Source organism: Balaenoptera musculus, chromosome 13 (assembly GCF_009873245.2).
Source record: "Balaenoptera musculus isolate JJ_BM4_2016_0621 chromosome 13, mBalMus1.pri.v3, whole genome shotgun sequence".
Taxonomy (NCBI): Eukaryota; Metazoa; Chordata; class Mammalia; order Artiodactyla; family Balaenopteridae; genus Balaenoptera; species Balaenoptera musculus.
In genome coordinates, this window is record NC_045797.1 from 49364043 (window position 1) to 49436131 (window position 72089).

A 72089-nucleotide genomic window follows, 5' to 3' on the forward strand; every position below is an offset into this window, starting at 1 on the left:
CAGTTCTCCCTGTTTCTTTTTTTCTTCTTCTTTTCTCTCTTTGGTAGCCCTTGAATTTGGTATCTGCCATGATTCCCTCCATATTTCGGCCCCTCATAGAAACACAAAAGTGTACTCTGTACCACACTTGCCCCCACACACACACCTCTCCCCTAAGGAGAAGGCACTGAATACTACCATGGCTGTCCTTGATAATGAGGACTCAGGAGGTCTCAGTGGCCTCCTGGAGCGGTGGCTTATTGTGATGTAGTGGTTTGCAAATTGTGATCTTAGACCTTTCGTTCTATAGCACTACCCCTTAAAAGGGGGGGATCTCTAGCAGAAAGGACTCACTTTCTCAATTAGCCCCACTTCAAAGGAGAGTTTTTTTTTTTTAAACATCTTTATTGAAGTATAATTGCCTTACAATGGTGTGTTAGCTTCTGCTTTATAACAAAGTGAATCAGTTATACATATACAATATGTTCCCATTTCTCTTCCCTCATGCATCTCCCTCCCTCCCACCCTCCCCATCCCACCCCTCTAGGTGGTCACAAAGCACCGAGCTGATCTCCCTGTGCTATGCGGCTGCTTCCCACTAGCTATCTATTTTACATTTGGTAGTGTATATATGTCCATGACACTCTCTTACCCTGTCACATCTCACCCCACCCCCTCCCCATATCCTCAAGTCCATTCTCTAGTAGGTCTGTGTCTTTATTCCCGTCTTGCCACTAGGTTCTTCATGGCCTTTTTTTTTTTTTCCCTTAGATTCCGTATATATGTGTTAGCATACTGTATTTGTTTTTCTCTTTCTGACTTACTTCACTCTGTATGACAGACTCTAACTCCATCCACCTCATTACAAATACCTCCATTTCATTTCTTTTTATGGCTGAGTAATATTCCATTTTATATATGTGCCACATCTTCTTTATCCATTCATCTGTCGATGGACATTTAGGTTGCTTCCATGTCCTGGCTATTGTAAATAGAGCTGCAATGAACATTTTGGTACATGACTCTTTTTGAACTATGGTTTTCTCAGGGTATATGCCCAGTATTGGGATTGCTGGGTCGTATGGTAGTTCTATTTGTAGTTTTTTAAGGAACCTCCATACTGTTCTCCATAGTGGCTGTATCAATTTACATTCCCACCAACAGTGCAAGAGTGTTCCCTTTCCTCCACACCCTCTCCAGCATTTATTGTTTCTAGATTTTTTGATGATGGCCATTCTGACCGGTGTGAGATGATATCTCATTGTAGTTTTGATTTGCATTTCTCTAATGATTAATGATGTTGAGCATTCTTTCATGTGTCTGTAGGCCATCTGTATATCTTCTTTGGAGAAATGTCTATTTAGGTCTTCTGCCCATTTTTGGATTGGGTTGTTCGTTTTTTTGTTATTGAGCTGCATGAGCTGCTTGTAAATCTTGGAGATTAATGCTTTGTCAGTTGCTTCATTTGCAAATATTTTCTCCCATTCTGATGGTTGTCTTTTGGTCTTGTTTATGGTTTCCTTTGCTGTGCAAAAGCTTTTAAGTTTCATTAAGTCCCATTTGTTTATTTGTGTTCTTATTTCCATTTCTCTGGGAGCTGGGTCAAAAAGAATCTTGCTGTGATGTATGTCATAGAGTGTTCTGCCTATGTTTTCTTGTAAGAGTTTGATAGTGTCTGCCCTTACACTTAGGTCTTTAATCCATTTTGAGTTTATTTTTGTTCATGGTGTCAGGGAGTGTTCTAATTTCATACTTTTAAATGTACCTGTCCAATTTTCCCAGCACCACTTATTGAAGAGGCTGTCTTTTCTCCACTGTATATGCTTGCCTCCTTTATCAAAGATAAGGTGACCATATGTGTGTGGGTTTATCTCTGGGCTTTCTATCCTGTTCCATTGATCTATATTTCTGTTTTTGTGCCAGTACCAAACTGTCTTGATTACTGAAGCTTTGTAATATAGTCTGAAGTCAGGGAGCCTGATTCCCCCAGCTCCATTTTTCGTTCTCAAGATTGCTTTGGCTATTCGGGGTCTTTTGTGTTTCCATACAAATTGTGAAATTTTTTGTTCTAGTTCTGTGAAAAATGCCAGTGGTAGTTTGATAGGGATTGCATTGAATCTGTAGATTGCTTTGGGTAGTAGAGTCATTTTCACAATGTTGATTCTTCCAATCCAGGAACATGGTATATCTCTCCATCTATTTGTATCATCTTTAATTTCTTTCATCAGTGTCTTATAATTTTCTGCATACAGGTCTTTTGTCTCCTTAGGTAGGTTTATTCCTAGATATTTTATTCTTTTTGTTGCAATGGTAAATGGGAGTGTTTTCTTAATTTCACTTTCAGATTTTTCGTCATTAGTGTATAGAAATGCAAGAGATTTCTGTGCATTAATTTTGTATCCTGCTACTTTACCAAATTCATTGATTAGCTCTAGGAGTTTTCTGGTAGCATCTTTAGGATTCTCTATGTATAGTATCATGTCATCTGCAAATAGTGACAGCTTTACTTCTTCTTTTCCGATTTGGATTCCTTTTATTTCTTTGTCTCCTCTGATTGCTGTGGCTAACACTTCCAAAACTATGTTGAATAATAGTGGTGAGAGTGGGCAACCTTGTCTTGTTCCCGATCTTAGTGGAAATGGTTTCAGTTTTTCACCATTGAGGACCATGTTGGCTGTGGGTTTGTCATATATGGCCTTTATTATGTTGAGGAAAGTTCCCTCTATGCCTACTTTCTGCAGGGCTTTTATCATAAATGGGTGTTGAATTTTGTCGAAAGCTTTCTCTGCATCTATTGAGATGATCATATGGTTTTTCTCCTTCAATTTGTTAATATGGTGTATCACATTGATTTGCGTATACTGAAGAATCCTTGCAATCCTGGGATAAACCCCACTTGATCATGGTGTATGATCCTTTTAATGTGCTGTTGGATTCTGTTTGCTAGTATTTTGTTGAGGATTTTTGCATCTATGTTCATCAGTGATATTGCCCTGTAGTTTTCTTTCTTTGTGACATCTTTGTCTGGTTTTGGTATCAGGGTGATGGTGGCCTTGTAGAATGAGTTTGGGAGTGTTCCTCCCTCTGCAATATTTTGGAAGAGTTTGAGAAGGATAGGTGTTAGCTCTTCTCTAAATGTTTGATAGAATTCACCTGTGAAGCCATCTGGTCCTGGGCTTTTGTTTGTTGGAAGGTTTTTAATCACAGTTTCAATTTCAGTGCTTGTGATTGGTCTGTTCATATTTTCTATTTCTTCCTGGTTCAGTCTCGGAAGGTTGTGCATTTCTAAGAATCTGTCCATTTCTTCCAGGTTGTCCATTTTATTGGCATAGAGTTGCTTGTAGTAATCTCTCATGATCTTTTGTATTTCTGCAGTGTCAGTGGTTACTTCTCCTTTTTCATTTCTAATTCTATTGATCTGAGCCTTCTCCCTTTTTCTCTTGATGAGTCTGGCTAATGGTTTATCAATTTTGTTTATCTTCTCAAAGAACCAGCTTTTAGTTTCATTGATTTTTGCTATTGTTTCCTTCATTTCTTTTTCATTTATTTCTGACCTGATCTTTATAATTTCTTTCCTTCTGCTGGCTTTGGGGTTTTTTTGTTCTTCTTTCTCTAATTGCTTTAGGTGCAAGGTTAGGTTGTTTATTCGAGATGTTTCCTGTTTCTTGAGGTAGGCTTGTATTGCTATAAACTTCCCTCTTAGCACTGCTTTTGCTGCGTCCCATAGGTTTTGGGTCGTCGTATCTCCATTGTCATTTGTTTCTAGGTATCTTTTGATTTCCCCTTTGATTTCTTCAGTGATCACTTCGTTATTAAGTAGTGTATTGTGTAGCCTCCATGTGTTTGTATTTTTTACAGATCTTTTCCTGTAATTGATATCTAGTCTCATAGCGTTGTGGTTGGAAAAGATACTTGATACGATTTCAATTTTCTTAAATTTACCAAGGCTTGATTTGTGACCCAAGATATGATCTATCCTGGAGAATGTTCCATGAGCACTTGAGAAAAATGTGTATTCTGTTGTTTTTGGGTGGAATGTCCTATAAATATCAATTAAGTCCATGTTGTTTAATGTATCAGTTAAAGCTTGTGTTTCCTTATTTATTTTCATTTTGGATGATCTGTCCATTGGTGAAAGTGGGGTGTTAAAGTCCCCTACTATGATTGTGTTGCTGTCGATTTCCCCTTTTATGGCTGTTAGTATTTGCCTTATGTATTGAGGTGCTCCTATGTTGGGTGCATAAATATTTACAATTGTTATACCTTCCTCTTGGATCGATCCCTTGATCATTATATAGTGTCCTTCTTTGTCTCTTGTAATAGTCTTTATTTTAAAGTCTATTTTGTCTGATATGAGAATTGCTACTCCAGCTTTCTTTTGATTTCCATTTGCATGGAATATCTTTTTCCATCCCCTGACTTTCAGTCTGTATGTGTCTCTAGGTCTGAAGTGGGTCTCTTGTAGACAGCATATATATGGGTCTTGTTTTTGTATCCATTCAGCCAGCCTGTGTCTTTTGGTGGGAGCATTTAATCCATTTACATTCAAGGTAATTATCGATATGTATGTTCCTATTCCCATTTTCTTAAATGTTTTGGGTTGTTATTGTAGGTGTTTTCCTTCTCTTGTGTTTCTTGCCTAGAGAAGTTCCTTTAGCATTTGTTGTAAAGCTGGTTTGGTGGTGCTGAACTCTCTCAGCTTTTGCTTGTCTGTAAAGGTTTTAATTTCTCCATCGAATCTGAATGAGATCCTTGCTGGGTAGAGTAATCTTGGTTGTAGGTTTTTCTCCTTCATCACTTTAAGTATATCCTGCCACTCCCTTCTGGCTTGCAGAGTTTCTGCTGAAAGATCAGATGTTAACCTTATGGGGATTCCCTTGTGTGTTATTTGTTGTTTTTCCCTTGCTGCCTTTAATATGTTTTCCTTATATTTAATTTTTGACAGTTTGATTAATATGTGTCTTGGCGTGTTTCTCCTTGGGTTTATCCTGTATGGGACTCTCTGTGCTTCCAGGACTTGATTAACTATTTCCTTTCCCATATTAGGGAAGTTTTCAACTATAATCTCTTCAAATATTTTCTCAGTCCCTTTCTTTTTCTCTTCTTCTTCTGGGACCCCTATAATTCGAATGTTGGTGCGTTTAATGTTGTCCCAGAGGTCTCTGAGACTGTCCTCAGTTCTTTTCATTCTTTTTTCTTTATCCTGCTCTGTAGTAGTTATTTCCACCATTTTATCTTCCAGGTCACTTATCCTTTCTTCTGCCTCAGTTATTCTGCTATTGATCCCATCTAGAGTATTTTTAATTTCATTTATTGTGTTTTTCATCATTGCTTGGTTCCTCTTTAGTTCTTCTACGTCCTTGTTAAATGTTTCTTGCATTTTGTCTATTCTATTTCCAAGATTTTGGATCATCCTTACTATCATTATTCTGAATTCTTTTTCAGGTAGACTACCTATTTTCTCTTCATTTGTTAAATCTGGTGTGTTTTGACCCTGCTCCTTCATCTGCTGTGTGTTTTTCTGTCGTCTCATTTTGCTTATCTTACTGTGTTTGGGGTCTCCTTTTCACAGGCTGCAGGTTTGTAGTTCCCGTTGTTTTTGGTATCTGTCCCCAGCGGCTAAGGTTGGTTCAGTGGGTTGTGTAGGCTTCCTGGTGGAGGGAACTAGTGCCTGAGCTCTGGTGGATGAGGCTGGATCTTGTCTTTCTGGTGGGCACGTCCACGTCTGGTGGTGAATTTTGGGGTGTCTGTGGCCTTATTATGATTTTAGGCAGCCTCTCTGCTAATGGATGGGGCTGTGTTCCTGTCTTGCTAGTTGTTTGGCATAGGGTGTCCAGCACTGTAGCTTGCTGGTCATTGAGTGAAGCTGGGTCTTGATGTTGAGATGGAGATCTCTGAGAGATTTTTGCCGTTTGGTATTACGTGGAGCTGGGAGGTCTCTTGTGGACCAGTGTCCTGAAGTTGGCTCTCCCACCTCAGAGGCATGGCCCTGATGCCTGGCTGGAGCACCAAGAGCCTTTCATCCACACGGCTCAGAGTAAAAGGGAGAAAAAATAGAAAGAAAGAAAGAGGCTATAATATAGTGAAGTAAAATAAAGCTATTGTAAAGCAAAGCTATACAGACAAAATCTCACCTAGAAGTATATACATATACACTCACAAAAAAAAGGAAAAGGGGAAAAATTAATATATCCTGCTCCCAAAGTCCACCTCCTGAATTTGGGATGATTCGTTGTCTATTCAGGTATTCAACAGATGCAGGCACATCAAGTTGTTTGTGGAGTTTTAATCCGCTGCTTCTGAGGCTGCTGGGAGAGATTTCCCCTTCTCTTCCCTGTTCGCACAGCTCCTGGGGTTCAGCTTTGGATTTGGCCCCGCCTCTGCGTGTAGGTCGCCTGAGGGCGTCTGTTCTTCGCTCAGACAGGACGGGGTTAAAGGAGCAGCTGCTTCGGGGACTCTGGCTCACCCAGGCCGCGGGGAGGGAGGGGTACGGAGGAGGCGGGGCGAGCCTGCGGCGGCCGAGGCTGGCGTGACGTTGCACCAGCCTGAGGCGCGCAGTGCGTTCTCCCGGGGAAGTTGTCCCTGGATCACGGGACGCTGGCAGTGGCGGGCTGCACAGGCTCCCGGGAGGGGCGGTGTGGAGAGTGACCTGTGCTCGCACACAGGCTTCTTCGTGGCGGCAGCAGCAGCCCCAGCGTCTCACGCCCGTCTCTGGGGTCCGCGCTGATCGCCGTGGCTCGCGCCCTTCTCTGGAGTTCTTTTAGGCGGCGCTCTGAATCCCCTCTCCTTGCGCGCCGCGAAACAAAGAGGCAAGAAAAAGTCTCTTGCCTCTTCGGCAGCTGCAGACTTTTTCCCGGTCTCCCTCCCAGCCAGCTGTGGTGCGCCAACCCCTTCAGGCTGTGTTCACGCCGCCAGCCCCAGTCCTCTCCCTGCGATCCAACCGAAGCCCGAGCCTCCGCTCCCAGCCCCGCCCGCCCCGGCGGGGGAGCAGACAAGCCTCTCGGGTTGGTGAGCGCTGCTCGGCGCCGAGCCTCTGTGCGGGAATCTCTCCGTTTTTCCCTCTGCGCCCCTGTTGCTGTGGGATCCGCGCTGATAGCTGCGGCTCGCGCCCGTCTCTGAAGTTCGTTTAGGCGGTGCTCTGAATCCCCTCTCCTCGCGCACCAGGAAACAAAGAGGGAAGAAAAAGTCTCTTGCCTCTTCGGCAGCTGCAGACTTTTTCCCCGGACTCCCTCCCGGCTCGCTGTGGTGCACTAACCCCTTCAGGCTGTGTTCACTCTGCCAACCCCAGTCCTCTCCCTGCGATCCGACCGAAGCCTGAGCCTCAGCTCCCAGCCCCGCGGGGGAGCAGACAAGCCTCTCGGGCTGGTGAGTGCTGGTCGGCGCCGCTCCTCCATGCGGGAATCTCTCCGCTTTGCCCTCCGCACCCCTGTGGCTGCGCTCTCCTCCGTGGCTCCGAAGCTTCCCCCCTCTGCCACCCGCAGTCTCTGCCCGCGAAGGGGCTTCCTAGTGCGTGGAAACCTTTCCTCCTTCACAGCTCCCTCCCACTGGTGCAGGTGCCGTCCCTGTTCTTTTGTCTCTGTTATTTCTTTTTTCTTTTGCCCTACCCAAGTACGGGGGGAGTTTCTTGCCTTTTTGGAGGTTGGACGTTTTCTGCCAGCCTTCAGTGGGTGTTCTGTAGGAGCAGTTCCACGGGTAGATGTATTTCTACTGTATCTGTGGGAAGGAAGGTGATCTCCGCGTCTTACTCTTCCGCCATCTTCTCTCCTCCAAATGAGAGTTTTTTTAAAAAACTTTTTAAAATAGGCATTTATCTTTGGATGGTTTCCCAGAACCAGACTCTGAAATGGTGATTTCATATAAAGTAAGAAAGTGGCAACCTAAATGTCCATCGACAGAGGCATGGGTAAAGACGATGTGGTACATATATACAATGGAATATTACTCAGCCATAAAAAAGAATGAAATAATGCCATTTGCAGCAACATGGATGGACCTAGAGATTAGAGGTAAGTCAGACAGAGAAAGACAAATATCATATGATATCACTTATATGTGGAATCTAATGAAAAAATGATACAAATGAACTTATTTACAAAACAGAAAGAAACTCACAGATCTCAAAATCAAACTTATGGTTACCAAAGGGGAAACGTTCAGGGAAGTGATAAATTAGAAGTTTGCGATTAACATATACATACTACTATACCTAAAATAGATAACTAACAAGGATCTACTGTATAGCACAGGGGACTCTACTTAATGTTCTGTAATAACCTATATGGGAAAAAAATCTGAAAAAGAATATATATATATATATATTTTTTTTCTTATATGACTGATTCACTTTGCTGTACATCTGAAACTAACATTTGTTAGTTTCACATTTTAACATTGTTAAATCAACAATACAGCAATAAAAATTTTTATAAAGTGGTCTGCAAGTGCAGGCAAAGTGGCTCCCGCCTGATACAAGTCCTTCAAAGACAGCCATAGGTGTGAGTTGTTAGAATAAGAGCCCTCTAGCAAGGAAGAGTGCACGGATGACAAAAGGGACCCAAAGGGTCTGGGCACAGCAGCAGTGGATCCATCACAGCTTCCTCCTGCTAAATCCCCAGGTATGTCCAGTCTTCATTTCACTTTTTTCTCAGAGATGTTCCCACTGACAACTCCCTTCTTGAAACAGTCTTTTCCTTTGGCTTCTGTGACATTGTTGTTTCTTGATCTTTTTACTGCTCTTGCCCATCCGTTTTGCAAGCTCACCTAACTCTACTCTGACGATTCATTTTAGAGTTCTTCAAGGCTTTGTTCTAGGCTCTCTTCCTTCTCTACACTTGTTCTCTCTTTGATCTCATCCTGTGGATTTAATTCTCCCTCATAGGCAGATGTGTTAAATGATGATATCTCCAAACTAGATCTTTACCATGATTTTGAGATATGCAGTGAATAAAATCGTCTTCTTTTATTCTGATGCCACAAACCAAATATGCCCCCAAACCATGGTCATCCCTTGACAATCATATATCTTTCCTATCTTCTCAGTGCCACCACCATTCATCAGTCTGTGCAAGTCTGAACCAATGCTATGTCTAAACATTCTCCTATTCTGCTCACTTACCTCCTAAAGAAATCTAAAACCTGTCCTCTTCAACATCTATAATACTGCCACCATAGTCTAAACTTCCGTAATCTCCTGTAGTATTATTTAATAGCCTATTAACTGGTTGAACCACTTCTACTCCCTCTAACCAATCCAGTATACCTTCCCCAGTAGACTACAATCACTGTGAGGCCAGGCACCCATGCTTACACTGTTTCATTAGATAAACTTTATATTTTAAAACACTTGAAATTGACAGAAAAAGTTGCAAAGATAAGACAGAGAGATTTCCCATAAACTCTCACCCAATTTCCACTATTATTAACAACTTATATTAGAATGGTATATCTGTTACAACTAATGAACCAATATTGATACATTATCATTAACTAAAGCCCATAGTTTTTTCATAGTTCTTGTTTTTACTAACATCGTTTTCCCATTCCAGTATGCCTTCCAGGATATCACATTACATTTAGTCATCATGTTCCCTTAAACTGTGATAACTTTTTTTTTTTGGCTGTGGCTATTTTTCAGACTTCCCTTATTCTAGTGACTTTAACAGTTTTGAGGATTACTTGTCAGATATTTTGTAAAATATCCTTCTACTGAGATTTGTTTAATGTTTCTAACATGATTACACTGGAGTTACAGGTTTTTGGGGAGGTGGGGAGGAAAACCACAATGGTAGAGTCATTTGCATCCCATCAAATCAAGGGTATATACTATCCGTATGATTTACTACAGTTGATGTTGACCTTGATCACCTTGACTGAAGCACTTGTATCACTTTTCTGAAATGTACAGTGATTCTTGTTTGCCCTTTTCCATGCTATACTCTTTGCAAGGAAGTCACAATGTATAGTCCACACCTAAGGAGTGGAGAGTTATGTTCTATCTCTGAGGGTGGGGTAACTACATAACTATTTGGAATTCTGTTCAGGAGATGTCTCTCTTCTCAATTTATTTATTTATTCATTTATTTATATTAGTACAGACTCATGGACACTTATTTTACACTTTAGGCTTTAATCCAATACTACCTTATTGTTGTTCAGTGTTTCCATCTTTGGCCATTGGGAGGTCTTTCAAGTTGGCTTCTGTGTCCCTTTGATATATTCCCACCACTATATTTTGTTTCTTTTCTCTTTAAGCACTTTTCTACTTCTTGACACTCTAAGACCTAGCTTATCTTGCATATTTTCTGCCACAGTCCTAGAATCAGCTGTTTTTCCAAGAAGCCCTGCTTTCTTGAATCGTAGAATGGTATTAGAAACAAAGATCTGATGGGGCTTCCCTGGTGGCACAGTGGTTAAGAATCTGCCTGCCAATGCAGGAGACATGGGTTCGAGCCCTGGTCCAGGAAGATCCCACATGCCATGGAGCAACTAAGCCCATAAGCCACAACTGCTGAGCCTGCATGCCACAACTACTGGAGCCCACGTGCCTAGAGCCCGTGCTCCACAACAAGAGAAGCCACTGCAATGAGAAGCTCGTGCACCTCAACAAAGAGTAGCCCCTGCACGCCACAACTAGAGAAAACCTGCGTGCAGCAATGAAGACCCAACACAACCAAAAATAAATAAAATAAAATAAATAAATTAAAAAAAAAAAGAAACAAAGATCTGAGAGCTAGATGTGCTCATTGTGACTGAATTGTCATTAATTGTGGATCTTTTCCTCTGACAGAGCAAGGGCAGGTATGTGTGTATCCTAACTACTGCATATGCACATATCTGTAAATGTTTATGTATGTAACCATCTATCTTGATAGTAAGTTATAAACATGAGTTCATACGGATGTCTCCAACTCTCATCCATGATCACATGGATCATTATTATGGTATTCCCCTCATGCTTACCTGTAAAATCTCACTGCAACAGTAAAAACCCTGGCTCCCACCAGCTATCATCCATTTAGTGCTCAATTGTTCAATTCCAGTATACACGTATAGAATGATCAGACTTTTTAACCCATACTGGAGTACAGTGCTTACGTACACTTCCTTTTGCCTTTAGTTTTACAGACTCCATTTTTTCCCCAAGTTACTTAGGTCAGTACCTTTATCTCTCACTCTTCATGATTAAACTTTTATCATCATTCTCACTATAGATTAACACCATCCTACCACAGAGTAAGTGACTAACAAGTAATTGTTGCCTGGTTGAAAGAATGAAAGAATTTAATTTGAAAACTTTCAACTGCTTAATAAAGAAGAAGAAAAAGAGGAAGAAGGAGCTTCAAGATGGCTGAAGAGTAAGACGCAGAGATCACCTTCCTCCCCACAAATACGTCAGAAATACATCTACATGTGCAACAACCCTGACAGAACACCTACTGAACGCTGGCAGAAGACCTCAGACCTCCCAAAAGGCAAGAAACTCCCCACGTACCTGGGTAGGGCAAAAGAAAAGAGAAAAAAAAGAGACAAAACAATAGGGACAGGACCTGCACCTCTGGGAGGGAGCTGTGAAGAAGGAAAACTTACCACACACTAGGAAGCCCTTTCACTGAAGGAGATGTGGAGTGGGTGAGGGGGAAGCTTCGGAGCCACAGAGGAGAGCGCAGCCACAGGGGTGCGGAGGGCAAAGCGGAGAGATTCCCGCACAGAGGAGCGGTGCCGACCAGCACTCACCAGCCCGAGAGGCTTGTCTGCTCAGCCGCCGGGGTGGGCGGGGGCTGGGAGCTGAGGCTCGGGCTTCGGTCGGATCGCAGGGACAGGACTGGGGTTGGCCGCGTGAACACAGCCTGAAGGGGGCTAGCGCACCACAGCTAGCCGGGAGGGAGTCCGGGAAAAAGTGTGGAGCTGCCGAAGAGGCAAGAGACTTTTTCTTGCCTCTTTGTTTCGCGGTGCGCAAGGAGAGGGGATTCAGAGCGCTGCCTAAACGAGCTCCAGAGACGGGCGCGAGCGCGGTTATCAGCGCGGACCCTAGAGACAGGCGTGAGCCGGGGTTATCAGCGCGGACCCCAGAGACGGGCAGGAGACGCTAAGGCTGCTGCTGCCACCACCAAGAAGCCTGTGTGCGAGCACAGGTCACTCTCCACACCGCCCCTCCCGGGAGCCTGTGCAGCCCGCCACTGCCAGGGTCCCGTGATCCGGGGACAACTTCCCCAGGAGAACGCATGGCGCGCCTCAGGCTGCTGCAACGTCACGACGCCTCTGCCGCCGCAGGCTCGCCCTGCCTCCGTAACCCTCCCTCCCCCCGCCTGAGTGAGCCAGAGCCCCCGAAGCAGCTGCTCCTTTAACCCCGTCCTGTCTGAGCGAAGAACAGACGCCCTCAGGCGACCTACATGCAGAGGCGGGGCCAAATCCAAAGCTGAACCCCGGGAGCTGTGCGAACAAAGAAGAGAAAGGGAAATTTCTCCCAGCAGCCTCAGAAGCAGCGGATTAAACCTCCACAATCAACTTGATGCACCCTGCATCTGTGGAATACCTGAAGAGACAACGAATCATCCCAAATTGAGGAGGTGGACTTTGAGAGCAATGATATATATATATTTTTTCCCCTTTTTCTCTTTTTGTGAGTGTGTATGTGTATGCTTCTGGTGTGATTTTGTCTGTATAGCTTTGCTTTTACCATTTGTCCTAGGGTTCTGTCTGTCCGGTTTTTTTTTTCTTTTTTTTACTTAAATTATTTTTAGTGTAATAATTATTTTTTATTTTTTATTTTAATAACTTTATATTATTTTACTTTTATTTTATTTTATGTTCTTTCTTTCTTTCTTTTTATTCTCCCTTTTATTCTGAGCCATGTGGAGGACAGGCTGTTAGTGCTCCAACCAGGCGTCACGGCTGTGCCACTGAGGTGGGAGAGCCAAGTTCAGGACACTGGTCCACAAGAGACCTCCCAGCTCCATGTAATATCAAACGGCGAAAATCTCTCAGAGATCTCCATCTCAACACCAAGACCCAGCTTCACTCAACGACCAGCAAGCTACAGTGATGGACACCCTAGGCCAAACAACTAGCAAGACAGGAACACAACCCCATCCACTAGCACAGAGTCTGCCTAAAATCATAATAAGGCCAAAGACACCCCAAAACACACCACCAGATGTGGACCTGCCCACGAGAAAGACAAGATCCAGCCTCATCCACCAGAACACAGGCACTAGTCCCCTCCACCAGGAAGCCTACACAACCCACTGAAACAACCTTAGTCACTGGGGACAGACACCAAAAACAATGGAAAATACGAACCTGCAGCCTGCAAAAAGGAGACCCCAAACACAGAATGTTAAGCAAAATGAGAAGACAGAGAAACACACAGCAGATGAAGGAGCAAGGCAAAAACCCACCAGACCTAACAAATGCAGAGGAAATAGGCAGTCTACCTGAAAAAGAATTCAGAATAATGATAGTAAAGATGATCCAAAATCTTGGAAATGGAATGGAGAAAATACAAGAAATGTTTAATAAGGACCTAGAAGAACCAAAGAGCAAACAAACAGTGATGAACAACACAATAAATGAAATTAAAAATTCTCTAGAAGGGATCAATAGGAGAATAACTGAGGCAGAAGAACGGATAAGTGATCTGGAAGATAAAAGAGTGGAAATAACTACTGCAGAGCAGAATAAAGAAAAAAGAATGAAAAGAATTGAGGACAATCTCAGAGACCTCTGGGACAACATTAAACACACCAACATTCGAATTATAGGGGTCCCAGAAGAAGAAGAGAAAAAGAAAGGGACTGAGAAAATATTTGAAGAGATTATAGTTGAAAACTTCCCTAATATGGGAAAGGAGATAGTTAATCAAGTCCAGGAAGTACAGAGAGTCCCATACAGGATAAATCCAAGGAGAAACATGCCAAGACACATATTAATCAAACTATCAAAAATTAAATACAAAGAAAAAATATTAAAAGCAGCAAGGGAAAAACAACAAATAACACACAAGGGAATCCCCATAAGGTTAACAGCTGATCTTTCAGCAGAAACTCTGCAAGTCAGAAGGGAGTGGCAGGACATATTTAAAGTGATGAAGGAAAAAAACCTACAACCAAGATTACTATACCCAGCAAGGATCTCATTCAGATTTGACAGAGAAATTAAAAGATTTACAGACAAGCAAAAGCTAAGAGAATTCAGCACCACCAAACCGGCTTTAAAACAAATTCTAAAGGAACTTCTCTAGGCAGGAAACACAAGAGAAGGAAAAGACCTACAATAATAAACCCAAAACAATTAAGAAAATGGTAATAGGAACATACATATCGATAATTACCTTAAATGTAAATGGATTCAATGCTCCAACCAAAAGACATAGACTGGCTGAATGGATACAAAAACAAGACCCATATATATGCTGTCTACAAGAGACCCACTTCAGAACTAGGGACACATACAGACTGAAAGTCAGGGGATGGAAAAATATAGTCCATGCAAATGGAAATCAAAAGAAAGCTGGAGTAGCAATTCTCATATCAGACAAAATAGACTTTAAAACAAAGACTATCACAAGAGATAAAGAAGGACACTACATAATGATCAAGGGATCAATCCAAGAAGAAGGTATAACAATTGTAAATATTTATGCATCGAACATAGGAGCACCTCAATACATAAGGCAAATACTAACAGCCATAAAAGGGGAAATCAACAGTAACAGAATCATAGTAGGGGACTTTAACACCCCACTTTCACCAATGGACAGATCATCCTAAACGAAAATAAATAAGGAAACACAAGCCTTAAATGATACATAAACAAGATGGACTTAATTGATGTTTATAGGACATTCCATCCAAAAACAACAGAATACACTTTCTTCGCAAGTGCACATGGAACATTCTCCAGGATAGATCATATCTTGGGTCACAAATCAAGCCTTGGTAAATTTAAGAAAATTGAAATCATAATAAGTATCTTTTCCAACCACAACGCTATGAGACTAGGTATCAGTTATAGGAAAAAATCTGTAAGAAATGCAAATACATCGAGGCTAAACAACACACTACTTAATAACCAAGAGATAACTGAAGAAATCAAAGAGGAAATCAAAAAATACCTAGAAACAAATGACAATGAAAACACAACGACCCAAAACCTATGGGATGCAGCAAAAGCAGTTCTAAGAGGGAAGTTTATAGCTATACAAGCCTACCATAAGAAACAAGAAACATCTCAAATAAACAACCTAACCTTACACCTAAAGCAATTAGAGAAAGAACAAAAAACCCCCAAAGTTAGCAGAAGGAAAGAAATTATAAAGATCAGATCAGAAATAAAGAAAAGGAAGTGAAGGAAACGATAGCAAAGATCAATAAAACTAAAAGGTGGTTCTTTGAGAAGATAAACAAAATTGATAAACCATTAGCCAGACTTATCAAGAAAAAAAGAGAGAAGACTCAAATCAATAGAATTAGAAATGAAAAAGGAGAAGTAACAACTGACACTGCAGAAATACAAAGGATCATGTGAGATTCCTACAAGCAACTATATGCCAATAAAATGGACAACCTGGAAGAAATGGACAGATTCTTAGAAATGCACAACCTGCCGAGACTGAACCAGGAAGAAAAAGAAAATATGAACAGACCAATCACAAATAATGAAATAGAAACTGTGATTAAAAATCTTCCAACAAACAAAAGCCCAGGACCAGATGGTTTCACAGGTGAATTCTATCAAACAATGAGAGAAGAGCTAACACCCATCCTTCTCAAACTCTTCCAAAATATTGCAGAGGGAGGAACACTCCCAAACTCATTCTATGAGGCCACCATCACTCTGATACCAAAACCAGACAAAGATGCCACAAAGAAAGAAAACTACAGGCCAATATCACTAATGAATATAGATGCAAAAATCCTCAACAAAATACTAGCAAACAGAATCCAACAGCACATTAAAAGGATCATACACTATGATCAAGTGGGGTTTATCCCAGGAATGCAAGGATTCTTCTGTATATGCAAATCAATCAACGTGATACAGCATATTAACAAATTGAAGGAGAAAAACCATATGATCATCTCAATAGATGCAGAGAAAGCTTTCGACAAAATTCAACACCCATTTATGATAAAAGCCCTGCAGAAAGTAGGCATAGAGGGAACTTTCCTCAGCATAATAAAGGCCATATATGACAAACCCACACCCAACATCGTCCTCAAGGTGAAAAACTGAAACCATTTCCACTAAGGTCAGGAACAAGACAAGGTTGCCCACTCTCACCACTATTATTCGACATAGTTTTGGAAGTTTTAGCCACAGTAATCAAAGAAGAAAAAGAAATAAAAGGAATCCAAATTGGAAAAGAAGACGTAAAGCTGTCACTGTTTCCAGATGACATGATACTATACATAGAGAATCCTAAAGATGATACCAGAAAACTACTAGAGCTAATCAGTGAATTTGGTAAAGAAGCAGGATACAAAATTAATGCACAGAAATCTCTTGCATTCCTATACACTAATGATGAAAAACCTGAAAGAGAAATTAAGAAAACACTCCCATTTACCATTGCAACAAAAAGAATAAAATATCTAGGAATAAAATCTCTGGAATATTTCTCCTACCTAAGGAGAGAAAAGACCTGTATGCAGAAAATTATAAGACTCTGATGAGAGAAATTAAAGATGATACAAATAGATGGAGAGATATACCATGTTCTTGGATTGGAAGAATCAACATTGTGAAAATGACTCTACTACCCAAAGCAATCTACAGATTCAATGTAATCCCTATCAAACTACCACTGGCATTTTTACAGAACTAGGACAAAAAATTTCACAATTTGTATGGAAACACAAAAGACCCCGAATAGCCAAAGCAATCTTGAGAAAGAAAAACGGAGCTGGAGGAATCAGACTTCCTGACTTCAGACTATACTACAAAGCTACAGTAATCAAGACAGTATGGTACTGGCACAGAAACAGAAATATAGGTCAATGGAACAGGACAGACAACCCAGAGATAAACCCATGCACATAGGTTCACCTTATTTTTGATAAAGGAGGCAAGAGTATACAATGGAGAAAGACAGCCTCTTCAATAAGTGGTGCTGGGAAAACTGGACAGCTACATATAAAAGAATGAAATTAGTACACACCCTAACACCATACACAAAAATAAACTCAAAATGGATTAAAGACCTAAATGTAAGGCCAGCCACTATCAAACTCTTAGAGGAAAACATAGACAGAACACTCTACGACATAAATCACAACAAGATCCTTTTTGATTCACCTCCTAGAGAAATGGAAGTAAAAACAAAAATGAACAAATGGGACCTTAATGAAACTTAAAAGCTTTTGCACAGCAAAGGAAACCATAAACAAGACGAAAAGACAACCCTCAGAATGGGAGAAAATATTTGCAAATGAGGCAACTGACAAAGGATTACTCTCCAAAATTTACAAGCAGCTCATGCAGCTCAATATCAAAAAAACAAACAATCAAAAAACGCCCAATCCAAAAATGGGCAGAAGACCTAAATAGTCTTTTCTCCAAAGAAGGTATACAGATTGCCAACAGACACATGAAAGAATGCTCAACATCATTAATCATTAGAGAAATACAAATCAAAACTACAATGAGATATCATCTCACACTGGTCAGAATGGCCATCATCAAAAAATCTACAAACAGTAAATGCTGGAGTGGGTGTGGAGAAAAGGGAACCCTCTTGCACTGTTGGTGGGAATGTAAATTGATACAGCCACTATGGAGAACAGTATGGAGGTTCCTATAAAACTAAAAATAGAACTACCATACGACCCAGCAATCCCACTACTGGGCATATACCCTGAGAAAACCATAATTCAAAAAGAGTCATGTACCACAATGTTCATTGCAGCTCTATTTACAATAGCCAGGACATGGAAGCCACCTAAGTGTCCATCAATAGATGAATGGATAAAGAAGATGTGGCACATATATACAATGGAATATTACTCTGCCATAAAGAGAAACGAAACTGAGTTATTTGTAGTGAGGTGGATGGACCTAGAGACTGTCATACAGAGTGAAGTAAGTCAGAAAGAGAAAACAAATACCGTATGCTAACACATATATATGAAATCTAAAAAAAAAGAAAAAGAAATGGTCAGAAGAACCTAGGGGAAGATGGTAATAAAGATGCAGAACTACTAGAGAATGGACTTGAGGATACGGGGAGGGGAAGGGTAAGCTGGGACAAAGTGAGAGAGTGGCATGGACATATATACACTTTTACCAAACATAAAATAGATAGCTAGTGGGAGGCAGCCGCATAGCACAGGGAGATCAGCTCGGTGCTTTGTGACCACCTAGAGGGGTGGGTTAGGGAGGGTGCGAGGGAGGGAGATGCAAGAGGGAAGAGATATGGGGACATATGTATATGTATAACTGATTCACTTTGTTATAAAGCAGAAACTAACAGACCATTGTAAAGCAATTTTACTCTAATAAAGATGTTAAGTAAAAAAAGAAAGAGGAAGAAGAAGGGGGAGGAGGAGGAGAGGGAGAGGAGGAGAAGAAGAAGCCAAAGCAGAGTTTGAATTCATGGTGTACCACTAATTATGATTTGTCCTAAGTTATTTAATGTCTCAGAAACTCAGTTTCTTCATCTGTATCATTATTGATTACCTAAAGGGAGTGTTGTAAGGGAAATATGAGAAAATGTGCATAAATTGCCTGGAAGAACATCAGGAACATAGTAAGCATATTCTCAACATCAGTTCCTTTCCATTCTTGGGGATTTCTAGAATCATCAAAGTCTATATCAGGGGTTCCAAGAAGTACCTGATCACCCAAATTACTTCCGTGTCCAGCTGATCCCTGAAATTCCTTCTAGAGTGTCTAAGCTTTGTATTAATGGTGATGATTTCAGCCTAAATGCACACATTTGGAAGAGGAAAACATTGATACACTTCCTAAGGAAGCAACTAACAGCAATAATATTACCAGTTACCAAATTTTAACAATTGCTGTGCTTTGGGAACCATGCTGAGTCCTTTGAATGTAAACCTCACAGTGATCTTCCTTGGAAGATACCATTTTTAACCCTCATTCACAAATGAAGAAACTCACCCATATTTCAATCACTGCACTAATACTATAAAACAAACAGAGGCTAGGTTGCTACATGGTGGTAAGGTCATCAGGCTTAAAAATTGGGACTATGGAACATAAATGTGGATATTTTCAGTAACTACTTTTGCTATAGCTATTTTTCACTCATTAGGACTATATTAAACATCTGTACAACGTACTAGAATTCAGCTCGTCTTAAGTCTGCCATTCTGTGATCTCAGGCAAGTTATTTAACCATGCTTGGCCTTGGTTTTTGGGTTTCCTTAAGGTTTAAAATTCTGATGTTCTGAGCAGCCTTTGAGAATGTCTTCTCTAGATGGACTTGACTGTATGCTACTTATTTCCAAATGCATAGCCAAAGTCCCTCTTCCCTGCTTCCACCCCTCAATTATTTGCAGAAACTTAGTTTGGTATCCCTACCCTTAAAATGGTCTTAAATCATACCGTCCCTACTGATGCCTCTCATTGCATGTTCCTTTCACAATTAAAACAGAATTTCATTTCACACAGTGAACTCTGGTTTGGAATGCAATGCAATTAACCTGAAAGCAATGTTTGAGCTCTCACTCTGCCAGGCAGGATGCTGAGTGCTTTAAAGGCATCATACGATCTTTGTCCTTCTACCATCCCTGTGATATATTATGGATATTATCTTCCTTTTTCAGATGAAAAGAAACCACAAACACACATACACACACGTGCAAACTAGCTTCAGAGATCTTTTGCAAATTGCCCAGCAAGTAGGTGGCAGTGCAGAATTCTGAATAACTGACTCTAAAACGCAAGTTTTTGACTTCTAAATCTTGTCCCTTGAGATAAGGGGATGATTTACATAAAAAGTGTTAATAACTAAGAAGAGCATGGAACCAAGGTTACATAGCTGGTGTACGATAAGGCAAAACTGTACATTAACTGTACAATGTGTATTGGATATTGTAATGTTACATGCAATAAGGGAAGTTACTATTAGTACTTCCATTTTTCAAAGGAGGAAGATGAAATTGATAAGTCTAAGAGACTTGTCAAAGGTGGCTCTGACCCCTACCCAGGTAGCTTCCTATTCCCAAGATCCCAACTTGGAAAAATTTATTTGAAACAAAAAACCAAAAAGAACAAGTTGTAATTCAGTAGACCTGAATCACTGTGGGCCTAGAGACCTACATTTTTAAAAGGTTCCCCATGCGATTCTGATATATTCCCAAGTATACAACATCAGACAAATTCAGATTTGCCTGATAGAGAAGCCAGCCTCCCCTATAATGGTACAATTCCAGGCCAGTGTTGTTTCCTCAACTTACTAGCCTATTTTAAAATACTGGAAGGAATTCCCCGGCGGTCCAGTGGTTAGAAATTGGCGCTTTCATTGCCGGGGCCGGGGTTTGATGCCTTGTTGGGGAACTAAGATCCCACAAGCAGCATTGTGTGGCCCAAAAATAAAATAAAAAGAAATAAAATACTGGAAATCTCTCTCTCTCTCTCGCTCTCTCTCTCTCTCTCTCTCACTCTCTCACTCTCACTCTCTCTCTCTCTCCCTCCAAACATGAACAACTTCCAAAACACATCTGTACCTTGGGTGACAAGAACACTCTCTCTTCAAATGAGATCCGGGCCCCTTACTTGCTCTGAGGCAATGGAGATGCAGAGGATGGCCTGGCCCTCAGGCTTTTGGTATCAGCGCCATGTCTGTAGGGTACTTGTAGACCAACTGTTTTTTGTTTGTTTGTTTGCTTTTGTTTTGTTTTATTTTAAATCTGAGACAGATTATAAAGGTGACAAGGCTTGCTTGGTAGTGACCTCTTTACCCCACTCCTTACACTGTCCCCTCCCTACCACCCACCATGCATTTTTCCTTTCACTATGTCAGCCCTGCCCTCAGAAAAGTCACTTCAAGCAGCCGTTTTTCTCCTTAGTCAAAAATACTCCCTCCCTGAGAGGTATTTATAACGTAGCTTTTCCTTACTCTCATCTTTTCACCATCCATTTACTCAGTAAATAAAAAAATATATTTTGAGTTCCTATTATGTTCCAGGTACTATTTTAGGAGTTGGGGAGATAAACCACACCCTACAGTGTTATGGTAGTTACACACACACACACAGAGACAGACACACACACACAAGCTTCAGCCATGGCTTCTCAGTAAGAAGTCCCACATAGATAGAGTTCCATTTTCTGGATCTTTCCTGAATTCTCCCCTTTCTTCTATATCTGAACTAATACATGGTGGCTCTTATCTCCAGCTGGAAAATAAGCCAATCAAATGGATTAATCCCAGCTATGGCATCAATTACTGATTATTAAGTATTAAGTCACTACTCCCAGATAACCTACAATCAATAATCAATTCCTTTTATCTGCATTCCTTGCACTATGATAAAATATGGGAAGCATTTGGCACCTGGGAGACTTTCAGCTCTCCTCAAGCCACCATGACATGCAGGCAGCTCCTTCATTGCACAAATCCATGGAAAATTAGTATTTGCAAGAATCTTATTCCTCCCAACCCAGAAATCACAAAGTTGATGGCTGTATTCTGACTCATCATACATAGTTTCACTTAGTTAATATTTCTGCATAAATTTTGACCTACTTTAATGTGCCCTTTCTGCAGTTTTTCCGTACAGTTTTTCCCTTGTCCTTCTGGTTAGATAACTAATCCACGCACCCAAGTGTGAATATGGAAAATAGAAATTGCAAAAGGGTTTGGTTCTCCCTGACTGCAACAGGATACAAAAGCAGGGCACTGACCTAATGAATTCTGACATAAACCCAATTGGCAGAGAAATTTTATTAAAGGAATGTCCCCCACCAACTTTCCAGAGATAGCAGTCCCCTAACTCATTGTGAGTATGTTTTTCAGATCTATTCCTAAGAACAGGACCCCACAGGAAATCAAGAGTAAAAACTGCAGGCCATCTGAGAGGGAAAGGGACTAGGAATGCCACCAATGAGGGGAGAAGATTGCTACAAGGAGGTAGTGTGCAATCGAGGCAAACTTAACCCGCTTGTTATTACACTCAGCCGAGTAAAAGCCAAAGTGGCCCGCAAGGCCAAATGGGAGCCGCCCACCCCTGCAGTTACGTCTCCGTCCCCACCTGTCCTACGCTCCTTCTCACCCGCTCTGCTTCTGCCAGTGTCCACTCCTCAGTCCTCCAGCGGAGCGGACACGCGCTTTGTCTGCTCTGTTCCTGCTGCCTGAGGCTCTCTTTGCCAACTGCAACCAGATCTTACCCCGGCACTACCTATCCTACAGCCTCGCTTTAGTACTTTCTATGACAGGGATCTCCCTCTAACTTACTAGGTATTTTACTTATAGCTTACTTGTGTATTTTCAATCTTAACTCATAGAATGTTGGGAGGGGTTTTGCCTGGTTTTTTTTTTTTTTAATTTCTTAATTTTATTTATTTATTTATTTATTTATTTTTGGCTGTGTTGGGTCTTCGTTTCTGTGCGAGGGCTTTCTCTAGTTGCGGCAAGTGGGGGCCACTCTTCATCGCGGTGCGCGGGCCTCTCACTATCACGGCCTCTCTTGCTGTGGAGCACAGGCTCCAGACGCGCAGGCTCAGTAATTGTGGCTCACGGGCCTAGCTGCTCCGCGGCATGTGGGATCTTCCCAGACCAGGGCTCGAACCCGTGTCCCCTGCATTGGCAGGCAGACTCTCAACCACTGCGCCACCAGGGAAGCCCCTTGCCTGTTTTGTTTACCGCTTTTTCACCAACTAGAACAGTGCTCAGCACAGAGCACACGCTCAATAAGAATTTAGGGAATAAATTCTTATTTATTCCAAAGGAGAAGGAAAGAAAGAAGGAGGGGGAGGGGGAGAGAAGGAGAATAAAAGAAAAAGAAAAAAGGAAAGAGAAAGATTGATTGATTTACGGAAACAGTTTGGGTGGCGCATAGATTTTGCAAAATAATGATAAAGATGGTATAGCCATTCTTGGCACTTTGGAGGCATGTTTCCCTGTGGATACACACATTCTATCCCTGGGAGAACACAGGAGGCATGTCCTTCGGGTACTAATCTCTGCTAGCAGTAGCAGCCCTGGATCCCGGGTGAACACACAATGTGTGTGCACTTCCTCCAAATGGAAGCTCTGGGATATCCCCTGAGTGCCAGCTGGGTGCTGGGAAGGTTACATGGAAAGAGAAGAAATTATTAAAAGGAGACAAAATTTTCAACTCTTCTCAGTCTCCTCTGTTAGGTGGCAATGTATGTTTTTAGAAAATGGTGAGAATAGAGTAGAACCATGCAAATCCTGGGGGCTACTTCTAGGAGAGCCCCAGAGGATGACATTTCATTTCACCATGTCAGTTAGTGACAGCGTAGAGCGTAATGCCAATCAATTTGTGTGTTTCATACCCTCCGTAGTTTGTACAAGAACACTGACAGGCCCCTGGCCCCCTGCCTGATCTCATCTTGCCCTCAGAATACAGCATAGCAACTTGCTGATTGCTGAGCACCCCCCGCCCCAGGGAACACAGACTGACTGCATCTTAGAACAGGAGCACTTGTCATTCTGAAAAAAAAAAAAAAGCCACAGACGTATTTGAACTATAAAGAAATAACAACAAAAACAAATCACATCCTTCTTATCTCTCCTTGTGCATTTGAATGCAATTTATTTTCATTTTTATATTTTAAGGGGAAATTGTTGGAGATTTGATGGTTAGAATAGAAATGAAGTATAGAGCATATTGCTTTTTTCTTTGTCCTTCCCCACAGAGTTGGTGGGGTGAATGTCTTCAGCTTAAGCTCTGAAATTTGTATTCTCTACCATCTGAGAAGAAAATACAGACTAATGTCCATTCTGCTGTCTTTTTCTTCATTTTGTTTATCCTTGCAAGGTAGAATTTTGAAGAAAAATGAAACGCATTAATCTTTATCTAGTAATTTGTTTCTCCCCTCTTTAAATCCTTTAAAAGGCATATTATTATAAGTGACCTTGTATTTCTTTCAAAAATCTGCATCCTTCTCAGGCCTTTTAAAGCTGAACAGGTCACTGAGCTTAATTCAGTCTCATAGGATTATTTCTCATCCTTCTTTCCAGCTGTGCTCCAGACAGCACCTCTGCATGCCTTGGAGAATCTCCATGTGGGAAAGAGGCAGTGGGTTTGGAAGCCATAGATCATCCCAAGATCTGACTTCCCTGTGGGGTCTCTTGATAAAGACTTCTGATACAACAAGGAACATCTTTTTCCATCACTGAATTTGCAGGATGAGGCATGATTTTTTAAGGAAATCTGTGGTTCTCCTTACAACCACTATGTCAGCCTCAAGTTAAACCAGATGTATCTTCTCTCAGTTTTAAAAATCCAAGGATACTGGTGATGACTTAGAATTAAGTTTTGAAAGGAAAAGAAGGCCATTGATTTACAACTAGAATAAAGCAAATAGGAATCTATGGTAAGAGTGTGAAAAGACGGCCAATCTGGCTTCTGACAACCCCTTCAGTCCCTTCTGACACCTTTACCCTGTGTGTAACCTTGGTCCCAACCCAACAAAATACTAAGAGTTCCCTTAATGAGTACTGCTTCATGGCTTAAGCTTTTGCCCAGGATTGCCTACAATCTGGAATGCTCTTATGCTGCCTAACTCTGCATTTTATTCTTGGAAAATTTCTCCCGCCTTCAAGAATCATTTTAAGCACCAGTGTCTCATGGAGCTGGTAATGATAATGTCTAGCATGTGTTGAATATTAATCTATTTACATGATTATCTCATTTAAACTTAACATCACCACCATGAGATAGATATTGTTATTCCCACTTTCAGATGACAGATCCCAAAGGAAATCAAGAATTAAAACTGTAGACCTAAGAGGGGATGGGGTGGTATTTTGATTGGTATTCCATTTGGCCTGTTCACTATTGAATCTTCCAAACCATGAAATTAGTATATTCTTCAACTATGTATGTTTTCTAAATTTACTCTCAATATTTTTATTTCCTTTCTAGATAGAAATCTTAAAATACTTTTCTAGTTTTGATTACATGTATTTTATGGATGCTATTATAAATTATATTTTTATTAAATTTAATACTTGAGATATTTGTTGTTATAGAGAGAAATGCAATTAATTTCTATACATTGACACTGTATTTAGCAAATTTACAGACGGATTAAATAATTCACCAAGTTTACATAGGTAGTAAATTACAAGGTTAGGATACAAACCCACAAACCCATGTCTATTCCCCCAAATAGCCTTCCCAAGGTATTCTTGAAAATATTCATCTATTCAAATCTGCCACCAGATAGAGTAATACCTTATTGTCCCACAAATTCTTTCCCTTTCTATTTGGCATTCCATAACATTCTATCTGGAAACAATTATTGATGTGTTTTCCTCTTTCTTCTTACTATCTAGAGGTCCTATCTATATTCTTCAGCAATTCATCCCTTCCACAGAGAACCCATATGCCATAGAGCAAGAATATTGACATTTTGAACTGGGAAACTTATTGTGGGGGTCTGTCCTGAGCACTGTAACATGTTTTACAGCATCTCTGGTCTCTACTCAATAGATGTAGCAACTGACCTCTTGTTGTGAGAATTAAAAAAAAAAAAAAAGTCTCCAGAACTTGGCAATGTTTCCCCAGGGGACAAAACTGCCCCAGTTGAGAACCACTGCCTTAGGGGAAGCAATCCTCCTTCTAGCTCCATAATTTTCTAAGAATAATCCCATTACCTTGCCAGTAATTTTTTTCAGGAAAGAACATATGCCCAAATTTGGGCCAATGAAACTGGAGTTGGGGTCTACTCTGGTTTTTCTGAGAAAGTTTTTGTTTAAAAAAAAAAAGGCTTTGAAGGCTATCATAACTCTCTCCTTCTGAGCTTATTAGGTACAGGTGGCTCTGGAGCTGCTGCAGCCATCTTGCCACTAGCCTGAGGATGAACATAATACATAGGGTATTTTATTCTTTTTGATGCGATGGTAAAGGGGATTGTTTCCTTAATTTCTCTTTCATTGTTAGTGTATAGGAATGCAAGAGATTTCTGTGTATTAATTTTGTATCCTGCAACTTTACTGAATTCACTGATGCACTCTAGTAGTTTTCTGGTAGCATCTTTAGAATTTTCTAGGTATAGTATCATGTCATCTGCAAACAGTGACAGTTTTACTTCTTCTTTTCTAATTTGAATTCCTTTCACTTCTTTTTCTTCTCTGATTGCAATGGCTAGGACTTCAGAACTGTGTTGAATAAAAGTGGCAACAATGGACATCCTTGTCTTGTTCCTGATCTTAGAAGGAATGTTTTCAGCTTCTCACCATTGAGAATAATGTTAGCTGTGGGTTTGTCATATATGGTCTCTATTATGTTGAGGTAAGCTCCCACTATTCCCAGTTTATGGAGAGTTTTTATCATAAAAGGGTATTGAATTTTGTCAAAAGCTTTTTTCTGCATCTATTGAGATGATCATATGGTTTCTATTCTTCAATTTGTTAATATGGTGTATCACATTTATTGATTTGCATATATTGAAGAATCCTTGCATCTGTGGGATAAATTCCACTTGATCATGGTGTATGATCCTTTTAACGTATTGGATTTGGTTTGCCAGTATTCTATTGCATATTTTTGCATCTATGTTCATCAGTGATATTGGCCTGTAATTTTCTTTGTTGTGGTATCTTTGTCTGGCTTTGGTATCAGGGTGATGGTGGTCTCACAGAATGAACTTGGGAGTGTTGCTTGCTATCACATCAAAAAGGATAAAATACTTAAGAATAAGCCTACCTAAGGAGACAAAAGACCTGTACTCTGAAAACTATAAGATGCTGATGAAAGAAACAAAAGATGACACAAACAGATGGAGAGATATACTATATTCTTGGATTGGAAGAATCAATATTGTCAAAATGACTGTAATACCCAAGGCAATCTACAGATTCAATGCAATCCCTATCAAATTACCAATGGCAGTTTTCACAGAACTAGACCAAAAAAATTTTTAATTTTTATGGGAACACAAAAGACCCCAAATAGCCAGAGCAATCCTGAGAAAGAAAAATGGAGCTGGAGGAATCAGACTCCCTGACTTCAGACTATACTACAAAGCTACAGTAATCAAGACAGTATGGTACTAGCACAAACACAGAAATAGATCAATGGAACAAGATAGAAAGCCCAGAAGTAAACCATGCACCTATGGTCAATTAATCTACGACAAAGGAGGCAAGAATACAAAATGGAGAAAAGACCATCTCTTCAATAAGTGGTGCTGGGAAAATTGGACAGCCACATGTTAAAGAATGAAATTAGAACCCTCCCTAACACCATACACAAAAATAAACTCAAAATGGATTAGAGACCTTAATGTAAGACCGGACACTATAAAACTCTTAGAGGAAAACATTGGAAGAACACGCTTTGACATAAAACACAGCAATATCTTTTTTGATCCACCTCCTAGAGTAATGGAAATAAAAACAAAAATAAACAAATGGGGCCTAATGAAATGTCAAAGCTTTTGCACAGCAAAGGAAACCATAAACAAGATGAAAAGACAACCCTCAGAATGGGAGAAAATATTTGCGAATGAATCAATGGACAAAGGATTAATCTCCAAATATATAAACAGCTCATGCAGTTCAATATTAAAGAAACCAACAACCCAATCCAAAAATGGGCAGAAGACCTAAATAGACATTTCTCCAAAGAAGACATACAGATGGTCAAGAAGCACATGAAAAGCTGCTCAACATCAGTAATTATTAGAGAAATGCAAGTCAAAACAACAATGAGGTATCACCTCACACCACTTAGAATAGGCATCATCAGAAAATCTACAAACAACAAATGCTGGAGAGAGTATGGAGAAAAGGGAACCCTCTTGCACTGTTGGTGGGAATGTAAATTGATACAGCCACTATGGAGAACAGTATGGAGGTTCCTTAAAAAGCTAAAAATAGAATTACCATATGATCCAACAATCCCACTACTGGGCATATACCCAGAGAAAACCATAATTCAAAAAGACACATGCACCCCAATGTTCATTGCAGCACTATTTACAATAGCCAGGTCATGGAAGCAACCTAAATGCCCATCGACAGACGAATGGATAAAGAAGAAGTGGTACATATATACAATGGAATATTACTCAGCCATAAAAAGGAATGAAATTGGGTCATTTGTAGAGATGTGGATGGATCTAGGGACTGTCATACAGAGTGATGTAAGTCAGAAAGAGATAAACAAATATCGTATATTAACGGACGTATATGGAACCTGGAAAAATGGTACAGATGAACCAGTTTGCAGGGCAGAAGTTGAGATACAGATGTAGAGAACAAATGTATGGACACCAAGGGGGGAAAGCCACGGGGGAGTGGGGTTGGTGGTGTGCTGAATTGGGCAATTGGGATTGACGTGTATACACTGATGTGTATAAAATTGATGCCTAATAAGAACCTGCTGTATAAAAAAATAAATAAAATTCAAATATTAAAAGAAAAAACAAAACTAATACTAAACTTTCTTTGGGTTATTTGTATGGAAATATGTTAATATAAATGTTTCAGACATTACATGAAATTCCTAAAAATCTTATATGTTCTGGTATAATGTTATAAGTCATAATTCTAATTATTACCTTAAAATGTATATCTCAGAAATAACTAAATTTCCTTGTCAATTGCATTATTATGAACTTTCATCAAATCTTTAACCATGGTCATTTTTAAGTCTTTTGTCATTTACAGACAGTTCTGGGTGTACTCTGATGCTTTTGCAAAAATGTTCCTATAAAAGGGTTTCATCTTCAAGGAATTCATGGAAAAGACTCTGACAAGTACAGGTTTCTGGTAACTGACTATACTGCTGAACTGAATGAATAAGCATTTTCAGAACTCTAATGGAAAACTGATGAATTCATAAAAATTCTAACAAAAGATCAAGGTGAAAAAAAATTAATTACCTGGGACTGAGTGAACTGATGATGATGATTATAATTTTTGTGACTTTCTGTTTGAATTTTTTTAAAAAATTATGTAAAAATAAATAAATAAATAAATAAAAATAGAACTACCATGTGATCTAGCAATCCCAATCCTGGGCATATATCTGGAGAAAACCACAATCTGAAAAAATACATGCACTCCAATGTTCACTGTAGCACTATTTACAATAGCCAAGACATGGAAGCAACCTAAACGTCTATCAACAGAGGAATGAATGAAGAAGATGTGGTACATATATACAACGGAATATTACTCAGCCATATAGAAGAACGAAATAATGCCATTTGCAGCAACATGGATGGACCTAGAGATTATCATACAAAGCGAAGTGAATCAGATAAAGACAAATATCATATGATATCACTCATATGTGGAATCTAATTTTAAAAATGATACAAATGAACTTATTTACAAAATAGAAACAGACTTACAGATACCGAAAATAAACTTATGGTTACCGAAGGGGAAACATGGGGGGAGGGATAAATCAGGAGCTTGGGATTAACATACACACATTACTATATATAAGATAGATAACCAACAAGGACCTACTGTATAGCACAGGGAACTCTACTCAATATTCTGTGATAACCTATATGAGAAAAGAATCTGAAAAAGAATGAATTTATATATATGTATAACTGAATCACTTTGCTGTACACTTGAAACTAACACAACATTGTAAATCAACTATAACCCAATTAAATAAAATAAGATAATACGTAGGGTAGAACAGCAGAGTTTCCCAAGAGATGCCTGGAGAAAAGCAGACAGTCACTAGATTAAGTCTTCACGGTATGTGAGAGAATAAATTTCCTAACTGCTTAAGTTAGTTCATGATGGGATTTCTCCCCTTCCTTTCCTCCCTCCATTCCTTCCTTTTTTCCTCCCTCTCTCCCTCCTTCCACTTAGGACCTTAAGTCTATAAAACTGAACTGATTACACTCTCCAAATAATGGCAATGTTCTCTCTCTCAATCTCTCCTTTAAATGGAGCACCCCTTCATTTCCTATCACTTTTCTCATTCTCCTCCTACTTAGGCACTCACTCCAATGTTTTGAATATATAATCACAAAATTCATCTTTACAGATTTACTTAGATATACATGTGAACTTAAAATTGGTGTGTTGTGTGTGCTGATTTTATTCCGTTTCAACTTCCTTCCATAATGGTATATGTATGTATGTATATATATACATATACATGCATGTATGTATATAAGTATGTATGTGTGTACATGTATATATACATATGTATGCATGTATGTATGTGTGTATATAAATGCATGTATATATGTATGTGCATGTATATATTATATTCTATCACATGAGCATATTATATTTTCTTATCCCATTTTATAGTGAAGACCACCTACTTTCTCCTTACCCTAATTTTCACCTTAACTCTGAAATGGGCATTATTTTTTATGTCTCACCGTGGACCTGTGATATAAATAGAAGGGTTGAGACACTAGCTCATAGGGTATTCACATCCCTACCTTTACTGAGTACTGACCCATTTTTTTTCTTCAGATTAGATCCCTCCATCAAAACTTCCACAGCAGTTCATAAACATTTCTATTTACTTATATCCTCAATAACACTTGCCGTTTTTCACCTTTCTTATTTTTTTCTAACATGATACTTGTAACATGGTATCTAATTGGTTTAATTTGTATTTCTGGGGACATTAATGAAGGTGAATACTCGTTTACATGTTTAACATAATATCTACTTCAGGGAATTGTCATTAATGCTTTAAAAAGTAATATATATAAAACATAAATCTTGGGAATATAGTATCAGCTATTACTAATATAATAAATATTTTCATCATTATTACATATTAGCCATTTAATCTCTTTCTGTGAACTATTTGTACATTTTCCCAAAAATTTTATTAGGTTTCCTGTTGTTTACTTATTCCAAGTGTTCTTTTATATTATAGATATCAATCCTTTGTTTAAATGGTGCAAATATCACCTTCAAATCTTGTCACAAAGCTGGTAACTTTGTCTATGGAGTAGCTCAGTGACAAAAATTGTGTAATTTGAATGCAGGCAAATTCATTAATTTTTCTCCTTGCAAGTATTTTTCATTTTGTATTGCTTAGGAATTCCTTCATCATCCCAAGATGACAAATGTTTTCTATGTTTTTCTTATTGGCTTTATAATTAATCATTTGGGCCTCTAATTCATTTGGAGTTTAGGAGTGAGATGGAGGTAAAATTTTGTTTTTATGGTTTTCAATACAGTGAACCTGTTTTTCCAATACCATTTCTTCAAAAATCCATTCTTTGCCCGCTAATGTGTGATGCCTCCTATTCATATATGGGTCTGATCCTAGGTTTTCTATTTTATTCCATTGCCTATTGATTGATTCTAGGGTTAGCAACACACAGTTTCTTTAACTATGACTTTGTAACAGATTTTTATATCTGCTTTCTTTAAAGCTGCTCTTTTTTTCCTTCCAAACAGTGGGAAAGCTAGCATTTCTGTTGAGATTTTCTAACTCTTAATGGCTAACTTATGCTTTGCTTCTTAGCCTCATTGCTGTGCTAATAAAAATTAGCAAACATATCAAAGGGAAAGTTGGCTTTTCTGGTCCCTCAAGTCCTGACTGTCTTTTTAGCTCTCTAATTCTTTCAAGCAATGTTTCCCATTGTTTGAAGAACTAGAAGAAGAGCTAGTCTAGAAGAACTAGACTTCTTAGTTGTTATTGGTGAGACATTTGACCTGTAGTTTGCTAGCCCAGCTTACCCAAAAAATTGACTTAAAAAAAATACAGATCCTTTAATCAGCAACTTTTCTGAACTCTCTTATTCATTCCATTATGTTTTTGCATCAATGGTCATATTTGTTCCCTTCTGTCCCTGATTGGGTTCTCTTGCAAGAGAAAGGGGTAAGTGTTCAAGATGTTTACTGGAGAATCAATACCTATGAAAGGAAAGGAGAGGAATCAGCAGAGAGAAGAGGGAGACGTTGAACTGCTATGCAGACTAGATAGAGCCTTAGCCATCTCAGCAGGAGTTCTGGAATGAGTATCAATCAGACTTCTCCCCATGTTGGGTCATGTTGGGTCAAAACAGGCCTTTATACACTGCTTTGTTCAATCACCAGATAACAGGTGCTCTTGGAAGGATATGACCTCAGGGGAGAAAGTTCTCTGCCAACGAGTGGCACACTGAAGGAGCAGAGTGCTGAGGGCCATCAGTCAACTGCATTCCATACAGCTGGGTGCAAGTCCTTTTATAAAAGGGAATCTGACCAGCCCATCTCTACATTTACCACACCTTTTAAGTCATATACATATATCATATATACATATAGAGAGATTGCGAGAGAGAGAAGGAGCTTATTAACCAACACTGCAGTGCTCTGTTTATCAGTAAAAATGGTAGCATGCATCCTTGTCATATTCTTGACCTTAAAGGGAATATGTCCAAAGTTTCTTCATTAAGTATGATATTTGCTGTAGGCCTTTGTTGGATAACCTTTATCAAGATTAAAAAAATTTTACCTTTTATTTCTAGTTTTCTAAGGTTTTCTATTTTATTTTTTAATAATAATAGGTGTTGAACTTTCAGCTGCTTTATTTGCACCTATTAATAGAATCATGTGTTTTTCTCTTTTATCTTGTAACAAGGAAAATAGTATCAATACATTTTCTGACTTGAACTGTTATTGCATTCTTGGGATAAATCCTTCCTGATCATGATATATATGTGAACATTTATCCTCAGGTACTTACTATTTCATTAAGGATTTTTTTCATTTATATACACATATAAAATTGGCTTTACCTTTCTTTTTTTGGACTTTGTTCACTTGGTCAGATTGCCCTCTCTTTGTTTATTCTGATAAAACCTTCATTTAAAAAAAGATGATCTGTTCCTTGAAAATTTTATAGAACTCAACTATGAAGTTATCTGGGTTTAGATTTACAATTTTACTTTTTCTGTTCCAATTTGGATGCCTTTTATTTCTTTTTCTTGCATAATTGCTCTGGTAAGAACTTTTAATACTATGTTGAGTAGAAGTGGTAAAAGAGGGCATCCTTGAATTGCTCTTATCTTAAAGGAAAAGTTTTCTTTCTTTCCCAGCATTTGCTTTTTGTTTGTTCTGTTTGTTCAGTTGCTGTGGGATGGTTCTGTGCCAAGAGTCAGACTGAGGTGTAAACTAACAGGCTTTTCAGGTCTTTTCTGAGCCTCTGTCTTTCCCTGGGATAAGTGGAGTCCTAACTTCCCCTACGCATGCAGTTGGCTTTGAATGTCCTGACCTTTATATGTCTGGCTCCCAAAAGAAGGAAAAGGGGGAAATGAAGGCCGAGAAAAACACAGTGCTGGCCCTTTAAATTCTCTGGAAGCCGCTTCAGTCAGCATTTCAAAATAATTACATCAGACACATTCTGCGAGTATGGTTAGGTAGGGGAGTATGATTAGGAAGGGGAGACAGATTCCCACCACTTCTTATTCCACCATCTTCCCTGATGTGTAAGACTTACAGTTAAAAAATACAATTAATTTTTCTACTTTTTTTGTTCCTCAGGTGCAAAGAATTTGATTAATTACAATTCTTGGTTCATAACACATTATAACTTTTTCTATGCAGGACACTCTTTTATTTGCTGGTTTACCTTTTTTTGATCTATCTATACATTCTCTTATTTATATACAATATAGTGGACACTTTGGAGGCTTCCATCCAGTGCAAGAACTAGAAAATTATCAATAACTTGCATCTCCTGATATTTTATTTTTCTACTCCTTACTATGTGGTCTAATATGTCATCAATTACTGTGACTATTATAATTTCAAAGGATGAAGTTTCTGTGTTTACTGATTTAAAATTTTATATTTAGCTTTTAAATTGAATTTATTAATTGTGTTATTCCAGTGTTACTTATCCTACCTTACTATTTTTTTTGCTTGATCTAACAGTTACCAAGAAGGCCATATTAAAATCTGTAATTGCAATTACTAGTTCATCTATCTCCCCATAATTTTGTCAATTATCACTTTATATTTGAGTCTGTGGGGGAGCTTACATATGTTTTATTTTGATTTATTATTCCAGTTTTCCATTTCTGAGTATATAACAGTAGATATATGCCTTTCTCTATCTATATAACAGATAATCTTCCTTCATCTAATTTTGTCAGAATTATTTCATTTCTGATATGCCTGGTATATCTTTTCCATTCTTATACTTTCCCACTTTCTAAGTATATTTCTTATGTTCAGCATGTTGCAGTATCTTCTACATTTATTAAAATCATACAGTCTGTAGTTCCTTATTCATGATTCAAAAATTCAAAAACCTCTGAAAACTGAGAGCTTTCAGTGGCAGCACTGAATGACCCTACCTCTCATGATGGCAAAACTAGACTTCAACTGACAAGAGGATCTTTATTTCCAGTAAGATACAGAAACATTGCTCCATACACCTCTGTTCTGCTTCCTCTTTCTCCTTCTCTTCGTGCTATTATTGTTAAATGCAATGCATCTATAGAGATAAGAAACCTAAAAATACATTGTCATAATTACTTTATAGATTTTCATGTCTATTGTAGCGCCTGAGAAAAGAAAGGAGAGCAAGGATGTATTTACGGAGTTTGTTATATTAACCTTATGCACCATGTCTGGCTCACCTCGTTTGTCCCTGCGTCATTTTCTTCCTCCAGTAGAACTTCCACCACCCTCTTTGTGCTACTCTTGCCAACTGTATTACATGTTACATGTTACAGACCAGACATATTACATGTTATAGACCAGAGAAGCTAGCAATATATATATATATATATATATATATATATATATATATATATATATTTATTTATTTATTTATTTATATTGCTTTACAAAGATTCTTTTTAAATCACTTAAGAGAACAAAAAATAAATATGTATATATACTGTTTGGTTTTTTAAAAAATAATTATGTAACTACCTTTACTGGTGCTCCTTGTTTTCCTCTGGATTTGAATTTCCACCTGGATTTGTTTTCAGCCTGAATCACTTCCTTTTAGTATTGCTTCTAAATGGCTCTGCTAGTAATAAATTATTTTAGTTGTGCATCTGAGAATACCTTTATTCCTTTTCACTTTTTTAAAAAATAAATTTATTTACTTTTATTTATTTATTTTCGGCTGCATTGGGTCTTCGTTGCTGCGCACGGGCTTTCTCTAGTTGCGGTGAGCGGGGGCTACTCTTTGTTGTGGTGCGTGGGCTTCTCATTGCTGTGGCTTCTCTTGTTGTGGAGCACGGGCCCTAGGCGTGTGGGCTTCGGTAGTTGCGGCTCGTGGGCTCTAGAGTGCGGGCTCAGTAGTTGCGGCACACGGGCTTAGTTGCTCCATGGCATGTGGGATCTTCTTGGACCAGGGCTTGAACCCCTGTCCCCTGCATTGGCAGGCAGATTCGTAACCACTGTGCCACCAGGAAAGCCCTCCCTTTCACTTTTAAAAGATTTTTTTTGCTGGATAGGAGATCCTTGATTGACAGTTCTTTTCTTTAAACACTTGAATATGTCACCCACTGCATTCTGGCCTCTATTATTTCTGATGAGAAGTCAGTTGTTAAACTTATTGGGGTTTCCTTGTTTGTAAGGAGCCCTTTTCCTCTCACTGCTTTCAAATTTTTCTTTTTGTCTTTGACTTTTAGCATTTTTACTATCCTATGTCTAGGTATGGATCTCTTTTTTTTTTTCTTACATGGAGTTCATTTTATGTCATCTTGCTTGGGAAAAAATCTCTGAGCCACAGCTCTGCAGCTGAGTGGGGGGACGGTGGCTTGCTTCTCTTGAGTGGCACCCTGCTTTGCTAGCAGGGATCTGGGTGTGGGTACTAGCCTCTGATCTCTTCAGCTTCCCTCTCCCAATGTGGGAACCGCTGCCCTACAAGCAAGTGGGGGTAAGGGCAAGTGGGGCCTGGTATTCTTGGCCTGCCACCCCAGGCATATAGCCTCCACCTTACACGTAGAAGCTGGATGGGGAAAGCAACGCTTGCCAGGAATTTAGCTTCTGCAACTTGGAGGGAGGGGTGATGAGACATACTCAGGGCCTTCCCCTCTCAGTGAGATACCTTGACTATGAGCTGAGAGGATAAGGAACCCTGTCTTCCTGGCCACATCTGGCCAGAATAGAGGTTCCATCATTCTGAGCTGAGGAGGCTGGGGTGCAGTTAGAAAAGGAGTGGGTTGTGACTCAAGCGCCACACTCTGGCTGTTCTTACTGAGATTTAGTAGATTTTCTTGAATGAATGCTTCCTCATTTGCTGTATGCAGTTAGAACAATTTCTAGAGATCTTAAGTGGCTTCTCGTATATATTATATTTCTTATACTTCACATATATCTTTCAGATATATATGAAATACTCGCCAGTTATGCCTATTTCTCTGGGGAACATGTTCTCAGAGATCCTAGAGCCCCCATTCTAGTAGTGGAATTCCTGATCTATCTTGTCTTGATGTCTTCTGAAATAGTTTCTCAATCGAATCTTCCGGTACATTAGCTCAGATTATAGCTTAGCTTTTCCTTTTTACATCTCCCTCACCTTGTATCTCTTGACTCCAGGAGTCTCCTAATACCTCAGTCTCAGGTAGTACTCTTTTCTGGGGCCTTCCACTCTCTTTTATATTAAATTGGTCCACTGATAGTAGACGGAAGGACTAGGAAGCAGGGAGAAGAATGCTCTGGGACAGATCAGTGTGTCTGCGGTTATTGATGGGAGCATCTATCCATTCCCATTCAATTTCCATGCTGATATGAGCTTATTGTCTATGGCTGGTATTGGACTGGATTTGCTACTTCTCTCTCCCATGATAGCTATTGTGCAGTTGATCTATTAGAGAGAAAAGGGAATGACTAGAAAACTATTTCTAGCAACCCCCCAATGTCCCCTTAGTCCTCTCGTGTTGTAGTCTACTCTTTATTCCCTAATCCTTCTCTTGGTCTTCAGCAGCCCTCCTTCCACAAACACATGTCCAGAGGCCAGATCATCTTATTCTGAAAGCGTTTCACAATGTTTTTATCTTATTTGGTAAACTTGTTTTGAAGCACATTAACCTTTGTTTCCCTTTTATGGAAATTCTAAGATTCTAGGGAAGGAAGGAAGTCTCTACTTGTTCTCCAACTGGTCTAAAACTAGATGTCAACTTTCTATTACTTGTACTATAAGACACCTTTACTTGCAATTAATTGATTACATCTCCCTTTCCTTCTAGTATTTGAGGGCAAGAGTCATTTCTTCTTTTTTGTGTCCCCAGTGCCTGGACAGTATTCGACAGACCTACTGATGACCTGATATGGGTTGAATATTATGGCTTTTATGAAGGCTAATAACCTGGAATCCCAGCCATCAGGAAGCTTAGTGTTTAGCAGAGATGAAGAAGGGGAGACACCTGGATTGGTCTTTTTTATTGATTCTCAATGGTGCAGTAAGTGAACCCAATTTATCAAGGGTTAAACACATGAATTACATCCATAGTTTCAGAATGCCAGTAAATGGAAGAATGATCTACTACCTTCCAACATTATTGCACTGATAATTAATGCAAAGCTAGCTTTTCAGCTGTGTATTAAGTCCTTTTCTTCAGCCAGGTACTTAAGCGCTTCCCAAAGCAATTGCATTTTTGTTTCTGCTTTTAATACCAGACCGTTAATCCCAAAGTTCTGTTTGGAATAAGGTGATATGTGTGAACCTTGGCTTAGGAATTACGATAGTTAAAAGCTGACACTTAAAAAGGCAGATGCAAAATGGAATTTCATTTCTCTGTGGTATTAGGCTTTTAAGTGCCAAAAAAATAACAATCTACAGAGAGGAATTTTTCAATAAGAGCTGCAGCTCTGATATTTTAGTCACAATTCTCTCCAAATCAGCTGCAGATATGAATCTTGTTGGAGTAATGGTAGTTCAAGAAAGATATTGTATAAAATTGATTTAAAAGCCTTTGGCAGTATGTCTATATTCTGTAGTCAATAAAAAAAGTGTTTCATGGGCCAAGGAAATGATTGCTACAAAGCACTTGTGCCTCATCCTTGAAAATCATCATGCAGGACCTTGTTCTGTAATGTTTTGGCTGCTCCTTCCCCAGCTAGCTTGGCAGCCCACTTTAATCAAGCCCATTTACTTGATGTACATGATGGGAAAAGTAAAGGTGACTGAGAGACATGCATTTGAGACTGACTGTAATTGATATGGAAATATTTTTGCATTTATATGGAGAATGAAAACTTTTCTATCAGAAGTTCGCAGATTTTTGATATTTTCTAGGATGAGGGAGGACCCCACATAGTAACACAGACCAAAGTCTCTTTTCTTGAGACAGGTAAATGGGACATTAAACTTCTTTGTGGCCCAGACCCTGCAGTAGAGGACAAACATGTTAATTTTCTTAACAAGGGAGGTAGACATCATCTCTTTGTTATAGACAAGGGCATGAGGCTCAGGGAAGCAAGATCATAGACAGAATCAGTGTCACAGGTGAGATCTGATCCCAGACTGTGCTTTTCCTTCCCATTGCTGATTCCTAAGTGATCCATGATTGAGGGAAAGTTCCTGCTTTCAGTAAATCAATATATTAAAATCCCTGGCCACTAAACAAATTAGAAGGTACCTTCATAGTGCCAAAGGATTTCCTAGGAGGTCCCTTTAAATAGTCAGCACATAGAAAATTCTAATATTTAAAAAATTAGTACTAAAAATACTAAGTGATTTACTTTAATTTGCATTCACCATTCCAATAATATTTCTTTATTTATCAAGTATATGTATATGAAGTATTTATATATATTTATATATGATGCATTAATTCTGCACAATTCCCCTGTAAGATGGGTTCTATTTTAGCCCCATTTTATAATCGAGGGAACTGGAGCACAGAAAATAAATGAATCTCCTAAGGTCATATACCTAGAAGATGTGAAGGCAGGATTTGAACCCCAGTTGTCTGAGTCCTGAGCTCATGCTCCAAGGAAATACACTATTTCTCTGTTGGGGAGAACATATCCTCAACCTGTGATACTATGAACTTCATTCCTTTGACAATTCATTAACTGATGGGTCATGAATTAAATGAATTTAATTTCAGACAGTTGTTGATTGAGAGTTGTCATTTGCCCATCACTTTACTGGTTAAGGATGTGTAGAATAACAAAATATATGTAGTTACTGCCCTTGCGGAAATTTTAACCTATTTGAAGAGATTTCTTGATTTCTATCAGTGTATCCTAAACATGAACACCTATCTACTGAATTTCAGTGTTGCTTTTCTTCACTATTCAGAAAATGTTTTATTTGAAATACCACTTTGCAATGGTTTATATATTTTTTAAGCTATCCTATGCCAGAAATCTGTTTTTGCAGTCATAACGTCTATTTCAACTAGCTTAGCTTTTTTGTTTTTTTCTTTCAAGTTTTAACATTTGGGAGGTCTATGATATTCCTGTTCTATTTCACACCTTTTTAGAGCTTTGGAGGGAGGGCAATCTCAGTTGTACAGGAATTCTCAATTAACTTGAAAATCATGTTGCTGTATTCCCCCAAATATTCAGAATTCAGTGAGTTGAATGGGGAAGAAATCATACCTTTTATAATCATTTAACCATTCCACTAAGGTATATGCTCTTGTGTCCATTCATTCGAGGTTTTTTGGTGTTTTTTTTAGCTGCATTGGGTCTTCATTGCGGTGCATGGGCTTCTCATTGTGGTGGCTTCTCTTGTTGCAGAGCACTGGCTCTAGGCACACGGGCTTCAGTAGTTGCAGCACGTGGGCTCAGTAGTCGCAGCACGTGGGCCCTAGAGCACAGGCTCAGTAGTTGTGGTTCACGGGCTTAGTTGCTCTGCAGCATTTGGGATCTTCCCGGACCAGAGATTGAACCCATGTCCCCTGCATTGGCAAGCAGATTCTTAACCACTGCACCACCAGGGAAGTCCCATTCGAGTTTATTTTTAAACCTATCAATAACACTTGAAGTTTTCTTTCATTAAATTTCTCATTAAAATATTACTGAGATAAATTAAATTTTTTCAAGTTTGAGAACTGAAATATTTATTAATTAAAGTATTTACTATGTTTTTGAAATTACTCATTTTATATTATGCTATATTTCACAAATTTCCTCAATTTTTAGTAATCTTTCCATTTAAGCCTTTTTTTTTTTTTCTTATAAACATCTTCATTACATATGTTTTTAAACACTTCTCTAAATGCATCAGTGTTATTTTTAGATCATGAAGAAAGTGGCCCTCCATGCAGCTCAGCCATGCTTATAGGTTTCCCAATATTTTAGCCTGGTTCAGTGAGCTTAGGAAACTCCCCCCAGAATGCAGAGCCCAAGATACACTTACTTCCCCTTTTCCTCTCACTGCTATTTCACAAGGAAGAAAAAAGAAGTTAAAAAAAAATACTTGTTAAAAAATTATTTTTTTACCATAATTAGATATAAACTTGAAATGTATAGAGAGAGTGGAGTACACGAAAGTTATTGCCTTGGCGGCTTCTAGAGGCTTCTAAGTTGTTGCTGTCTTCTCTCCAGGGGCCTCGAGGATGGTCCCAGAGGATTTGCCCCACCTGTTGGGTCCTGTGCTGCCTATACTGCTTTTCCTAGCCATCAGGCGGTGGAGCGTTCCCAGCCAAGCTTCCCAAGCTACAGATTGCTTTAGACACTGCTGGTGGCTGTTCCTCTCTCCAGGGAGGCCCATGAGTGGGTGCAGGGAGTTCTGCTGCTTTATTATCCTAAAAGGAGAAGTATCTCTGAGAACTTGGTATTCAGATGAAACATGCCAGGCGATGCTGAAATGCTGATCTAAATATAAAAGTACTTTAAAGTTGTAGGGCATTAAGAACACCTGCAGGCACTGAGTGCTCTTTAATCCCGTGGCTACCAATCTTCATCATTTCGTGCTTGGACTGTTGTGATAGGATTTGAGTTGTTCTTCCTTTTTCCCACAATGCCTTGCTCCAATTTTGGGAGGGGATCTCAATCAGATAAATTCCCTTCAAACTACAGTCTTCAGCCTGTCAGTCTTCAGCACAAATGTTTTCAGTGGTTCCCTATTATATACGTAGAGTAAAATCCAAATTCCTTGCCATGCCATGTAACTCCCATGAGTTCCCCCTGGGAATGTTTACTCCAGAACATTGGTTCTCAGCGAGGGGCAATTTTACCCCCAGAGGGCACATTTGGTTGTCATAGCTTTGCAGGGAGGGAAGTTATTGGCATTTAGTTGGTAGAGATTAGGGATGCTGCGAAATGTCCTATAATACCCAAGACAACCCCCCATAAAAAATTACGGTCTCAAACATCAATAGCGCTGAGATTGGGAAACCCTGCTCTAGATAAACGGGGCTGCAAATTGTTCCTGGAATATTCTGGGCACAACTCCCTACCATATCACCTCAGTTTTCCACCTTTAATTCCAAAGTATAACTCCTGCCTTGACTCCTACCAACTCCCCGAATCCTTTCCAAATGCTCCCTCCCTCTTCTGAAATTTTATACTATGTATTGGTCCCTTTCCTGTTTTACTTTTCTTAAATGTTTTATTTCCCCAATTGTATTATGCATTTTTGAAGTACAAGGAATCTGTCTTTCATATCCCCCCACAGTACTTATCACAGGGCTGTACATATAATACGGGCTAAAAAATATTTGTTGTTTGACTGGACACAGGGAAAACAGTTCCTTGTGATGGTGGCCTCCCTTTATAGCCATGTCGCTCCACTTACTATATAATTTGATTACTGCTACTGCAGTCATTGAATTCCTAATACGTAGACTCGAGCACAGTTCCTTTGTTTAAAGACACTGACAGCTTTACCAGGCCCGCAGCTCAAGGAAGCGTAATGGAATATTAGTGATCAGGTATGGACCCGTCTCTTTTTGTCACGCCTATTGGCTTGCTGTTATCCTAAATGAGTGTCCATGTGGAACAAATCACTAACGTGAAGGATGAGGCAAAAATTACCAGGAAAGAAAGCATGAAATGGTAAATGTTTTGTTTAATCTAGAATGATATGGAAATGTTTCATCTGATGCCAGCCTGCTGTTTTAAACAACTTCAGCCTCATTATTTAGAACCACTAACATTAACGTGTCTTTGCAGTGGAGAGCTTGCTAAGTCGACTCAAAGAACACATTAGCACGATCCTGTCTCTCTTGGTCTCTGCCTCTCATACAGATAAATGGTGTAATGTAATTTAATTTACCAAGCACATGTGGAGCATCTACTCTATAAAATGTACATATGTACAGTGCCTGGCATTGTGGACGATATGAAGATGCTCTCAGAGAACTCACAATCCAGTGGGGATGAAAGGTAAGACAGGTGAATAGCAGTAAAATGGAATTCTGTGAGCACTCCAGGGATAGAGTAACCAGGTTTAGCAAGTGGATACAGTGTCACTTTTAAGACCCTTCAAAAAAGAGATATAGGAATGCTTTGTAATATCCTTTTACTTTTTTTGTTGAGGTATATTAGTTTTCCATGGCTGCCATAACTCACTACCACAAACTTAGTGGCTTCAAACAACACTAATGTATCACGGTATAGCTCTGTAAGTCAGGAAGCTGACATGGGTCTCGCTGGGCTAAAATAAAGCCATTATCAGGGCTATGTTCCTTTCTGGAAGTTCTAGGGGAGAATCTTTTTCCTTGCCTTCTCCAGATTCTAAGCTGCCCACATTCTTTGGCTCATGGACCCTTTCCTCCATTTTCAAAGCTAGCAGTGGTGGATTGAGCCCTTCTTATGCTTCAGAGTTCTAACCCATTCTTCTTATCCTCTTCAACTTTTAAGAGCTGATGTATATAGATTGGGTCCACTCAAATAGTCCTGGATAATCTCCCCACCTCAGTGTCTTTAATTACTTCTGCAAAAATCTCCTTTGTCAAATAAGGAATATATTCACAAATCCCAGGGATTAAGTTGTGGACATCTTCAGGGGGCTATTATTCTCTTTACTACATAATACAAAACATACAGTAAATTGAACAAATCTTAAGTATACAATTTGATGAATTTTGATGTATCTACACCCTTATAACCACAACTAGGAAAAGATATAGCACACTTTCAACTCTCTTGTTTTCTGGAACTTCTTGGTGACCCCTTCTTGTCCATAAGCTCATCCAGAAACAATCACTCTTTGACCTATATCACCATTGATTCGTTTTGCCTGTTTTTAAACTTCATATAAATGGAATCAAGCAATATGTACTACTTTTGTGTTGGGTTTCTTTTTCTCAATACTTTGTCTGTGAGATTAATTTGTGTTCATACAACTATAACAATAATTTATCTTTTGTATTTCTGTGTATTATTCCACTGTGTGCATATACCATATTTACCCATTCTCCCACTGTTAGGCATTTAATTTGTTTTCAGTTTGGGGCTATTGTGAATAAAGACATGCTGAACTTTCTTTTGCATGTCTGTTGATTCTTATGTATACATATGTTCAGCTTCAGCAGATACCACTGAAGAATTTGCAAAGCAGTTGTAACAATTTATACTCCTACCAGCAGTAAAAGTTTCAGTTGCTCTGTACCCTCACTGACAAATCATATTATCGGACCTCTTGATTTGGGGGCTTCAGGTAGGGTTATAGTGGTATCTCACTGCAGTTTTATATTTGCATTTGCTTGAGGACTAATGATGTTGAGCACCTTTTCTCATGCTAATTGACTATTTGTATATTGTCTTCAAGTCTTTTTCCCATTTTACTTTTAGTTCAGTCATTTGCCTTTTTTAAAAAAAATAACTTGTAGATGTCCTTTATATATTGTGAAAAGAGGTCTTTGTCAGATATATGTATTGCAATATATTTCTCAACTGTGACTACTGTTTCACTCTTAATGATAACTTTTGGTGAATAAAAGTTCTTAATTTTAATAGAGACCATTTTATTGATTGATCAATTGATTGATTGTTTTTATTTTTGTAATCTGTATTTTATTAGGCTTGACATTTTTGTGAGTGGGGGTGAGTGAATATTTGGAATATATAAGTTGAATGCCAAGTTACTATTTCCTGTGTTCAATTAAATGAATTATCCATTTTAACTCATCTGTTCTCTGTGGTTTACACTAGGGTATGTTTATGCGCTGCTTTTTATAACTATTTAATGATACAGACCGTTTTAGCAATTTTTTTATGGTTAATGTTTTTGAGTTATATTTTAAAAATAGTTGCCTACTCCAAGGACATGAAGATATTCTCCTATGTCATCTTCTAGATACTTTATTTCTTTGCCTTTCACACTTAGGTCTGTGGTTCACCTCAAATTACTTTTTTTGTATGGTGTGAGGTAGGCATCACATTACATTTATTTCTAATATGAATATCCGTGTAACTCAGCACCATTTATTGAAAATACTATCCTTTTCTCCCTTGAATTTAGTGACAACTTTGCTTTAAATCAGATGATTATAGATATGTGGGTATATTTTTGGACTCTCTATTCTGTTCCATTGGTCTATATGTCTATCCTCTTGCCAACACATCACAGGGACATTAGGACCAAGAATGCCAAGTAGTGAACCCTGACCAATAGTACTTACATTGGTTAGAACAACCAACACATTTTTATGATAACTATTATAATTATTCTATCCTATGCTAAGGAGATCTTATGCATCAATATTTACATTGTAAGTTACTTGAGGAAAGCAATTTTGCTGGCTGTTTTGTAATTGTCCATTTTATACCTAGTAGACAGTCAATAATGATTGATTATATCAAACTTGAAGTTTCTCAACTAATAGATAAAGAATGATGTTGTTAGAATATTTAAAAGGCTGGAAACTTGTTGAGAAACATCCTTTAAAACTTAGACATATTTTAAGTAAACCAAACAACAATTCTCTGATTAGGCTCAAAGACTGAGACTCAGGAAACTTGGAATATAGTCCTGGCATTACAGTTAAAGTTATTCTACATAAGGTCAGGCAAGTCGCTTAATCTTTTGTGTTCAGTTGACCTTATTGGTAAGAAGAGAAAAATAATACTGTAATAATACTTCCACCTTATAGTACTACTGTGACACTGAATTCAAAACAAACTTGAAGAAGAAAAACTTGATGTGCAAAGCTAAGATTTTAGCTAAGATGTTATTTAAATATATATGTACATATGTGTGTGTTTGTATATATGTATATATACACAATTTACCGTAAGTTCACATTTCTTTGTGAAATTATTATTGATATATATGGTGAAGATTCTAGGACCCTGAAAGATACTAAAGAACAGTTAAATTAGCAACAGGAGAATAAACTAATTTTAAAACAAATTTAGAGTTCATTGTGTTATAGTCTTTAAGTGAAAACTAATCTTAAAATTATATTATGCATATATACAGCAACTCTCTATTAACCAGAGCCCTCCCATCATTAATTTGGCCAGAGAAATGAGTGTGTGTAATAGTCACAAATGCTGAAGTTGTTGAGTCTTTCTGTGGACTTGTCTGATTTAATTGAGTATGCACATAAATTCAGAATCATGGTGGTTAGAAAAGGTACAATCTAAAAAATACTTACATGATATAACACAGAGATACAGTGCTCAATAAATGAAAAATTTCTCCTTTCTCCGTGCTCCCGAAGTTCTATACAGTATGAGTTATGTATCTTATTGTGATCATTTATTTACATGCTCTTCCCTCCTGGGCTGTGAAGTCCAGAAGAGTGAAAGCTCCTTTAATCATCTGGAGTCCCCAGTGCCTGACACATACTTAGATACTTCGAATACATCTCTCAGCTAATGCTGATAGACTTCTCACAATAACTTCCTGGTGATTAGGGGAAAACATGACCTCCTTTAAGGCTTTGACAAAGACAATCCAGGGCCAAATGGGAAAGCATTAATTAGCATATTGTGTTGGCCAATGCGTGTTTGCACACAGGTGAAAGGGGATTGACAGGAGGAGGAATTCCCCCACAAAGGTAGGAAAACTATGAAGAAATCAGTTCTATACAGAAAGACTGTCAGCTTCCCATCATAAACAATTGACCCCAATACCTCTGGATATGAGTTCTGAACTAAATGAATATTCATGGCCATGCCACAGATAATATGGGCTGTCTCTGCCATGATGATGAATTTCTATCTTTTATGCATCCCATCCATTAGGATGGATTAACCGGCCACTTGTCTAGCCAAACTGGTCTAGGCATTTGCTCTCTTTTTAACGTTGGCCAAAATGTTGATGTAGTGTCTCTGCAGATGAAACCTGCCAGCATTATGGGATTGTGACTTAAAGGACTATGCTATATAGCTGACCCTCTTGATGGGAAAGATGCAGCCCAGAATGCTTTCTTTTCTACCCCATGTTACTGACTTGCAGTGGAGGTGGAACAATGCCAGCTGAAATCAAAAGAAACTGAGAGGGCTGGGTCATTTTTTAAAATTGTCATTTTCTGTAGACAAAACTAAACATGGCTTAATTAACAGCAGCTGGGCAGGACCAAGTGTGATGAACTTGGATCCCCTGGGATGAGTCAGTGTTTTACATGCCCACTGAGTGTCCAATTAGGCCCAGAGCATGGTGTCCAAAAGATGGAACATTGGTGCTGTTTCAAGCAAGAGGATAGCACTAGAGGAACTTAACACGAATGTTAGCTGATGACAGCAGAAGTACAGAAAATGGACCTGTCCCACTTATTAAGCACCTGCTCTAGGCACTATATACATTATTTAAGGTAATGCTCATAAAAACTTTTTGAAGAGCAATATTATTATTTCTCCAATGCAAATATTAAAACTGAGGTTCAGAGAGATTAAATAATTATTTCAAGGCCATACTGTTGGAAAGAGACTCAGAAATACTTAAACCAGGTACATCTGACACCCCAGGCCCTCGCTTACATCACTGTACTATTCTGAGGCTTGGAGTGAATTGAAAAATAAAGGGGTATTTTAGAAATTTAGATCAGTGCTGCCCATACAAAAGCCACTTTTTTTTTTTTTTTTTTGCCATTGCTTTTTTAAAGGGAGGCCTTCAAGATGGCAGAGGAGTGAGACCTGGAGATTGCCTTCCTCCCCACAAATACGTCAGAAATACATCTACATGTGGAACAACTCTACAGAACACCTACTGAACGCTGGAGAAGACCTCAGACCTCCCAAAAGGCAAGAAACTCCCCACGTACCTGGGTAGGGCAAAAGAAAAGAGAAAAAAAAGAGACAAAACAAAGGGATGGGACCTGCACCTCTGGGAGGGAGCTGTGAAGAAGGAAAACTTTCCACACACTAGGAAGCCCCTTCACTGAAGGAGACAGGGAGTGGGTGAGGGGGAAGCTTCGGAGCCACAAAGGAGAGTGCAGCAACAGGGGTGCAGAGGGCAAAGCGGAGAGATTCCTGCACAGAGGATCAGTGCCGACCAGCACTCACCAGCCTGAGAGGCTTGTCTGCTTCCCCGCTGGGGTGGGCCGGGGCTGGGAGCTGAGGCTCAGGCTTCGGAGGTCGGATCCCAGGGAGAGGACTGGGGTTGGCTGCGTGAACACAGCCTGAAGGGGGTTAGTGCACCACAGCTAGCCAGGAGGGAGTCCAGGAAAATGTCTGGACCTGCCTAAGAGGCAAGAGACCATTGTTTTGGAGTGCGCAAGGAGAGGGGATTAAGAGCACCACCTAAATGGGCTCCAGAGACGGGCGCGAGCCGCGGCTATCAGCGCAGACTCCAGAGACGGGCATGAGATGCTAAGGCTGCTGCTGCTGCCACCAAGGAGCCTGTGTGCGAGCACAGGTCACTCTCCACACCGCCCCTCCCGGGTGCCTGTGCAGCCCGCCACTGCCAGGGTCCCGTGATCCAGGGACAACTTCCCCAGGAGAATGCACGGCGCGCCTCAGGCTGCTGCAACGTCACGCTGGCCTCTGCCGCCGCAGGCTCGCCCTGCATCCATACCCCTCCCTCCCCCAGGCCTGAGTGACCCAGAGCCCCCGAAGCAGCTGCTCCTTTAACCGCGTCATGTCTGGGCAAAGAACAGATGCCCTCAGGTGACCTACACGCAGAGGAGGGTCCAAATCCAAAGCTGAACCCCAGGATCTGTGCGAACAAATAAAAGAAAGGGAAATCTCTCCCAGCAGCCTTGGGAGCAGCAGATTAAATCTCCACAATCAACTTGATGTACCCTGAATCTGTGGAAAAGACAACGAATCCTCCCAAAATTGAGGCGGTGGACTTTGGGAGCAATGATATATTTATTTTTTTCTCTTTTCGTGAGTGTGTATGTGTATGTGATTTTGTCTGTATAGCTCGGCTTTCACCATTTGTCCTAGGGTTCTGTCTGTCCTTTTTTTTTTTTTTTTTAAGTATAGTTTTTAGTGCTTGTTATCATTGGTGGATTTGTTTTTTCATTTGGTTGCTCTCTTTTTAATTTTTAATAATTATTTTTTATTTTAATAACTTTTTTTTCTCTCTGTCCTTCCTTCCTCCCTTCCTCCCTTCCTTCCCTCCTTCCCTTCTTCCTCCCTTCCTCCCTTCCTTCCCTCCTTTCTTCCTTCCTTCCTTCCTTCCTTCCTTCCTTTCTTTCTTTCTTTCTTTCTCTTTCTTTCTTTCTTTCTTTCTTTCTTTCTTTCTTTCTTTCTCTCTCTCTCTCTCTCTCTCTTTCTCTTTTTCTCTCTTTCTCTCTTCCTTTCTCCCTTTTATTCTGAGCCGTTTGGCTGACAGGAGCTTGGTGCTCCGGCCGGGTGTCAGACCTGTCCCGCTGAGGTGGGAGAGCCAGCTTCAAGACACTGGTCCACCAGAGACCTCCCAGCTCCACGTAATATTAAGTGGCAAAAGCTCTCCCATAGACCTCCATCTCGACGGCAAGACCCAGCTCCCCTCAACAACCAGCAAGCTCCAGCACTGGACACCCTATGCCAAAAAACTAGCAATACAGGAACACAACCCCACCATTAGCAGAGAGGCTGACTAAAATCATAATAAGGTCACAGACACCCCAAAACACACCACTGGACATGGTCCTGCCCACCAGAAAGAAAAGATCCAGCCTCATCCATCAGAACACAGGCACCAGTCCCCTCCACCAGGAAGCCTACACAACCCACTGAACCAACCTCAGCCACTGGGGGCAGACACCAAAAACAACGGGAACTACGAACCTGCAGCCTGTGAAAAGGAGACCCCAAACACAGTAAATTAAACAAAATGAGAAAGCAGAGAAACACACAGCAGATGAAGGAGCAAGGTAAAAACCCACCAGACCAAACATATGAAGAGGAAATAGGCAGTCTACCTGAAAAAGAATTCAGAGTAATGATAGGAGAGATGATCCAAAATCTTGGAAATAGAATGGAGAAAATACAAGAAACGTTTAACAAGGACCTAGAAGAACTAAAGAACAAACAGACAATGATGAACAACACAATAAATGAAATTAAAAATTCTCTAGAAGGAATCAAGAGCAGAATAACTGAGGCAGAAGACCGGATAAGTGACCTGGAAGATAAAATAGTGGAAATAACTACTGCACAGCAGAATAAAGAAAAAAGAACGAAAAGAATTGAGGACAGTCGCAGAGACCTCTGGGACAATGTTAAACACACCAACAGTTTAATTATAGGGGTCCCAGAAGAAGAAGAGAAAAGGAAAGGGACTGAGAAAATATTTGAAGAGATTATAGTTGAAATATTCTATAATATGGGAAAGGAAATAGTTAATCAAGTCCAGGAAGTGAAGAGAGTCTCATACAGGAAAAATCCAAGGAGAAACACACCAAGACACATATTAATCAAACTATCAAAAATTAAACACAAAGAAAAAATATTAACAGCAGCAAGGGAAAAACAACAAATAACATACAAGAGAATCCCCATAAGGTTAACAGCTGATCTTTCAGCAGAAACTCTGCAAACCAGAAGGGAGTGGCAGGACATATTTAAAGTCATGAAAGGGAAGAACTTACAACCAAGATTACTCTACCCAGCAAGGATCTCATTCAGATTCGATGGAGAAATTAAAACCTTTACAGACAAGCAAAAGCTAAGAAAATTCAGCACCACCAAACCAGCTTTACAGCAAAGGCTAACGGAACTTCTCTAGGCAGGAAACACAAGAGAAGGAAAAAAATTTAAAACAACAAACCCAAAACAATTAAGAAAATTGTAATAGGAACATACTTAAGGATAACTACCTTAAATATGAATGGATTAAATGCTCCAACCAAAAAACAGGGACTGGCTGAATGGATACAAAAACAAGACCCGTATATAAGCTGTCTACAAGAGACCCACTTCAGACCTAGGGACACATACAGACTGAAAGTGAGGGATGGAAAAAGATAGTCCATGCAAATGGAAATCAAAAGAAAGCTGGAGTAGCTATACTCATAACAGAAAAAGTAGACTTTAAAATAAAGAATGTTACAAGAGACAAGGAAGGACACTACATAATGATCAAGGGATTGATCCAAGAAGAAGGTATAACAATTCTAAATATTTATGCACCCAACACAGGAGCACCTCAATACATAAGGCTGATGCTAACAGCCACAAAAGGGGAAATTGACAGTAACACAATCATAGTAGGGGACTTTAACACCTCACTTTCACCAATGGACAGATCATCCAAAATGAAACTAAATAAGGAAACACAAGCTTTAAATGACACATTAAACAAGATGGACTTAATTGATATTTATAGGACATTCCATCCAAAAACAACAGAATACATTTTCTTCTCAAGTGCTCATGGAACAGTCTCCAGGATAGATCATATCTTGGGTCAAAAATCAAGCCTTGGTAAATTTAAGAAAATTGAAATCATATCATGTATCTTTTCTGACCACAATGCTATGAGACTAGATATCAATTACAGGAAACAATCTGTAAAAAATACGAATACATGGAGGTTAAACAATACACTACTTAGTAACCAAGAGATCAATGAAGAAATCAAAGAGGAAATCAAAAAATACCTAGAAACTAATGACAATGAAAACACGACGACCCAAAACCTATGGGATGCAGCAAAAGCAATTCTAAGAGGTAAGTTTATATCAACTCTTACCTCAAGAAACAAGAAACATCTCAAATAAACAACCTACCCTTACACCTAAAGCAATTAGAGAAAGAAGAACAAAAAACCCCCAAAGTTAGCAGAAGGAAAGAAATCATAAAGATCAGATCAGAAATAAATGAAAAAGAAATGAAGGAAACAATAACAAAGATCAATAAAACTAAAAGCTGGTTCTTTGAGAAGATAAACAAAATTGATAAACCATTAGCCAGTCTCACCAAGAAAAAAAGGGTGAAGACTCGATCAATGGAATTAGAAATGAATAAGGAGAAGTAACAAATGACACTACAGAAATACAAAGGACCATGAGAGATTACCACAAGCAACTCTATGCCAATAAAATGGACAACCTGGAAGAAATGGACAAATTCTTAGAAAAGCACAACCTTCCAAGACTGAACCAGGAAGAAATAGAAAATATAAACAGAGCAATCACAGGCACGGAAATTGAGACTGTGATTAAAAATCTTCCAACAAACAAAAGCCCAGGACCAGGTGGCTTCACAGGTGAATTCTATCAAATATCTAGAGAAGAGCTAACACCTATCCTTCTCAAACTCTTCCAAAATATAGCAGAGGGAGGAACACTCCCAGACTCATTCTACGAGGCCACCATCACCCTGATACCAAAACCAGACAAAGATGTCACAAAGAAAGAAAATTATAGACCAATATCACTGATGAACATAGATGCAAAAATGCTCAGCAAAATACTAGCAAACAGAATCCAACAGCACATTAAAAGGATCATACACCATGATCAAGTGGGGTTTATCCCAGGAATGCAAGGATTCTTCAATATATGCAAATCAATCAATGTGATATGCCATATTAACAAATTGAAGGATAAAAACCATATGATCATCTCAATAGATGCAGAAAAAACTTTCAACAAAATTCTACAGCCATTTATGATAAAACCTCTCCAGAAAGTAGGCATAGAGGGAACTTACCTCAACATAATAAAGGCCATATGTGACAAACCCACAGCCAACATTGTCCTCAATGGTGAAAAATTAAACCATTTCCACTAAGATCAGGAACAAGACAAGGTTGCCCACTCTCACCACTATTATTCAACATAGCTTTGGAAGTTTTAGCCACAGCAATCAGAGAAGAAAAAGAAATAAAAGGAATCCCAACCAGAGAAGAAGAAGTAAAACTGTCACTGTTTGCAGATGACATGATACTATACATAGAGAATCCTAAAGATGCTACCGGAAAACTACTAGAGCTAATCAATGCATTTGGTAAAGTAGCAGGATACAAAATTAATGCACAGAAATCTCCTGCATTCCTAAACACCAATAATGAAAAATCTGAAAGAGAAATTAAGAAAACACTCCCATTTACCACTGTAACAAAAAGAATAGAATACCTAGGAATAAACCTACCTAAGAAGACAAAAACCTGTATGCAGAAAACTATAAGACACTGATGAAAGAAATTAAAGATGATACAAATAGATGGAGAGATACACCATGTTCTTGGATTGGAAGAATCAACATTGGGAAAATGACTCCACTACCCAAAGCAATCTACAGATTCAATGCAATCCCTATCAAACTACCATTGGCATTTTTCACAGAACTAGAACAAAAAATTTCACAATTTGTATGGAAACACAAAAGACCGCAAATAGCCAAAGCAATCTTGAGAAAGAAAAAAGGAGCTAGAGGAATCAGGCTCCCTGACTTCAGACTATACTACAAAGCTACAGTAATCAAGACCATATGGTACTGGCACAAAAACAGAAATATAGATCAATGGAACAGGATAGAAAGCCCAGAGATAAACCCATGCACATATGGTCACCTTATCTTTGATAAAGGAGGCAAGAGTATACAATGGAGAAAGACAGCCTCTTCAATAAGTGGTGCTGGGAAAACTGGAAAGCTACATGTAAAAGAATGAAGTTAGAACACACCCTAACACCAAACACAAAAATAAACTCAAAATGGATTAAAGATCTAAATGTAAGGCCAGCCACTATCAAACTCTTAGAGGAAAGCATAGATAGAACACTCTATGACATAAATCACAGCAAGATCCTTTTTGACCCACCTCCGAGAGAAATGGAAATAAAGACAAAAATAAACAAATGGGACCTAATGAAACTTCAAAGCTTTTGCACAGCAAAGGAAACCATAAACAAGACGAAAAGACAACCCTCAGAATGGGAGAAAATATTTGCAAATGAAGCAACTGACAAAGGATTAATCTCCAAAATATTCAAGCATCTCATGCAGCTCAATATCAAAAAAAAACAAACAACCCAATCCAAAAATGGGCAGAAGACCTAAATAGACATGTCTCCAAAGAAAGTATACAGACAGCCAACAAACATATGAAAGAATGCTCAACATCAGTAATCATTAGAGAAATGCAAATCAAAACTACAATGAGGTATCCCCTCACACCAGTCAGAATGGCTATCATCAAAAAATCTAGAAACAATAAATGCTGGAGAGGGTGTGGAGAAAAGGGAACCCTCTTGCACTGTTGGTGGGAATGTAAATTGATACAGCCACTATGGAGAACAGTATGGAGGTTCCTTAAAAAACTAAAAATAGAACTACCATATGACCCAGGAATCCACTACTGGGCATATACTCTGAGAAAACCATAATTCAAAAAGAGTCAGGTACCACAATGTTCACTGCAGCTCTATTTACAATAGCCAGGACATAGAGGCAACCTAAGTGTCCATTGACAGATGAATGGATAAAGAAGATGTGGTACATCTGTACTACGGAATATTACTCAGCCATAAAAAGAAATGAAATTGAGTCATTTGTAGTGAGGTGGATGGACATAGAGACTGTCATACAGAGTGAAGTAAGTGAGACACATACCATATGCTAACACATATATATGGAATCTAAAAAAGAAGGATCTGAACAACCTAGGGGCAGGACAGGAATAAAGACGCAGATGTAGAGAATGCACTTGAGCACACAGGGAGGGGGAAGCGTAAGCTGGGACGAAGTGAGAGAGTGGCATGGACTAATATATACTACCAAATGTAAACTAGATAGTTAGTGGGAAGCAGCTGCATACCACAGGGAGATCAGCTTGGTGCTTTTTGACCACCTAGAGGGGTGGGATAGGGATGGTGGGAGGGAGACGCAAGAGGGAGGAGAGGTGGTGATATATGTATATGTATAGCTGATTCACTTTGTTATAAAGCAGAAACTAACACACCATTTTAAAGCAATTATACTCCAATAAAGACGTTAAAAACAAAAACAAAATCAAAAACAAAAGCCACTGGCTACATGTAGCTTTTGAGCACTTGAAATGTGGCTAGTCCAAATTGATATGTGCTATAAATGTAAAATACACATCAGATGTCGAATATTTAGCATAAAAATAATAATTTGGATATATTGGATATAGTAGCATATATTATCCAAATTAATTTCACCTGTTTCTTGTTAATTTGCCAATCTACTAGAGAATTGAACATTACACATGTGACTCACACTGGAGGCTCACATTATATTTCTATGGGGCAGCAACCCTACTGGGGTGCAAGGACAGAGCATCAGTCCTTTTATATCCATGGGATGGAAATAAAACACTAGTTCTCAACCAGTGGAAGTTTGCTCCACCTCTTCCAAGGAACATTTGAACGTCTGGAGACATTTTTATTGCCGTGACTGGGTTCAGGGTGCTGCTGGCATTTAGTGAGAAGAACCCAGGGCTACTGCTAAACATCCTGCAAGGCACAGAATGGCTTCCCAAAGCAAAGAGATTTAGAGCCAAAACATTAAGAGCCTCAAATCAAGGCTGAGAAACCCTAGATTTGAGCACAAGGAGGGTTAGCATAAGCAAGTGAGGTTCTCCATTCTCTGAAGAATCAGGGCACTTAGCAGAGAGGTGAACAGGGATGTTAACATAGGAGCTGGAAATTCAGCACTAGAAGCCAGGCACAAGGATTAGGTCTCGGTAGCTCTATTTTTAGTTTCTTAAGGAACCTCCATACTGTTCTCCACAGTGGCTGCATCAATTTACATTCCCACCAACAGTGCAAGAGTGTTCCCTTTTCTCCACACCCTCTCCAGCATTTGTTGTTTGTAGATTTTGTGATGATGGCCATTCTCACCCATGTGAGGTGATACCTCATTGTAGTTTTGATTTGCATTTCTCTAATGATTAGTGATGTTGAGCATTTTTTCATGTGTTTGTTGGCCATGCATATGTCTTCTCTGGAGAAATATCTATTTAGGTCTTCCGCCCATTTTTTGATTGGGTTGTGACCCAGCAGTCTCACTACTGGGCATATACCCAGAGAAAACCATAATTCAAACAGACACATGCACCCCAGAGTTCACTGCAGCACTATTTACAATAGCCAGGACATGGAAACAACCTAAATGTCCATCAACAGAGGAACAGATAAAGAAGATGTGGTACATATATACAATGGAATATTTCTCAGCCATAAAAATGAATGAAATTGGGTCATTTGTAGAGACGTGCATGGACCTAGAGACTGTCATACAGAGTGAAATAAGTCAGAAAGAGAAAAACAAATATCGTATATTAACGCATATATGTGGAATCAAAAAATTGGTATAGACGATCTTATTTACAAAGCAGAAATAGAGACAGAGACATAGAGAACAAACGTATGGATACCAAGGAGGAAAGGGGGGTGGGTGGGATGAATTGGGAGATTGGGATTGAAATATACGCACTGTTGATACAATGTATAAAATAGATAACTAATGAGAACCCACTATATAGCACAGGGAACTCTACTCAATGCTCTGTGGTGACCTAAATGGGAAGGAAATCCAAAAAAGAGGGGATATATGTATACGTATAGCTGATTCACTTTGTTGTACAGTAGAAACTAACATAACATTGTAAAGAAACTATACTCCAATAAAAATTTTAAAAAAGGATTAGGTCTCAGAAAGAAATAGCATGAATCTATTCAGGAGAACTAAGGCCCAGAGGCCCAAGCCCCTGCCACACCGAGTCCATCCATCAGAGTTAGGCTGGAGTTACTTACGTCCAGTGATTAGGGAAGAGCCAACCCTGTTGGTCCAGCAATTTTAACTGTGGGCAGAAAAGACGTGCAGAGACTTGGAGCCAGGCAGGGCCTGACAAACCTGACAAATGAGATCAATTACATGATTTTTCCCAAAGATTTTTCCATGCATGAGTGTCAACCTCGGCACCCACTTATGTCAGGGCTCAGCGAACAGTCTCTTCAGCCAAATAGTACAAATTGAATTTATGAAAAAGAGAATTGGCTGTGTGGGATAAACCAGCATTTTCTGGAGATGCATTATTGGTTTCAATAGACCTTTATTATACATCTTAGAACACATTTCAAGTCAAAGAGACAGCTAGGCTTTTGTTGAAGACTGAATTTCAGCAGCAAAATTTGAAACCTGTGATGTGTGCATATTAAACCATAGAGGCCTTCACTTCAGAGGATGAAATGATTAAATTCTGCCTCTGTTCCTGAGACACTGCAGGGTGAGGGAGGATGTGCGTACTGTCAACAGTTTATTTTTAGCCTGGGCTTGAGACAGAATATTCTCTCTCAGTGCGCTCAACAATGGATGGCTTTCCATCTCTTCAGGTATTTGTCTACATCACTTTGGTCCATATCTGACTATGGATGTTAAGAAAGAGGGCCATGGCATAGTTACACGGGCATAGGCGACCTTAGTCACTGCATCCCTTTGGGCCTCTCCACTGCCCACGTTTCCGCACATACCACGCACACAAGAGCAAGCTGAGAAACACACAGTCAGGGCGTTCCATTACCCTCTCGGCGGAATCTGCTTTTTTAAAAAAGAGGAACCAAGAAGAAGGCAGGGATGAAAGAGAAACAAAGAATGAGGGCAATGGGACTGGCAAGGTCTGGGCTGGGGCCTGGGTTCCATTCTCACTCTCATAGCTGAGTAATCATGAGCAAGGGACGGAACCCACTCCTGCCTTCGTTCCATTATTGTGAAGTAGGAGCCATAGCTCACCGACTTCTTGGGCTTACATGAGATTGACAAAGAGCATCATTTGTTCAGAGCATGGACTCTGGAACCGTAGCAGCCGGGCTCAAATTCTGGCTCTGCCACTTACTTTCTATGTAACCTCTCACCAGTTACTCATCTCTGTATCTCTGTGAAGTGAGAGAAACGGTAGCCCCTATCGACCACGTAGTGTGAGGACTAACTGGGTTATGACAGGTGAAGCACAGAGAGCTCTCTGGTCCTAGGTTACAGTGTCACTTAGCACTCGGCAGAAAACAGAGATATGGGGCATTTGAACTGGGTTCAGAGGAAAGCGGGCATCACAAATCACGGTGGTCTAGGAAAGACCATCTGGATTTCTTTCTTTCTTTCCTGCTTTATCTATGGTTTATTTATTATTGTAAGTATAGTTGTATTAAATAATTGCTCATTTCCAGAGTTTCCATTCACATCATAGTCTACGGGAATGCCACGCCCAGATTAGTTGTATGCGGCAGCGCGAATCTTAGAAGGCTGGGCCTAGGTACTCGTTTGATCATGGAACATCTCTAAGCATGGAACTTTGTTTATTTCAGGGTGAGCAGGTACCCCAAATGAAAACTGAGCTTTAATTTCTTGCCATCTAGGTGGAATGAGGCTCTGCAGGGGATTTAAGGCAATCTGATTACAAGGTAATGAAGAAATGAAGGAGGTCTTGTTTCCCCCGAAGTTAAGTGGTTTCATTTCTACCACAGAAGCATGGAGCAGTGATGTTATCCACTATCAAGCTGTCTTCTCTCCCAGTCCCTGGTGAACTTACCAAGTTCCCAGAGGGAAAAAAAGAATCTATAATGATTAAGTGAAGAGTGGGAGCGTTAACGGCACTGTAGGAGACTCCAGGTGGAAGAAGGGAGGAAGCTGGGGAAGGCCTGCCTCCAAGCCCCTGAGGGTCCTGCCTTAGGAGGGAGGAGGACTGGCTACGTGCAAAGCAGATGACATCACAAGAAAATGGCAGGAGCACTCCACTAAAGCCAGGTGGAGCGATAGCACGGCCTCTTGATCAACTCTGGAGAAGCGAGGAAGATCTGCCCCAGGTGAGCAGGAGGCAGCCATGTTGGTATGACGACACTAATGCTTTTAGAGTCAGGAACAAATGTATCATCTCTCTGGCCCTCTGATAGGTTTGGTTGGGGCACAGTGGGTTTATATCTTTTGGGGTGACAACTTTTGTCCTGACTGTAAGTGAAATTAGGGAGATGAGTGGCTAGACCAGCCCCCTAAGTTTAAAGAATGGAAACAGAAAGTCCCTAGAGCTCACAAGTCTAGGGAAGAGCAAGTTTTTATCTGTCTCCATGACCATCTGATTTGACAATGGAGGTGGTGAAAAGAGTACCCTGTAAAGACAAGGTGGTTTATTTACACGTAGGCACTGAATTGAAATAATATACAGTCAAGAGGGACAGACCTAGAAGAATATCCCTAAGTAGTACTAAGTAAGTCTGTAGTGCCACCCCACATCTGCAATGGTAAGGTTTCCTCTCTAACGACACCTGCCCATGTTTTTCTGCACACTCCTCTCTTCACCAAAATCACTGCTATTCTCACCTTGAACACTGCTGGGGGCCCTTTTGGAGTCATGGAGTCACAGAGCAACTGAATCGGTCAAAACTTTGAGAATATCTACACTGAAGTCCCATTTCTCAGGTAAATAGACTAAGGCCAAGATATGTTACCCAGATTGGTGGTCCAAACGACACAGCAACAGAGGTGGGATGAGAAACCAGAAAGTTTCTATGATAAAAAGAGTACAGAATTAGCCACCAAAGAGATCTGGAGTTGAGTGCTATTTTGCCAAGTAGTAACTGTACAGAGTTGCGAAGAACTTTACATATTCTCCACTCTGCTTTCTCATCTGCCAAATGAGGATAATAATCATCACAGCGCATGGTTGTGAGGATTTAATGAAATGAAATATTAGAGACTATCAAGTGGCAAGGCTTCGCAATGGGAATGTGCTGGCAGGTCTGAGGAACAGAACAGGGTGCTGCAGCTGGAAGAGGGTGGGCAAGGGTGGCAGGAGATGAGGTCATCATGCTGAAGACAGTATTTAGGGCCTTTGAGTCCTGATAAAGGCTTTGACCTTTGCTCTGAGTAAGATGGGATACTTCTGTGGAGAGTATCCTTCTGACCACTATGGAAAGAATAGACTATAGAAGAGGCAGAGAATAGGTAGAAGGACATTACAAAAATTCTGGCAAGAGATGACTGCAGCTGGGACCAGAGCACAGTAGTGGAGATGCTGAGAAGTGTTTGGATTCCAGAAATATTTTGAAGTTAGAGCTCAGATGAAGCTGATGAAATGGATGTGAGGTATGAGAGACAAAAGAAGAAGAGTTAAGGATTACTCCAAAATCGTTGATTTGTTCCACTGAAAGAAGAACAAATTTGGTAGAGGAAAAGCATTAATTCAGTTTTGGGGAGAGCAAATTTTGAGTACAAGTAGAAATGTTGAATGAACAGCTGGGTATATGAGTTTGGAGTTCATGAGAGAGGAGCTGGTCGGAGTTATAAAATGTGGCCATCATTAGGATACAGATAGAATTCAAAACCTTGTCCCCAGATGAAATCATCCAGAAAATGAGTATGGGGAGGGTGGAAACGATGTCAGAAAACTAAGCCATGGGACATGTGGGGCATGTGCAGGTCAGAGAAATGAGAAAGAGTGTACAAGGGAGAGTAAGGAGGAGCAAGCAGTGAAGTAGGAAGAGAAGGCTCTCCCCAAAGAACGTATTTTAAGAAGGAAGGACTATTCAACTATGTCAAATGTTACTGACTGATCTAGTTAGATGAGGGTTGACAACTAGCCATTTGCCTTAGCAACACGGAGTTCACTGGAAATCCTGATAAGAGCAATTTGGGTAAGTTAGTGGGGATGGAGGCTTAACCGGAGTGGGTTCATTAGAGAAAGTGGGTGGAAAATTGACTAGCTTGCCTACATATTAAAATATATTACAAAACTTCAAAAATTAAGACAGGCTTTATTGGCACATAAATAGAAAGACTGGCCAATGTAACAGAACAGAATTTCCAGAAATAGATCCAAATATATATGAGAATTCAGTATATGATAAAGGTAACATTTCAAGAATAAACGGTGTTGAAATAAACTATATACCATCTGGAAAAAGATTAAGTTAGATCCAACTTCATCCTTTCAAGATTTCCAATGAACTGCTTATGAAGGAAAAAAAAGTTCTGAAAGAAATCGTAAGTGAAATCCTTTACAAACTGGGAGTGGAGAAAACTTTCCCAACTATGACTAAAATTCCAGAAGCCATACAAAAGATTAATAAATTACTCTAAACAAAAATTTAACAAATCACTGTTTCACAGGACAAATAATAAACTGGAAAAGATATTTGCAGTACATATCACAAAGTACTAATCCCTTAATATAATTATGAATTGGAAGAAAAATGACAAAAACAAAAAACAGCAAAAGATATAAACAGAATTCACAGAAAAAGAGATATTAATAGCCTTTCAACATATGACAAGATTCCCTCTCATGAAAAGGAAAATATAAATTAAAACTACACTGAAGTATCATTTATCACCGATCAGCAGGGCAGCAACCGAGAAATTTAACAATATTCTCTGTTGCTGAGGCTAAAGGATAACAATCATGGCCATGCTTAGCTGGTGACAGGGCACATGGTAAATATCCAGAGAGGGTAACCCAGGAATATTTATCAAAATTACAGATGCATTGTATTAGTTTCCTAGGACTTCAGTAACAAAGAGATGCACACAGAGGAGCTTAAAACAGACTTTTTTTTCATAGTTCTGGACACTAGAAGTCTGAAATCAAGGTGTTGACAGGGCCACGGGGAAGGCTCTGGGGAAGAATCCTTCCTTGCCTCTTTAACTTCTAGTAGCTGCTGGCAATCATTGGCATTCCTTGGCTTACAGATGCAACACTTCAATCTCTGCTTCCATCTTTACATGGTTTTCTTCCCTGTGTGTCTCTGTCTAAACTCCCTCTTCTTATAAGGACAACAGTCGTTGGATTAGTTTGGGCCCTCATTTTAACTTAACCTCAATTTAACTTGAAATGACCTCATTTTAACTTGGTTACATTTGCAGAGACTGTACTTCCAGATAAGGTCATAGTCACAGGTTTCAAAAGTTAGGACTTGAACATATCTTTCTAGGTGACACAATTTGATCCAAAACATACATTTTCCCTTTGATCTAGCAACCTATAGGGGGTCATTTATCTTACACATGTATATCGTTATAAAATTACGTGTGTATAAAGTTATTCATTGCACCACTGTTTGTAACAACAAATGATTGAAAATAACCCAGGTGACTACCAATAAGGGTCAGTTCAACAAACCGTGATATATCTGCACGATGGAATATGTGTAACTGAAGACGTGATTGAGGAAACTCTATGCAATAACATGTACTGACCTGTGGTATCCACTGTTAGGTGGAAAAAAGAAAGGTGAAAACAGTTTGCATTGTATGACACCTTTTGGGTAATAAAGGAATAAAATAGAATATATGTTTACTTTGGCTCATATTTGCATAAAGTGCTATTGGAAAGATACATAAGAAATTTAATAAAACAGGTTAACTGTTGGAGGGGTAGCAGGAACGAGGAGGATGGACAGAGGTGGAAGCAAGACATCTCACTGCAAACTTATAAATTGTTTTGATTTTTAAACCATCTAAATATATGACTTGTTCAAAATATGTCGTTAAGACTTCCATGAAGACAATTAGAGAATGAGAGGAGGGGACTGGGTATATGAACACAGATACCCTTTCTGCAAGTTTGATGCTCATGCATTTTCTGCTACCAGAAAATGTTAATGGAAGGTTTTCAAACCAGAAGCAGGATTCATGATTTTTCTTCAAATGATCCTTAAAGAGCTTCCTGACTAAAAAGTAGAGGGGTTGCCATTCAGTTGGCCATACCCCCAGGAATGCAACCAAGTTCTGACATCACAACTGACATCTTGATGACAGGGATTGACACTGACTGTAAATTACATCCTGATTTCAGAAATGTTAAAATGTGAAAAACTATGAATCTTAGAATAGGTTAAATATGGTAGCATAATTTCCAGGCTGCACTAAGATCCCATCTAAAGTTTATGATCATGGATTCAAAGTGGAACTGGCCAGCATGATTTTGTGTTCTCTCCACCCACATTTAGCTGGCTAAGAGGAGGTGGATAATTGGATTTGCCCAGCACTGGAGTTTTACCAGGGGAAAATGGCTGAAAGGAAAGGGGGCAAGGGAGCTGCAGAATATGCAGGCAGAGATTTTCATGGTGATGGAATCTAAGCTGGGTAAGGAGGGAAGTGAGGGCATGGCACTGTGACAGATTTCTCTTGGCATGTGGCATATTTACATTTCTTGCATGTACTTATTTATTCATTTTCCAAACATTTATTGAGTGCCTCTGTATGTGCCATGCACCATTTTAAGCACTGAGGATATGATATCAAACAAGATAGAAAAGTTTCCTCATGTCGTTAAGTTACATTCTGCAAAGGGAAAAACAGATCATAGACAACAAAGAAATAAAAACAAATTTAAAAAAACAAGAACAAACCAAATAATGCTCACAGCTATGCAAAGAATTAAAATTGGGTGATGTAATTAATTGGACAACTAATACATTTAGGGTAGTGAAGAAAAGCTTCAGTGATGAGGTGATATTTAAGGTGAAATCTGAATGGCATGAATGACCCTGTCCTGTAAATTTCAGGGAGAATAAAGGGAATTGGGCATGGGGAAGGCCATGTGCAAAGGTCCTAATATGGGAGCTCACTTAATTTGTGATAAATATGGAAAGGAGGCCAGAGTAGCTGGAGCATGGTAGCTGAAGTTTAAAATGAGGAGATGAGATGGGAGAGGTAAATGGGAGCCAGACCATGTAGAGCTTTGTAAACCAGGATAAGCGTTTGGATTTTAATTCTAAGTATGCACGTCATGTTATGATCTGGTTTATATTCATAAATGCTCAATCTGTAACCTGTAGAATGAATTACAGATCTTCCTCGATGGGTTTATGTCTCTATACACCCATCGTAATTTGAAAATATTATAAGTAGGAAATATATTTAATACACTTAACCTACTGAACGTCATAGCTTAGCCTAGCCTACCTTAAATGTGATCAGAACACTGACAGTAGCCTATGGTTGGGCAAAATCATCTAACACAAAGCCTATTTTATAATAAAGTTGAGCAGCTCATTGAATACTTTCATTTTCAGCTTTCATTGAAAGTGAAAAACAGAACGGTTGTCTGGTACAGAATGGTTGTAAGCATACTGGCTGTTCACCCTCGCCATCCCATGGCTGACTGGGAGCTGTGGTTTGCTGCCACTGCTCAGCATCAGGAAAGAGTATCCTACCACGTATCACTAGCCTGGGAAAAGATCAAATTTCAAAATCTGAACTATGGTTTCTACTGAATAGGTACTACTTTTGCACCAAAGTCGAACTACAGTAAGTCAGGGACCATCTGTATAGAACCGGTAACAATGGAATCACAGAGGCCAGTCGGGAGGCTACTGCAGTAATACAGGTGAAATATCATGTAATCATGTAATCATCTGGTTATTGAGAGTGAGAGAAACCGATAGATTTAAAATAAGCATTCAATATCTTGCACTTTTATAGTGGCCGATGATTTAATCCCTAAGAGGATCAAATATGATAGGTCAGAGAAAAATCATTCAGGGAGATGAGTGAATACTTGACTCCAACATTTGAATACTGTCTCATTATATTCACCCCCTGTAGCTATGGACCGTGAAGGCAACCTTGGGCATATTCATTTATTAACAAATGGTTCTATTCTACCAAAAGCTTACTTGAATTGTCAATAGGGAATTTACTTACTTGGTGTGGAAGGAAAGAAGGAAGGAAGGAAGGAAGGAAGGGAGGAAGGGAGGGAAGGAAGAGAAAAGAGTCAAGAAAAGAAGGAAGGAAAGGACATTGAAAAGATGGCAAGGTCCCCATGGATGGAAGTTTCTAGGGGAAAGGATACAGTGAATACAGTATGTAGCTCAGTTTTCATTTGGTAATTGGAGACCTGTGTTTTTAACAGTCAGCATGTCCTTCTCAAAGGCATATTTGAAAAAGGTAGCATTTCTATCAATATTTCTCTGGGAAATGATTAAGCAAGCACTTGTCCTAATTTTCTCCGCCTGCATGTGGTGTTAAGCAAACCTGTCCCGTCTGTCCTCTGTAAACGATGCAGGTGTTAATGCTCATGAAAATCACTGCACTGCCTTTGAGATCATGGGATTTTTCCATCCACATTAACCTTTAAGATGAAGGATGACATTTGCCTTTGCCTAAAGTGGGGGGAGGAGAAAGAAAAGACCCCAAAGACATGAGGGACCCCAGCAAGCTGTCAACGACATAAATAGTGTTGGTGTCTTGGTCTAGAATGACACTGTAGTAAAGCCTTTGTAGTAGTGAACTGGGAAAACAAACAAACAAACAAACAAAATAGCTCATATTGAAAACCACAAGTATGTTCTAAGGAATAAAGACACAGATCAGCTCAGTAGATTTCAGTGGAAGTAATGGCAATAGTGTGGGTTGGCGAATATGGCTTTAAACATGTCCCAGCAGGACAGCCAACTTAGGAACATGGGTCCCAATATCCAGCTGCATCATTTCAAAGAGCAGTCTGGGAGGAAATATAGAGATATTTGAACCTGGGGACTAATCTTTACATAATTTAAATGTGCTGCGGACAGCCACACCTGTGCAATTGGAAACTGCTGTTCACAGCTCCATTTTTAGTAATTAGAATTAACTCTAACCTCAGGAAGATGTGGTTGGTATATAGCAATTTTATTTTCCATGCCTGTAGCATGGCTTTGAAAAATTCCTGCACTTCAGCCTCAGTTACTCAGAAGTTACAGAAAGAGTGATAATCACACCTTTATAAAAAATATTAAATTGGAGGGAAAATGCCCTCAGACCCGGATGTTTCTCATTTACATATAGGATTTTAGAGAAGTTCCTAAGACTGGATCATGGCAGGTTATCATTGACACTTTCTACAGAGGGTATATTTGATGACATAAATTAGGACTACAAGTTAATCATTAAGCAAAATTGTAATCCCGGTAAATTAATTAATCTCTATGCATGAAATTTGTTTCAGAAACTTAATGCCTGTCAGAGTACCCCCCTGAAACGGTGACCAGAGTTGTGATGTTTTACCTAGTGCTTAATCACATGACTCCCTACAAAGTACAGCATTCATTTTAGAGTTGCTGATGCCAAATAGAAAAACATGAGCCAAGAAGTTATTGGAACGTGCTGTGATGCGATTAAAGCAGGCTGGACTGAGGGGTATTCTGGAACCAAATTAAAATGGCACCAGTGGAGACACTAGTGTGCTGGAAAAATTAAAGCAGAACATTCTTCCTTTTCAATGCAAGAATCTGCAGGCGGAAAGTAGGAGAAAGGGGTGTGCCAGCATCTTGCCAACGAGAATGAGTTTTTAGTACCGAGATCTTCAGAAAACATAAATGCCACCTTCAGCTAATTCATTGCCAACCTACCTTGACATCGTCAAGTTGCTAGATCAGGCTGTGAATAAGAAAGAGCCCTGAGAACAGGACTCTAGTCCTTTTATTCAAGTCTGGCATTTTTGGGTTACAGCTTAGTAAATCCATTTGCCCAAAGAATAGAATATGGCAGGAGCAAATTTCAAAGCACTGACCATTATGTAATTTTTTTCTCAATCCTCCAGAAGATCCAGCACATGAATACATGGTACATAACTAGCCCTCCATGCTGGGTGATCGATCCAAAAATTATGATCTCAAGTTTGAGAAGGCAGATACTTTACCTCATATACATACACTACCACCACTCTGGACTAGAGATAGGGTTTGTCTTGTTAATTGTCTAGACTTTTTAAAATAATAGAGAAAATAGTAATAATGCACATTAAATTTATGTGTGTCATTCTGTAGTTGTCACATTGCTAATAATGCAAAAAATGAGAAAATATCTTTTTAAAACTATTAAAAATTTTTATCTGATTCAACAATGAAGTTTCTTGTATCCTTGATGAAAGAATAAATTCCTGACATACATCTCCATTGTTTTACTTTCATCTTCTCTTTAATGCAAAGAAAATTTCAACCAATATTCATGTTGGAATTGCCTCTGTTCATCAATGGTAACCATAAATTGTCCACAGATAAAATATTTTTTAAAAAAATCAACAAAAATATTCTATGAGAATCAATTGGCTTTATGGAATTTACAGTAAAGAGTATTATTTATGTTACTATTACTTGTAAATTGTGTGCTACATATCCCCTATATCAATAAATTCATAGTAAGCATGTGTGCATGTGTGTGTGTGTGTGTGCGCAGAGCCAGTTGTTAGACACTTAACACAAACCAGCTGAGGACTGAGGATAGGGCTGATAGGACTAAAGGTAAATCCCCCAAAATAAAGAAAACGAAGCCCGAAATGACCAAATTTCCATATTGAAAATGTAGAAGAGCAGATAGAGATCTGTGTCACAGAAAATCTAAAAATGAAAGAATTAACAGAGGCCGGTCAAAGTAGGTCGAATTGACCAGTGGTCTATATTTTTGAGAACACCTGTAATTTTTGCTTATACTTTTCTCTCTTCATGGAAAGTAGTAACTAAATAACTAATATTTATTAGGTAATCACTATATGTCAGATGCTATCCTAAACACATTTCACAGGGCATTCATTGTGAAGACAACAACCCAAGAAGTTAATATATTCTTCCCCACTTTTTCAGATGAAAAATAGAGCATCAGTATGACATGAGGCAACTTGTTCAAGGACACAAGATACTACGTGTCTCTCCACTACCCAATCTCTCAAACTCTGTGTTGGTAGTTGTCCCAGGAAAGAAGTGCTGATCACTTCCACTGGAAAAAAAAAATCTCCTTCATTTGAGTCAAACTGTCCAGAATTTTAATCTACCTTTCCAGCCCCTTTCCACCACAATTAACTCTTCAACAGGCTATTTTTCTGTCCATTTCACCTAAACTTTCACATATATGTTTTGTTTTCTATCTGTTTGCCTTTTTTCCAGTACCCTTCTTCTAAATAACTTGTCTTCACAAATCTCAATTCTAAATTCTACTCATCCTTTAGGGTTCAACTTAAATGCAGTCTGCTCTGTGGATTCCTTGATTTTCCCGGCTTGAAAAAAAAAAATCCTCTACTCATTCAACCCACTCTCTCTGTATCTCTCTTATAGCACTTAACCACTTTCCACATTGAATTAGGCAGCCTTTCCCAAGATAGAATCTGGGAGAACTCTACTGTACTCATTTGGTCCTACCATGACAATACCTATTAGCATCAAACATTCTTTATTTTTCCCAATGTTACCTCCATTCGTTTTACCCTGAAACTTATTTTCTCCAAATACCCATTAACATCACATGGCTCCAGTGTTCCAATGGGCCACAATTTAGGGAATACTGGAAGGTATTATCCCTCCTTGACCATGGATGCAGGGACACAAGACCCACAAAGATTTTATCTTTGAATCACTCAATGCAATTTACCCATTGCTTTGTGAATAGGAATCGAGAAAATATTGGTTCAATGAGTAAATGAACATGAATAACTATTTTTGTACTTGAGTAAAGAGGACCTCAGTGGCCACAGACAGAGTACAAACTCTGGATGACCTTCCAGAAAGCTTGCTTTTTTGGAAGCACTCATTTGCAAGTATCCAACTGGGTAGCATCCCCACGACAGTTAGGCTGAAGAACAGTCTAAGCAGCAGTTGGCAGAGGACACATCAAGGCATGGGGCTGAGTCCTCCTCAGTCTGCTGCACAAGCAGGGGAAAATAACAGCCGAGATTTAGGAAATATCAATACGGCCTGCCATCACCCGGAAGTATCCCCTGCACTGGCTTGCCAGAAGACTGAAATGTTTATAGAAGTTCTTTGTTCAGGTTTAGGCCTTTCCCTGTGCCTCTTAATTGAAATCTCCCTGGTAGGAGTCTCTCATGTATACCTAAGAAATTTTATCCTATGGTCCTCTTTTTACAGGTTGGAAAGAGAGGACCTTAGGAGAAAATAAGTGCCTTCCATGGAAAGGTTCCCGGGAAAAAAAAAAAAAAAGCATTCAGAAAAAGGTCACCAAAGGACTGCCTTTTTTAATGTCACAAGTTTCCCAAATGTGTATGTGATATGTGGGTTATGTAGATTTGTGTGAACCTACGTGTAAAAGTGTTTTCTCCTCTTGAAAGCTATTTTTCCAGCCACAGGTAACCATGAACACATTGAAAAATTAGAATAAAAATTAATAACAAAATTATTTTCCATTTACCTTGACCCAGAGCTGCCAGGAGAAAATCTCAGTGGAAAAGTCTGAAAACTGCAGATATAGTGTACCCAAGTTCTGTACAGTTTAGCAAAAATGATGGAAAGATGTACCTTCATTACCAACTATAGGCTGCCTGCTGTGTTCCGTGAAAAATGATCAAATCTGTTACCTCCTAAAAGCAAGTCACTGATGCATGCTCCTCCCCTGCCCACCCACTTCAGGCTCCCTCTCTCCTGCCTAGTGTCCACACACACAATCTGCCCCACCATGATTTATGGTTTAGAAAGAAGAGGATTACTGGATGAGGTGTATACAAGAGCAAGAGAGAACCTAGACAAACCATCAAAGAGAAGAAAGGGGAAAGAGTGAACAGGAAAAAAAACTGAACAACTATTAAATAATTCAGGACAACTGCCCAAAGGAAAACAGACACTGAATGGGAATGGAGGAAATAAATAGATTAAGGTATACAACAGAGGAAAAAAAAAAAAAAAACAGAGTGGAAAGAAGGAGATAAAAGAGCTCACCCAAGGGAGAAAAGCAAGACGGCATTGCTGAGACCCGGCAGGAATATTGACAACTGGATAAAGAATAGAAAAAAAAAATAGCTCATAATCTCTTGACACCCTCTGAAGAGGCCCTTGGCAGTGGCTTCTTCTGATTCATACAGGTTTGCAATGCTTTCAGAAAGCCTATTTCCCTGGCCCAGGTAGAGGCTTTTTGGAAGTGTGGGGCAGACAGGGACTTCTGAAAGTAGTGGCCCAAGGATTATGGCTGAGGATGGAAAGAAAGGCATTTTATGGGGATATATGTATACATAGAGCTGATTCACTTTGTTATACAGCAGAAACTAACACAACATTTTAAAGCAATTATACTCCAATAAGGATGTTAAAAAAAAAAAAAAAGAAAGAAAGGCATTTTAACTTCATTCTAGAATTGAGACGCCACATATTCTGAAGTTAACAGTGAGGCCTATCCCAGCTAAACATTTTAACCCAGCCAGAATTGAGGAAGCAGGATTCATTCTATGCTGTGGATGTTGTCCCATCTGGGCTACTTTGTTTTCCAAAGGTCAGTGAAAGTTTTCCTTGAGTAACAAATACAGCGGCTATAAGAGTTGGTGGGAATGCAAACCTCACTTGACAAGAGGGAATCTATCCAGAAAAGACATCCTGGGATGGTACTGACAATGAGAAATTTGGAGAGCAAACATTTGCTCAGCAGACATTTATTGAGCACTTTGCTATGTGCCAACCTCTGTCCTCTTCCAAGTAAGTGAAGCAGGAAATGTGGGGTGGTGCCAGGTAATCTGTATCTTAGCAAACACTCAAGCTGATTCTGGGGCCATGATCTTCTGACCATTTTTCCAGAAACAATTCAAGGGCAGCATTTCTCAACCCTTTCTTCAATTATTACTCACTGAGGAGCCTTTCTAGACATTTTTTCCTAACCATACTCTCATGAAAATTGAATGCCACAGATATATTTTATATCTGTTTATGTACCATGGCCCTTTAGAGGGCCATGAACTACATTAATGTATAATTGTTTTCACCTTCCAAGAACTAATATTCTCCCCCTTGGGGGGACCATCTTGCCCCTATTAAAATATCACCCGTGTTCTAGGGGTTCAGTGACAGTTAAGACCCCCGTAGATAACTCAGTTGGGTTCAACAAATAATCACTGAGCACAAATTATGTGTCAGGCACTGTGCTAGATCCTGGTGGCACTAGGTACATAAATCAGTAATACATTGTCCCTCTCCAGCACTCACTGGGAGACAGAAGTAGTCAAGAGATCATTCCAGCATAACACGGGAAGCTACAGAATAGAGTCAAGCAAAGGATGCCCTCACTCCATAGCGGAGGGTGGTCAGTCCAGGTGGAAGTTGGAGGAAGACATCCTAGAGAAGACATGTGCACTGGTGCATGAAGTTGAGATAAGTTAACCAAAGAAAATTGGGTAGTTAAACTAATCTTCAAGGACAATGTGGCTTTTGGACTGGTTCTAGAATTATGCCTGGGATTTGGACAGATATTTGAGATTTCTTTGTTAGGCATTAGGAGATAGACTTGGAACAAGGAGAGGTTTTTTTTCCCCCAAATATAAATTGACTTATGTGTACAGTGAGTGTAAAATAAAAACCTTTTAAAAATCCACTTTTATAAGTGGGAGAATGAGGTTCAGGTGTGTGTGTGTGTCTGTGTTTGTGTGTGTGTGTGTGTGTGTGTGTGTGTGTGTGTGATACCAGTTCTTCACAGCACTAGATGCTTAGCAAGTAACACATTAGTATGAGATCTTATATTTATTAGTTTATTTTTAGGAGCAACATCATGAATAGACCCCACCCCAATCCCAAGTGTGTTAAGTCCACAGCATTCCTTACGCTTTGTCTCCATCTATCAGTAGCAAGGCCACTCAGGAAGCAACACACCCTGGATAAGCCATGGCTTCCTCTTTCATTGGTATGCAAAGAGAGGGAGCTCCCAGGGTGATGAGTTTCACAATTACAAGTTCAGTGGTGTGAGGAAGCTCTTATTCGTCTGTCTCACCGTAGACAGTCAGGGCTGAGCTGAAAGATTACATGGCCCCTTAGGTCTGCTTTTCCCCCCAACAAAATGCTCTACTCATGGTTCATGTCTCAATAGCATGTGTGTGAACATTAAAATTTTGCCCTGCCCTATAAAGTCTCTACTAGGAGAATATGTTTTCTTTGCTTAAAGAACAATAATTGGCTGACAGAGTGGCAGGTGCCCAGCAAGGTGCTTTGGAGGGTTATAGAGCATAAGACATAAAGATATTAGGAGTCCATTTCCTAGTTGGACACATGCATCAAAACATAACCACACGAGAAAATGCACACAGGTCAGCATTCACCAAAATGTTAAAAGGAATTACCTGAGTAGAATAAAAAGTGCCCATGTTTAAGTAAGTTTAAGAACACTGGGGTAAATAAAGATCAATAACCTTTTCAAGTTCTTCATGGAGTCTTTAAAATGTGAACGTAAGTTGTTGAGTTGTGAATCCCTAAAAGTAGGATGGCCATATAATGTATTAGCCAACCTCAGACCCTTGTTAGAGGAAGAGAGGAGAACCAGTAACCATATGTCAGATTAATAGACACGAAACAGAATTACCTCAGGCATCCTGGGATGTATGGTCACCCTGCTTGCAAAGGCAATACAATGTCTGTTTGCCAAACTCATTCCATGTAACTTTTTATTGCTGCAGTTAAGCTAAGCTTCCATAAAGGAGCTGTTAAGAAAAATACTTGTGTAACAGGAGAAAGGGTGGTGGTAAGGGAAAGGGCACAGTTATTACAGGCAGACAGACTTGGGCTCATAACTCAGCTCTATCAGATACAAACAAATACTAGAGCAGTGTTTCTCAAAGTGTGGCCCTCAGACTAGCAGAGTTACTATCATCTGGAAACTTGTTAGAAATGTGAATTCCATGGTCTTGCCCCACACCTGCTGAATCAGAAACTCTGGGGATAGAGAACAGCAGTTAAGCACTCTGTGCTTAACAAGTTGCTAGGTGATTCTGAAACACACTGAATCAGACACTTTATTTGACCTATCAGAGCCTCAGTTTACCCATTTAAGAAACGATGACAATAACCTGCCTTATGGATTA